Below are 72,089 nucleotides of genomic sequence, written 5' to 3'. Positions count from 1 at the left end.
AATCCAATTTGGATCATCCATAGCAGTCTTGACTGATTTTGGTTCAATTTCAGAAATAAACACATTGAACATATAAAACTCTTGATTAGCATTAACTACCTCATTCTTTGCACGTATTTGAGCCCTCATCAAAACTTCATCTTGTGGATCACCCAGAATTTGTTCATGTGGATGACTTTGTGTCCATCTATCCATTAGTGGATATGTAGGATCAGAATCTAACGGCGCATTTTCGAATGGCCCATCTTTTTCAAATTTTTTGCCTGCAATGGACATATTACCAGCTATCCAATGAAAAACCTCAGTTTGAAAATGCGAAGTATTTGGTAAGAATTCATTATGCTCCCCCTCAATAATTGGATTAACAATGGAATGTTCCCCCTCAACATCATAATTCAATCGACCTTGATGTCTGATGATGCTTTCGAAAGTAAGCATATAAAGGGAACACTTACAATAGGTTTTATGTCAAGAGTATACATATTGAATTTTGTTTTTGATTTGTGAAAAACTTCCTTTGTGTCTATACTCGAAATCACACTTCCCACTTCATTAAACACCACCTGATTGCCAGTGCCCATAACAAGCCGCGAAACACTTAACAAGTTATGATGAAGACCTTCGACATATGCTACTCTATTAATAGTAAACTTGCCATTCGTTATTTTACCATGTCCTTTGCTACTCTAAGGTTTTCCTTCTTTCAAGTCACGTGACGAGAGCAACCATTATCAATGTATCATTTCTCATCATATTGCTCGTCACACAACACATGCGAAGTCATGGGTAACTTATAAACAGCTGTCAAGACGAAACATCTCCCAGTGACAATCTCCTCATCTGTCACGCCCCGAAAACCGAAGGCGGAAACATTTCCGGGGTTGACTCCATGTTGATACTGAGTCCTGAAGATAGCTCGGAGAGGGATATGGAATCACTTCCTAACGAGGTTCTCGAAGAGTCTAAGGTTCCACAAGTTATGTTTTCCGCACTTTCCAAGGCGTACTATGTCTTTCCAGGGTAAAACCTCCAACAAGTGGGTACACTTTCACATGGTAGAGTAACTAAGGGTCCGATGGTTCTAAAGGAAACTTCTACATGAGTCTACGATTATAGTCGACGGAACCCAAGAATCGACAGGTTTCCATGGGTGTTCCCGGTGTCGACTAATTCTTTATTGCCTTTGCATTTTGGAGGGGTTTACGAGTATGAGTGCTTTGCTTATCTACATGACCAAGAAAATAGTTCGACCGAAGGGCGCCACTATTACCTCGTAGTGATCGTATCAAGTCCTGATTGCTGACTTGCACACATCGTGCTCACTGAGGTTTGGCTACGAGGAAATTCCTGGGATTAGGTCGATGCGAGACTGGACTATGCGTTCGGAAAGAATTTTCAAGAATTATTTGGAAACACTATTGGGGAAAGAATTGTAGACTTCTCGTTTCTCGATGATCACTCGGACGAGAGATACAGGGGAAGACTTTTTAAGCTTTGATGCACGAAGATCCTGAGAGTCGGGTCGGAGGGAAGTTAGAACGAACGGCATTCTCGAAACTAGGAAAGACAACATGAATGAGGCTCGGTCATTTCATGCTAAAGGTGACATCAAAGCATCTCATAAAAAGTTTGCCATATGTCGAATGGAAAAAGAATATCGCTCGGATTGAGAATACAATCTATGGATACGACACGAGCGTTCTCGTTCTCACGTGATAACCATCTCGAAGATATACATTTTCGGTTACTCGCAAACGAAGGGGTTAGAAAATGTTCAAATGAATGGTTAACGAATTTCTTTCGGTGCTAGAATCGAAAAGAATCACAGACATATAATTTAACAAGGAGAAATATACCTGTGGCAACGGTGGGATCGGTGGCTGTCTCCTCTTGTCCTATCGCTAGAACTCTTCCGGTGTTGCCAGGTGTTACAGCCTTGGGACAGTTTCACTTAAGATGTCCAACTTCTCCACAACCATAGCAGACCCGACCAATGGCCGCTCCGGAAGTTTGACTCATTGATTGGGTTGGTGTCTTACAGTTTTTCACCATGTGACCCTTTATGCCACATTTGTTGCAAATTATCTCTATACATGGACCGGAAGGAAGATGATGATAGTTGCACTTGCCACAACTAGGAAGGGTTCCAGCATACCTATTAGCAGGTTTTCGGGTTGAGGATCCATCAACAAAAATAGTTGCAGGGGAAGTGACAGCGTGAACTGCCACCGTTTGTTGTCTCTTCGAAGACTCGTGCGATGCCTGACTTTTCTCTTTCTTCCCAAGTTTTCTTTTCTCACCACTCCTCACTGTCGGCTCAGGAGTGGTAGCTGCCTCCTCAAGGTCTTCGCTATGATCGATTAGGACCTGTGCTAAGCGTTTGGCGCTGTCGTATGTATCCGGCCTTGCGGCTAAGACATTTCCTTTCGTTGGCTGGGTTAGTCCCTAGATGAATCTCTCTATCTTCTTACTCTCCGGGGTAACCATTCCCGGGAAGAGTAGTGGCAATTCGTTGAACCTGGAAGTATAAGCAGTGATGTCGGAACCTTTCTTCTTCAAGTTCCAAAGTTCTTGTTCTAACTTCTGCATTTCGCCCCGATGGCAGTACTCAGCCAACAGAAGTTCCTTCATGGCTTCCCAACCCATGGCGTTGGCTACAGGTAAGGTTAAGGATTTGACTCGGCCGTTCCACCAAGTCAAGGCTTTGTCGATTAAGGTGCAGGCGGCAAACTTCACCTTGTCTGAATCTGAACAGGCGCAAATTTCAAAAATGGATTCGATCTTCTCGAACCATCGGGTGAGGGAAATGACACCTCCAGTGCCATCAAAGGACGTGGGTTTGGCGTTCATGAAATCCTTATAGGAACCCTCTTTCCGGCGTCCTTGACTATTTTCTTGGTTTTGGGTTTGGGTACCACCTCCCGAACCACCGGAACCGTCGGAGTTCCATTGAGACATGGCAGTTGCCACCGCGACTGTAACAGCTGCCTGGAGAACTACTGGATCAATTTGGGGAGGAAGTGGTGGTGGAGGGTTGTTGGTCTTGGAGTTGGGTCTCTTTCTTGGAGGCATCTTGATCTAATAAGATCAAGAAAGAGAGGATGATAAGTCCTCTGAATTGAATCAAGAGATATGACGGTTATATGCTGTATAAGCGAGAAAGCAGGATAGAGTAATCAAGACAAGAAAATTATCGCTAAGAGAATGATCAAAGAACAATGTATGAACGAAGATTTCTACCAAGGATTGGCTCGAGAAATACTCCCATAGTATTTCATGATTCGTTACGACGTTGGTTCGATGTTTGTGGTATTAGGGTAAGTTTTAGGCATGCCGCATACCACAGTCACTCCCAAGCACATGTTTGCCGTGTCTCGAATGAATATAGTTGGCCAGGCTATATTGATCCTAGACACGACTACATAACTGCCCAGGTTTAACCGCAACATACAACACCCATTTATTTATGTTTTATTCTACTTGTAGTTACGGGTCTCGACGGGTGAGTAGACTTATATACTTTCGAAAATACTTATATTTTGAAGGATACTTTTAGTTCAGAGCACTTAGGCCCCTTAATGTTTATAGTTTTATACCATGTAAGGTTTGGTATACTTCATTCACTATAAACAAGGGCTCTGATACCAATCTGTCACACCCCGAAAACCGAAGGCGGAAACATTTTCGGGGTTGACTCCACATTGAGTATCAAATCCAATGTACATAGTAAGTAAAGTAAATCAACCATTGCATTACATATATGAAAGTTTTACATTTGTTTCAAAAGCATAAGTTATACAAGTGATATATATCATATATAAACAACACGAAACTAGTCTTCTACGCACTTCTTCTTCACCAAAAGAGATCGTCGGGTACCTATCTAATGTGAACCTGAGAATACAAGCGGTTTGAAAATCAGCATAAAGCCGGTGAGTTCATAAGCGGTTTTGTTTTCTGAAAATGTACAAGTTCCCTTAGTTTTCTGAAAACGTGGTTATCCAAGAAAATCCCATATTTTCTTATGTAAAGTTAGTTTCCAAATCCGAAAAGTAAAGTAAACGATGTACAATGAAAAACATGATTGTTTATTGTGAATTGTAAGGTTTAGTTATCCAACTCGTTATACTTTTCTGGTTACATACTACTGTTACTCAGGAAAATCCTATATTTTCCTACATGTGTGTGTGTGAACTATTACTGGTTCTGTGTGAGCTAACTGATACTGATTCCAATTATGTTCATTATTATCCATAGGAAAACCCCATGTTTTCCTGAATGAGTGAGGGTGTGCTATTACCAATTTTGTATATACTAATTGTTACTGATTCTGATTATGTTCATTGTTGTCCATAGGAAAACCCCATGTTTTCCTGAATGTGTGTGTGTGTGTGCATCATTACCGATTCTGGTTATGTTCAGTGTTCTCCCTAGGAAAACCCCATGTTTTCCTGAATGTGTGTATGTGTGCATCATTACCGATTCTGGTTATGTTCAGTGTTCACCCCAGGAAAACCCCATGTTTTCCTGAACGTGTGTATGTGTGTGCCTGTCATCCTTGAACGTACATTAGCTTTACTACATACATAAAGCTAGTAAATGAGTCTAAAGCATTAATAATCTAGATTACGAGTCCTTAACCATACTCAGACTAGATATGACTCGAGTCGAGGTCAATATCCTTTTTATGACTTTCTTCACCCTTGAACCTGTCGGTTCGGCTGTAGCTAGCAGCCAGGTGTGGGATTGTCAGTCCCGTATAGATCTATACACTCAAGCCGAGCTCTCCTACGTTCGGAGATTCTGGTTACAGGGGTAGTCCTCCACTATCTCGTGCCGAGGAAGTGTTACAAGGACGTGTCTCCAATATTTAAGATTAATCATCACTTCTCGCCTAGAGAAGTAGTATCTACGACTAACTAAGTTCTAACGTTCCTGTCCTTTACACTCGAGCCTAGGTGTTTTATTAAGGACATTACACTCGAGCATAGGTGTTATCTAAATGATGACTGTCCTTTACACTCGAGCCTAGATGTTTTATTAAGGACGTTACAGTTGTTCTAAGTTATTTAATGATTCCTTGTCCTTTACACTCGATCCTAGCTGTATTATTAAGGACGTTACAATTGATTTGTGTGTTACGATGGTATTTATCTATCAGACTCGAGCCTAGGTGTATTGTTAAGGACATACATATGTTTTATGTTTTCTGATGGTGTCTGTCTTTTACACTCGAACCTAAGTGTTTTATTACAGACATTACAATATTTTATGTGTTCTATCAATATAAGTGTGAACAATCATATGTAAAGTGTACAATATAACCGTGTATGATAAGAATTGAAAATCGGGTTAAAACAAACAACACTGCAAGTTAAAACAGTTTGTTAAAAGGTTTTCAATTCTTAAAAATGTACAATTATGAAACCATTTAACTGAAATCATGTGGTTAAGTACAAGATATTCTTGTACTTTTGCTTGTATTCCCCCCTGAAAACATTGAAAAAAAAACCATTGAAAAAGGGTAGGGGTATGAACTCACCGGATGCGGAAGTGTGTCAGTTTCAGATGCTAAACGTTGAATCGAGGCCTGATAACATGCGAGGTACCTATGTAAAATGAAATGGCATACAAATATATCTAATTAGATTCACAAACTGTAATTAGATATGAAGTTACACTCCAACGAATGAAAACACCTCAAAACGGGTGTTTGGAGTGACCCGGGTGACATCTACGGACAGGAAATGAAGTGAGGGACTTGGAATTTGAGTTTACTCCCCAAGAGTAAACTCCATAATGAAGTTTGCGGCCATATACCCTTATATACATGAGTTCACGGCCGTGAACTCATGTTTGGGTGGTTTTGAGTGCTAAAATGGCTTAAATGGACAAGGGAATGTTCGAATTGATTTTTCTAATGCCATGGATTTAATTGAAGCAACATATACATCACATTTGAGAGTTCACGTCTATAAACTTGGAGTTTATGGCCGTAAACTCTCCCATGCTCAAACTATATTAAATTTGTGATGTTTAGGACAATCACATGTGATTCTAGTTAATTTTCCAAGGCTTGGGAGGAATTTAGGGCATCAAATATCATACTTAGGGGAGTTTACGGCCTTGGCATGGAGCCTATGGTCGTAAACACTCATACTCCCTTGAATAATTGTTTTTAAGGTCCCAAAGTTAATCACATGTGATTCTAAAAATTCCTACAAGCCTTGAAATGATTTTTGGGCACAATTTGACATCATTTTTGGAGTTTACGGCCTTGGAGCACCTTCTATGGCCGTAAACTCTCAAATGAAGAGTTTTGATGTGTTTAAAGTCCTTAAACTATTTTTGGTTGGTTCTATGATTTATTCCAAGGCTTTTGGTGGTGTTGGATGGCTTTCTAACACCTTAGAAGTGAGTTTACACCCATGCTTGAGGAGTTTACAGCCCAAGCACATGCCTTGGCCGTAAACTCATACAAATCCACCAAAATTCATGTTTGAAGTGTTCTAAGTCCATTACTAAGTTCCTAAAAGTCATAACTAGGTCTAGATTGGGTCATGAAAGGGTTTAAGGGCTTAAAACCCCTTTACATATGGGTTTACGGCCTAAGCACCATCTTGGGCCATAAACTCATATATAAGGCTCTAAATCATGAATTAATCTGGAATTTGAAGTTCCAATATGATGCAAAATGAGTATAGGAAGGTACCTTGAAGATTTGACACCATAAACTTGTGATTTGGACCTTTAATTCTAGTTTGAGGAGAGAGGTTGGAGTGAAAGTTGTAAAATGAAGCAAAAGCTTCAAAATTAAGACTTGGATCACTTTAAATAGTGTCCAAGTTCGGGACACGGAAAAATTCTACCCGATACCGGCGTTAGACGGGGCTTTTAGTCGCACCCGGCCAATTTGCCGTAACCCGATATGGTTGATTCTAGAAATGTTCCGATCAATAATATGAGGCATTATAATGAGTTCTAAGGGTATTAAGACACTCATTAAGTCGTAAAATAAAATCCACATTAATGAGTTAATAAAATGTCGGAATCGGAGACGAAATCGGAATCGACGATTGGATGATCAGAACGAGTCACGAAAAGGGTTACATTTAGGGATATGAATTTCGGGTTGTTACATCATCCTTATCCTCATGCTTTGTAAACATTTCCCTATGTGAAGGGTTTCTTCCTCATCCATTCCTTTTGATGGGTTTTGAGCACTACAACATTCCTATGACATACATTCAACCCTAATGCTTTGGATCTAGGTTTTTCTCAAGTTATACATGCAAATAATCATCCAAAGCAAAAACCGTAATACCTAGCATATTGATATCGAAAATCACATATGATTAGGGTTAGAAACCTTACCTCACTTGTTATGTAGCAATAACAAGAACTCAATGACGTTTGAAAGTTTAGTGCCCCAAATGTTGCACCTCTAATGGAATCAAAAACACTTAATGCCAAGGAAGACTTTGAGAGGGAGGGATTTTGGCTAGGGTTTCTCACAAAAACTCATAGGAGGGGGGGGGGGCGAAAATCCATATGTTAGGAGGGTTTATATAGTTGAGGCTATTAGGGTTTTCAGGTGGAAACCTTAATTCTCTTGCTTAGGCCTTAAGCAATCCATGAACCCCCATATAAAAGGGCCTTGGACGAAAACTCTATGGGATTTCCATAGATTTTCGTCCGACCCATACCAATAAGGTCCATTACCCCAAACTATAATTATTACTGACTTACATAATCAGTCCCTCCATTGTTAATCAGTTCCTTTAATCCCAAAATTTATACTAGATTAATTTCTTATTAATTACTAATTAATAATATGATTTCAAAATAATATATTAATTTTGTAATATACTAATAACATCATTCTGAGTACAAATTTATTATTCATATAATAAGTCATTCTCTATCTCTCTACTTGTCAACCTATCAAGTTGCATGAGTGAAGGAAACCCAAAAGGACCAAGCTCATAATCAAATAAAGTACATACCAAAAATAGTTATGGGCTTAGACACCTCATCCAACACCTTTTGCAACCAATGACATTCCCTTAGTCTTCTGTCTCACTTTCTCTGTCCTCTCCACATAGTAGGCTTCGTCCTTAACTCTATTCTTCTTAAAATCCCTCTTTTTAAGCATACAATCATTATCCATGTGATTCGCTCCAATACAGTAGTGGCAGTCAAATCATGAGCCACCTATAAGCTTTTACTCCTTCTTCGCATCTTCAACCTTGACTTCCATTTTCTCCACTTCATTTTCCTCACTTACATTCTTTCCTGAGAAATTTCCTTTTTACTTCACTAGCACATGGCTTTGCATTAAAATGCTTTTTGAAAAATTTCTTTACTCGACTGTCCAGGCTTGGCCAAGCGCTTCAGGTGTCATCACTATATCATCGAGGGGCCCACATATATCGCTTTTATCCCCTTAGGGTAAAAGGAATGGATAAACTTCGACTCATATGCTTGTACTATTTACTCATCAAATCACACACAACAATACGTGTTATAACATCGTGTTACTGATGCGTTTACGTACTATGAATGTGCAACCAATTTGTAAACAACAAATCATATCTCTTTGTTTTAAGAATATAAAATATTATCGTCTCACAATCACTCGTGATAAAATTAATGAAGTGACTCATGTGAGTGTGGGTTTAATCCAATACTTAAATACCTATTTCAAGAGTACTCATCAACACTACAACAGACTTTTACTATGTCTAAACACTTAGACAATCTACAGTCGGATTCATGACATTCTTCCCTCAATACCTACTTCCAATGTATGATCGACTGTGGATAGTTTGAATAATTTCATTATTCGGGAAGTCAAAACATGCAAAGTGAAACACAAGAATAATCAAATATAATATGGTCTCAACACTTTTGAGTATAAATATAACACAGTTTATTCAATCACCATATTGATTACACATTATTCATTGTATAACTTTTCGATTAATCAACTTAATACTTGAATTAAAACAATAGTTATCCCATGCTCCAAGCGTGCACACTATGTTTACCCACGATCCTTACTTTGTGAAATAGATCAACTGAAAACGTTTCAAATGATGCTCATTTCACAATTCCCAATCCTTATAAGTGTAAGAATACCAAATTCTTCCACTATAAGAATGTGTTAGATTCTAACATTTTACGCAATGTTTCTATTTGTAATATCAATGCACCAAAGTCACAGAGACTGCCAACAAAATTACAAAGTGCTCTATAGGAGATTTTTACAAGACAACACAATAGATACGAAGTGTCACATTCAAAGTACATTCATTTGAACATCCTTCTTGCATAAAAGTTTCTAACCTACACATAGATTCTTAATATCTAACTTCCATTATGGAAACAATTCCATATTTGCCATATGACAACTCATTCCTAAAAGAATCCTATCTAATCATAATAATGTCAATATAGTCCATTCATTACTATATTTCCAACTGCCCACAAGCGACCAATCCTTAGCGAACCTTAGATCGTCCTTGACAGTTGTTTAATCACTTTAGTCATATCCGGTTCTGGTCCCTTTTCCCTATTATTGCCCTAGGCACTTGGAAAATTAGAATATGAGAATATTATAACATATGCAATTGATCCTATACCCAAAGCATATAGGATATGATTCATAATAAAGATATGATACTTTACCAATCTCTCGTTATAATATTTCCATATATAGAATTTCCAACGTTGAAACATTTCAATTTGCTATTCATATATGCTCATGAGTAAATTCAATTAATACTTCAATTCAAGATTTTAGATTCGAAATAAAGTATAAGTTTCCTCTCACTTACTATAGCAAAACAACTTTTCAAACTCTGCAACTTTGGAAATCCAAACTTTGTTTCCTATAAATAGCATTTCTAACTCCCAACACCTATCATAATGATTATGCTCCCACTAGCACAATAATTATCTCCTTACTAGCATATCACTTATGCTCCCACTTACTTTGACATGTACCTAGAAATTAGTTGGACTTCTAGAAATCAATACTTATTGACTTTCTTACCAAAGGTAAGATTTTTGATACAAGATGCTTCAATAAGACTTTATCTTGGCTTCTTAAAGCCATACACCTTTCCTTAAATAGCTCATACGTGTTTCTAAACTATTTTAGAACTCACAACAGTATGTGCCGAATGTTCAAACTATTTTCTCTTTCTCACAATTCGAACTATGAAGAGGGATTCTGTAATGATAATAGAATTTGCGAATGCAATTAACACATCTACTATCTGTTTAAATATACTTAGTGAAAGTGTTTCCTCGCAAACCTTTTATGAGGCGGAGAGAAACCTTTGCCACATAGATTTTATGGTCTATGTATTTCTATCCATGTGAATTTTTCATAACCATAGTCACAAGACAAGGTTTGTGACAAATCCAAACTCATATGGATTGAACTTGTTCAATCTTATTTTCTTGCCAATTAGTAGTACATGGCCTACCATTGCTTCCAAGTTGTTTAGCTGCTCACCTATACTGGCCAATGTGCTTTCATTGATCAAGGTTCTTCGCCTTGTGCAATCAAATGAGAACTCATAGAGCTCACATGCATAGTAACCAGGAATGGTCATAGAAACAAGGATGTGTCAACACGATAGGTTACAAACCTCAAGTTGTGTGTTAGTGTTGAACAATAGGTTTATTCTTGATTAGTTCGTGAAACCTTTCAAGACCTTTAAGACTCCCACTGACCTCTTGACATATAATATTCTCTTGTCAAGAAGCATTCCTTTACAAACAAATATTCAAGAGTTAGTGCGGTTTCTTATCAAGACAAACACTTCACACAATTGGTCTTAGTTGGTCTTTATCTTATCATCATACCTTACCAATTTCAAATGTGCAAGAGTAAGAAACCTTTTTACTCCACATTTGATGAGTATTACAAACCTTCTTAAAGATGTGTCACTCAAGGCACAATCTTGTAGTATGACTCTAAGACTTTATTTTGGAACAACATATGATTCACCTTTGGATTTAACAATTTCAAAAATTGTCGACTCCTCTTCTTAGCCATATAAATGCAGTAAGGTGTCAGTAAAGGATCAATTGTGACATGGTTTCATAATCACTAAGATGATCATAAAACTGATGGGTTTTAGCCATAAGAACTTTCCTATGTACGCATGGAAAACTCTAATGCTTGGATCTAGGCTTTCTAATTAAACATGCTTTGAATCCAAGACTTCTAATGACTAATTAGGTATAAAACAATACAAAATCAAATCTAGAAGTTTACCTTTGAATATCTTGTTTGATCTTGTTGTCTTGGAGCTCTAGAGTCACAATTGTCACTCCTCTAATGGCTTACAAACACCAAATAGCAATGAAGATGATTTGAGAGAGAGAGAGGGGAGGAGGAAATCGGTCAGGGTTTTCTTACTTGAGGATAGATGCCGATTTCCTATGCCATGGGGTCTATTTATACTTGTAGACTCCTTAAGGGTTTCACCTTAAACCCTAATTGGATAATCCTTTCCTTAAAGCAATCCAAATCCTTACCATAGATAAGTCATGGACGATTTTGAGCTATCCAAAGCTCTAGAATCCGTCCAATCTCTATCTCTTAAGGATTTACAGTCTAAAGTGTAACTATCAAACAATTGACAGTTTATACCCTCTTATTTAATTAATCACTTTAAGTCACCAAATTAATACTAATTAATTTATGACTTATATTAATCAAATAACAATATTATTATTCCTTATATTATTCTCATAATATATTAATAATACTTACTCTCTCATAATAAATCATCCTATCAAGTTGCTATGGTGAAGGCAACCCAAAAGGACCATGCACAATCGGGTCAAATACTTGCCTAATATAGTTGCAGCCTTAGACACTATTCCAACAAAAACAAAATACTTAAGTACTTTCCTTTCTTTTCAGATTGGAGAAAATTTTATCTTTCTGCATAAATAATTCTTCTTATTCGTTTTGTCATACATTGAAACTTTTCAAATGGTTCAAAATTACAATTAAACTTGTAAGTATAACCTGTTTACTAAAATTTTAGTAAATCATGACGAATAGTCTTATCGTTCTTTGTGGTGGACCTGACCAGTGCACAACAATGTGTACTAGACCTTCCAGTCCTTCACTTGACTCACATATACATGTCAACAAGGAATTAGTCCTAATTTCCTAAAGATGAAGGTTCTCATTCATCACAGAATACAAGTCGTATAATTCCAAGTTTCTGTCCAATTGACACTTGGGTGATGAGAATCTTTCCTTATTTAGTAAATTTCTGACACTACCACAAACGATATTACTAAGAATCAAATCCATTTTCAATATTGCTAAAAATATATAAACACCAATTTTCACAAATTCCATGCAAGGAAATAAAAATAATTAAGATAAAATCAAATTTTTCTTTATTTATAAAATTGGGGAAAAACTTGTCCTTACAACGCAAATACATATGAAAACTATGTTACTAATATTCCTAAGCAACCGATCATAACTCTTAAGTAGCAGCTCAAAAATCTGATCATTGAACCATGCAACTGAAATCCATTTCTTCGCGATCAGACTCAGCTCACTCTTCGTTTAAGCTTCCTTTCTTTTCTTCGATCCTACAAAACATTAAAATGCAATTTTATCATGTCATGTATTAAGGATCTATAAATAGGAACTTAATAGAGTTAGATAGTTCATTTACCTGAAGTGAGTCAGACATTTTGACTTTACCATCCTTGAAATCCTTCAGGTAGATACGACAACTTCGTAGCCAATTCCCCTTCTTTTGGAAATAGAAACAAATAGACTCTTTTGTAATGGTACACAGGACAATCTCAGACTTAGCCTTTCTCTTTACCATTTGGTCAAACGGTTTGAGCTTGCCCGATCCTTTCCAATGGAATGAGAAACCTTTTATGGACTTCCAATGTCGCCATTGTCAATATCCATGGAAGTTTGGTAGATAGATCTTGCATTCAGATTTTCTTTACCAGTGCGTCAAATCATTGTTGATTCAGAAACAATAAAAAAATATGCTAGATCATCAAGGGGCACGTCGTGGTCTGCCATATAGTAGTCCTTAATGAACTGATTATATGACTCGGGAAGTGACTGAAGAACCAAGTCAACAACCAACTTCCTTGGGAAAACGACACCCAACATCCCTAGTCTATCAATGTGTGACTTCATCTTCAAGACGTGTGCAGACACAGACCTTCCATCTTGGTGTTTGCTTGCTAATAGGGCTTAAGTGACCTTGAACTTTTCAGTTCGACATAATTATTGGTCAAGGAGAATTATTGGAGGAGGTGGAGGAAGAGAAGTTCCACCAAAGTACGAAGAAGGGATGATCTTTCACCGTTATCGACATGTGTAATATCATCTTCGAATGGAAAACCTTTTCCAAGGATACAAGAAGACCATAGTTGTCAAAACTAGACATCTACAAAAGGGAGAAATTTAATTTAGGTTATTCAATCCTTAATATAACACCCAAATGAAATATTCAGGTTAGGATCCAACATAATAATTTACAATTTGGAAGAGGGATTTCATAATCTAATTGTAAACTATTTGTCGCTAGGTAGATGACGATTTACCAATTCCACCACGGAAACGAAATTTTAAAGAAATTTGGTTTTAAATGAAACTCCTAGATCTTTTGAGATTCATTGAACATTTCAATGGAATGTATAATCTAGACTTTTCCCTTCAAGCTTGTGATTGGGATAACAAGGATCACTAACAAGGTGTGAATAACCATGCAAATTAGCTTGGTACTCTCGAAGACGTTTATCACCTAATCAGTGTGTCGGTTAACCACACACGCTCCATTGATCTATGGTAATCTACGAGCTACCCATTTCCATCCTTCATTAGTCCCATACTAGTGTGCTGGTTACCCACACACGCTCCACTAATGTCCAATAAGGTGCAATGTGCAATTTCATGGGTTTCCATTAAATTTGTATTTTTCCTAAAGTAAATAAGATTGGGAATTTATAAAAGGTATAATTACTTTATGTTTCATTATACTTTTAATGAGGATTTAAATGTACTATCAAACATGTTCGGTGGGTAAGAGTGGATACCCAATGGCGGTCATTTTACGGGCCGCTTCCTTAAACACCCCTTATAGACCAACTTTGTGAATGAGGCCTACTAAGGGTAAGACTGACTATTTACTTATACATATATAATATATTATACTTTTAACTTTATATAGTATAAGTGTGTATTTTACACATTTAAAATACTATGTGGTTTAATTTATTAATAAATGAGACTATTAATTTAATTAATCTTAAACCATGTCATTATGAATTTATTAATTTTCTCTTTTAATTAAACACTTAATTAATTTAATAAAACCATAAGGGTGTAATTTGAACTATTTAAACTATCAAGGTTCTAAATTTAAGATTTCAAAATTAAAGGTATTTAATTAAATTTCAAATTACAAAACCAACAGGTGCATTTTTTGAAACTTTTCAAATTACTTCGGCAAATTTGAAAAACCATTATGTTAATTACATAATTTATCATTATCACATAATTTGACCTAATCTTATAATTTTGGCAAGATAAACACAAATCAAATTTTACAAATAATTAATTTATCATATAATCTAGTAATTATCTTAAAATTTGACAATTATCCTTCAATTAGATGAGGAGATCAATTACCATATCATGAAATTCGAATTTTAACAATTAAAACAATTTTTGGTAATTATCCTAATCTAATTTTTTGCCAGAAATTCGGAAATAATCCATCAGACCCGACACCACCTCGTGATGTTTTTTACCAACTCGTGGTTATCAGGAAGAAAGCAAAAAAATGACCTAGCCTCTGATACCACTGATGGGTTTTGAGAACTACAAGATTCTTATGGTGTACATGCAACCCTAATGCTTTGGATCTAGGTTTTTCTCAAGTAATACATGCAAATAATCATCCAAAGCATAAACCCTAATATCTAGCATAATAATTCCGTAAACCACATATGATTAGGGTTAAAAACCTTACCTCACTTGTTATGTAGAAATAACAAGAAATCCTTGACCTTTGAAAGCGTAGTGCCCCAAATGTTGCACCTTTAATGGAGTCACAAACACTCAATGTAAAGGATGACTTGGAAAGGGGGGAAAAACATTATTATGTTACAATTTTGGAACTTCTAAACTGCCACCCACATATGGAAAAACATCAATTTTCTAGAAACAAACATTAGTCTTGATAGAAGGCTACATTTATACCAGTAGAAAATATGGGATTTTCTAGGAACAAATAAACAAAAACAAACCATCTCATTTTAAATTCATACCAACATTGTCATTTAATAATTATGAAACTCACCAGCTTAAATGCTGATCTACTCTTTCAAAACTACTTGTATGTCCCAGGGATTCAGTAAGTACAGGTAACAAACAACTTTTGAAGAAGGGACGCTGCGGCGCCAATTAATTTCATATTTTGGCATCATATTGTAATTGGTTTTGAACATGTACCTTTTAACAATGTAAACTTTCAATTATATATATGATGGTTATTTTGCTTTCTTTACTATGTATTCAATTGTTACGGTACTACATGAAGTCATCCACCCCCGAACGTTTCCGCCGTTCCGGTTTGGGGGTGTGACAGATTGGTATCAAAGCATTGTTTATAGTGAACTAAGTATATCGAACCACATAAGATATACAAACTATAAATGCTTAAGGGACTAATACTCTTTGACAAAACATTGTTTTGTTTTACGCCTAAGACGCGTTTCGTTTAACTTAAATTGTTAGTTAATTTAAGTACAAATACATGCATACAACAACTTATTCTTATGATTATAACTATACAAGAAGTATTTATACAAATTGGACACTACGATTAAGACTCGATATATGTAATCAGATTTGAGCCAAATATAGCATGATCAACTATATTTATCCGAGATCGGACTAATGTATATCGAGGAATGCTCGTAGTGAGCAACAAGTCGAAACTTACCAAAACATCACAAGAATCAAACACACGAATTTAAATACTATAGGAGTATTAGTTACATAAAATAGTTTAACCCACATGTTTAGTCTTACATGTTCCAAATTTTATTCAATTCTCATAACCCTATTCTCGTACAGTCGAATGGCTGGATATCATCACCCCGGTGACCCCTACTATCTCAACCAAGGCAACGGGGGATGGATCGAAGAGGATCCCAAGGAGGACGAAGAACCCATAGAAGTGGATGAATGGGAGGACTCCGGTACCGACTCAGAGCCGGAAATAATCAACCCACCACCCGCACAACCTCCCATCTTCGTGAGAAACTTTCAAGGACCGACTCCCGTTTGGGGAAGTCACCTCCACCATTGGAGCCAACAACAAGGGATACGTTCTCCCTACGGCATGTGTCGAGACTTCTACGATGTCCACGACGGAGGTTCAGCCGATCGAGCACTCCCAGTCATGGTGGGCAAACTAGCAAACCAGTCCTACCAATCCGGAGTTCAAGCTATCCGGATTAGGGAAGTCAACGTGGAAGTACAGGTTTACACTTCCGACATCCGTAGGCTGGACAGATCTCAGGACGATGCCCAACTCCAAACCCAAGCATTCCAAGCTCAAATGATTGCAACCCTCTCCGAGATGAGGGAACAACAAGCCGCCTTCTATAGGCGTCTTACAGAATCAAAGAAATCGGATGCGGAGTCAAGCTCCCAGCGCAACCTACGTCGCAAGTAATGCTTGCCAAATCCCAAATATTGTTATAAGTTAGGACCTCGGCTAAAAGTTTTATTTTTCTTAAACTTTGTAACCGGAGAACCTTTGAGGGGTCAAATTTCCGTGATCGTTGTCTCAACTATTATATTAATATAATTGGCACGCTATTATTACTACATTGAGTATTTCGTTGAATCCTTAAAATATTATGGAGAAACCATACGCTTGTTCCATATATTCGGATTTCCGAATAACTTCCATTCGTCTATCTTTGAGACTCATACTATCATCTGTTGTTGAACTATAGGGATTTAGTTCATGAGGCGCATTCATTTTCTATGCTATGGAATTCTTATCTTTATCTTCTCAACCTATAGTTGAAGGATGCCTCCGCATAGAAACTCGAGACGAAACAACGGTGGGGAAGCACCGATACCACCACCGCCTCCACCTCTTCAATTTGATGTTGTTATGTTCCAAGCAGCAGTCACAGAAGCTGTGATGGCTGCCATGTCACAGATCAATACCCCTGTTACTACTGGTTCGAGAATTGGCACACTTCCATCCAACCATGGCGAGAGTCACGGGCAACCCCGAGAGTGCACCTATAAAGACTTTACGAATGCCAAACCCCGGATCTTTAATGGAACTGGTGGTGTGATGATTTTGAGGAAGTAGATCGAAAGGACAGAGTCAGTCTTTGAAATCTGCTCCTGTCCCGAGCACAGCGAAGTCAAGTTTGCAACTTACACGCTTACTGATAGAGCTTTAACTTAGTGGAATGGCCATGTTAAGGTACTTACTCTGATAGTGGCGAATTCAACAAGCAGGGAAAGCTTAAAAATCATGCTGATGAGAGAGTATTGTCCATGAGGAGAGATTCAAAAACTCGAGCACGAACTCTGGACTCTTGGAATGATTGGTACCGACATATCAACTTATACCAACATATTCTGCGATCTGGCAATCCTTTGCCTAGATATGATTGCTCCTGAGAGCAAGAAAATAGAGAGATACATTTGGGGACTGTCGCCCCAAATTCAATCAAGCGTGTTAGCTTCAAAACCTGATACTTTTGAAAGTGCCAAGGAGCTGGCACAATCTCTTATTGATCACGGAAGTCATCAAAACTCAACGATTTCTGCACCAGAACCACAAAAGGGAAACAACAACAACAATAACAGGAAGAGAGGATGGAATAAGGGGAAGGGTGGGTCTTCCCAAGAATCCTCAAAGAAACAACAACTAGTTACAGTGAATGCTGCTATTGTACCTACTACCATTCCTACAAATCTCTACCCAACAAAGCCTTATATGGGTAACCTTCCAAAGTGCACTAAATGCACTTACCACCACAATGGACCTTGTCGGGAAATGCAGTGCTCCAACTGCAACAGAAAGGGACACACTGTCCGTTTCTGCAGAGCCCCCGTAAAGCCGATCACTCAAGTTCCCAATGTTGTTGCAGGCCAAGTTTGATACGGTTGTGGTGAGGTGGGCCACTACAAAAGAACTGCCCGAAGGCAGCGAATACCGGCGGAGTGGGACGAGTTTTGGCTATAGGCCATGAAAAAGCCGTAGTTGATCCTACAGTAGTTACTGGTACGTTTCTTCTCGATAATTCATATGCATGCATACTATTCGATAGTGGAGCAGAGAGAAGCTTCGTGAGCCAAAATTTTACTTACTTAAACATAAACCTAGCATGTTAGAGAAATCATTCACTATAGAAATGGCAAACGGAAAAACGGAAAACACTAACTGCATATACATGAGTTGTACATTAACTTTAGATGGTCATTCTTTCCCAATCAACCTCATGCGGGTCAAAATTTAAAGTTTCGACGTCATAGTCAGCATAGATTGGTTAAGTCTTCTTTGCGCCGACATCATGTGATTTGAGAAAGCAGTTCGTCGTAATCTCCCAAATGATGAAACAGTAGTGATTTACGGCGAAAAATCAAGTACAAACCTTCGCATCATTTCGTGCATCCAAGCTCGAAAGTGTTTACGGAAGGACTGTCATGCATTACTTGCACACATCGTTGATACGAGTTAGGAAGTAAAGGACATTAAGAGCATTCCAGAAGTACGCTACTTTCCCGATATCTTTCCAGAAGAACTACCGGGACTACCACCGCAACGTCAAGTCAAATTAGAATCGACTTACTTCCAGGGGCTACCCCAGTAGCAAAATCGCCTTATCGTCTGGCACCAGCAGCGATGCAAGAACTTTCCAGTCAGCTTAACGAACTCCACCAAAAAGGATTCGTTAGACCAAGTTTCTCACCTTGGGGAGCACCGGTCTTGTTTGTAAAGAAGAAAGACGGATCGTTCCGTATGTGCATTGACTATAGAGAACTGAACAAACTTACTGCCAAAAATCGTTATCCTCTACCCCACATTGACTACCAATTCGATCAGCTTCAAGGAGAAAACTACTTCTCGAAGATAGATCTACGATCTGGATATCACCAATTACGAGTACTAGAGAAGGATATTCCCAATACGGCCTTCCGAACTCGTTATGGACACTACGAATTTGTAGTGATGCCGTTCGGATTAACTAACGCACCATTGGTATTCATGGACCTAACTAATATGGTGTGCTATCCTTACTTGGATCAGTTCGTCATCCTCTTCATCGATGATATACTTATCTACTCCCGAAGTAAGGATGAGCATAGTCAACACCTACAAAGAGTCTTAGAAAGATTACGATCGGAGAAGCTCTATGCAAAGTTCACCAAATGCGAATTTTGGATTCGAAGAGTCGAATTTTTGGACCACGTTGTTAGCGAAAAAGGGATACACATGGACCCCTCCAAAATTAAGGCCATTGAGAACTGGTCGGCACTGAAGACACCTACAAAGATTTGTCAATTTTTAGGTCTTGCTGGCTACTATCGCAGATTCATAAAGAACTTCTCTAGCATTGCGAAACCTCTTACTACATTAACCCAGAAAGGCGTGGCCTTTGACTGGGAAGCAAAACAAGAGAAGGCGTTCCAAACACTGAAACAGGCCTTGTGCACCGCACCGATACTATCCCTCCCCGAAGGGATAGAAGATTCCGTAGTGTATTGCGATGCATCAAATCAAGGACTTGGTTGTGTTCTTATGCAAAGAGGGAAGCTTATTGCCTATGCCTGCCATTAGCTTAAGATACACGAAGTAAACTATACAACACACGATCTTGAGTTAGGAGTAGCGGTATTTGCTCTGAAGATCTGGAGACACTACCTATACGGAACAAATAGTACTATTTTCACTGACCACAAAAGCCTTCAACACATTTTCGATCAGAAGGAGCTCAGCATGCAACAACGACGATGGGTCGAGCTACTCAATGACTACGAATGCGGAATTCATTATCATCCTGGCAAGGCCAACGTACTAGCTAACGCCCTCAGTCGAAAAGATTACACTGGTCGGAGAGTCAAATCTCTGACTATGACTATCCATTCCCACTTATCCACACAAATTAAGGAGGCTCAACTGGAAGCTTTGCGACCTGAAAATGTGACGGTTGAATCCCTGAGAGGAATGGAAAAGAATATACAAATCAACGGTGGTGGAGCATATTATCTCATGGACCGTATCTGGACACCGAGACATGGTGGCTTCAGAGACGTGGTCATGACCGAAGCACACAACACGAGATATTCCGTTCACCCAGGTTCAAATAAAATGTATCTGGATCTTATGAAACTGTACTGGTGGCCTAACATGAAAGCAGAAATTGCTACCTTTGTAAGTAAATGTCTTACTTGCACTAAGGTTAAGGTCGAGTATCAAAAACCTTCAGGATTACTACAACAATCGGAGATACCGAAATGGAAATGGGAACGGATTACTATGGACTTCATAACCAAGTTGCCCAAGACAATGGGTGGACTCGATACCATATGGGTCATCGTCGATAGATTGACCAAATCCGCGCATTTTCTACCAATCAAGGAGACTGACAAGATGGAAAGACTTACAAGAACTTACATAAGGGAAATAGTACGACTGCATGGTGTTCCAATATCTATTATCTCTAATAGAGATAGTAGATTCACTTCAAGGTCCTGGCAGTCACTAAAAAGTTCCCTGGGGACTAGGCTGGACATGAGTACAACCTACCATCCACAAACAGAAGGGCAAAGTGAGAGAACGATAGAAACTTTGGAATATATGTTGAGAGCCTGTGTGATTGACTTTGGAAAGGCATGGGATATCCATTTACCCCTTTTCGAATTTTCATACAACAATAGTTATCATACGAGCATAAAGACTGCTCCATTTGAAGCCCTCTATGGCCGTAAGTGCAGGTCCCCTCTGTGATGGGTTGAAGTTGGCGACACACAGTTAGCTAAAGGACGAGTTCCTGAAAGCACTCTCACCATCCGGAAATCATACGAGAAACGACAGAGAAGATCCTTCAAATTCGTGAACGGTTAAAAGCGACTAGAGACCGACAGAAAAGCTACGCTGACCAAAGGAGGAAACCTTTGGAATTCCAGGTAGGAGACGGCGTTCTATTGAAGGTCTCACCTTGGAAAGGCTTGATACGCTTTGGAAAGCGTGGAAATCTAAATCCAAGATACATAGGGCCTTTTGAGATTCTCGCAAGAATCAGCCCTGTAGCTTACAAACATAATCTACCACGTGAACTTAGTAACATACATCCAACCTTCCATGTCTCAAACTTGAAAAAGTGTCTGTCCGATGAGACTCTTGTTATTCCACTCGACGAGATCGAGATCAACGAGAGCCTCAACTTCATGGAAGAACCGGTAGAAATCATGGACCGAGAGGTCAAACAAATGAAACAAAGTCAGATACCCATCGTGAAGGTTCGCTGGAACGCCAAGCGAGGACCTGAATTCACATGGTAACGCGAAGATCATATAAAAGAAAAGTACCCACATCTTTTTCTTTGATTCAAGTATTTGTCTTACTTTTAATTTCGGGACAAAATTCCCTCTAACGGGGGGATGATGTGACAACCCGATATTTCAACTCTATGTAATGACCTAAAAAGTCAAGTATTGTAACCACTTTTGATATAATGAAATTTACTTCGAAAATAAAATGTTCAAAAGTCTCTAATTGATTACCTACTATGTTAGATATCATTAAACCGTGATCGTACATAAAAAGAACGTCCAAATCTGACTTCGTATAAGGATGTTCTGATTTTTCCAAGTTCGGCATAGCGACAGACAGCTAAAAACTCGAAACAGAGATCGAGCGACTTTTAGTCGGAATGACCTAAATGAAAATCGAAGGTCTCGACAATTGTTTTTCAATGGTAAAAAGTCTAACAAAAATAGACATCATATATATAATTGAAAGTTTACATTGTTTCACTTGTAAATCAGTTCATTCAGACGATCATAATAGAGCTCAAGGGATTAACCATCTTTTTGCTTGAATTCTCCAAACTCCAATACACACTACTTAACATAACTTATCTTTGACTTTTCACAGCCCTGGTATTTATGCTTCAAAGTTTATCAAATTTCCTTTGATGTCTTGCAACTATGCATATAGTTGTACACAATAGCTGGAAGTGCACCATGTAATTCATGCAAGCATTGTTTCTTATTTTTTAGCAGTTTCTCAACTTGTTCTACAATGTTTGGATTGTTAGCAGCAGTTTCAACATTTTGCATTGTAGTAGGAGCAACATCTTTAATGATACATTTCCATAATTCCTCATAGATTCCATTCAGATAGTCCTCCACTCGATCAGCACATTGATCATAGTATTCCAAAATCAACCTAACAATTTTAGTGGATGGGCCAAGAAGATGAGTGTATGAAGTCATGGTGTTCATGTTAAATTTTGCCTTTGTTGAATGGATGAAATTAGTGAAAAGCTTCAAAAATTGAGATTTGATCGACAAATTTTTTAGAAAACTGACACAAAATGATCGATGTAACAAATGGTAAGCAAAATCGAATCAAAACAGATGATCTGTGATGATTTTTAAAATTAAAAGAGCGAAATATTTTAAATCTAGAACGAGACTCAAAACCTTTTGAAAACTTAAGAAAATCATATAAAACCTGAATGAATGCTGCTCTGAAACCAAACATAGTTATGATCTAATCGAGTTTGTAAAACGAGATCAGAGTTGAGTAAGAATTAAGAACACAAGATCCAAATACAATATGTTTGGCTGGATTACGCTTTTCGGAAAATATAGAGAAATATCATAGAGTACAAGTCGAATGCAACAGCTACCCTATATATATATATATATATATATATATATATATATATATATATATATATATATATATATATATATATATATATATATATATATAGGGATTAGAAAAGCGTACAAAAAATATAAGGGACTAAGACACTTAAGCTTCGAAACCAAATGCCCTTATAATAAACAGACATACAAACATACTTCGACACTAAAAATGACCTAGACAAAGTTCGACACCTCACAACATATTTCGACCTCAACATTCTCCCCGTTTGTGAGAAGTGTCGAAACTAAGTCATCAGCATTTGAGAAACTTGATGTATCACCCTTCGAATCTCAATATACCATTTCACCACTTTGAGAATTTCAGGTTTATCACCTTCATTGTTCTTTGACAATACGGGATCCTCATGAAAGCGCTGCAAGATAGGATCCTCAATATCAGCCCCTGCTCCCACTAGGGGCTCAACTCCAAAAGACCAACCACATACAATCTGGGATCCCGATGAAACATTCATAACTCCCAATAACAAGGATCCTGATGACTCCATAAATATTAATATTTTTAATGCCAACTCCATTGATATTAATGCAAGATTTAGCCTGAACTTGGCCAAGGAACTTCAGTAGTTAAGGAAGATGATTTCAAGTGTGTCCAGGGTAGTCCACCTATACCAAATGTTTCCACAACAAGCCATAGGATCTCAATATTTCCTCTGACAATTATTGATAACGAAGTCACAAAGTGTTTCCAAATTGTAAGCATGAAGCCTTCCGATGGGACTATGGATCCTGAAGAACATGTGACACAATATAGGGAAAAATGGTGATCATCCCCATTCCCACACATTTTCAGGATGTTTTCCTATGTAAGGGTTTTGGCTCAACACTTATAGGATCAGCCTTAAAATGGCTACTAATTTTTCCTTCTTACTCCATTAATTCATTTTCACATTTAGATAATATTTTTAAAAACAAATTGTCTTGTAGCAGTACATTCAAAAAGATCACTAGTGATCTCTATCGGGTGATTCAAGATCCTAAAGAAACCCTCAGGGATTTCGTGAACAGGTTTGGCAAGGATCTGAATATCCCCAACATAGATATGGTGACTATCGTAGAAGCCTTCAAATTTGGCTTAAAGAAGGACTCCCCTTTCTATGAAGACTTCATGATGACTCCATGCAAAAAAAAGGATGAAGTAAGGAGCAAAGTATTGAGGTTCGTAAGGCTCGAAGAAGACAATGTGATACAAAACAGGAGCAACGCACCAAACTAATACGACAAACCTAATTGGATGGTCGATTCCTAGGTCTGCAGATCTTATATTTTGAAACCCTATTCCAAACCCGATCTTCACCAGGTCAATGCCCTCAAAGATTATGGGGAGGAAGAAGAATTTCCTAAGACCATTGACTATTGTTTTTATGTGGATGTTTCGGGTTTTATATTTGATATGCAGGATCTTGGTGACAAAGAAAGATGGACAAGAATGGGATAAAAGTTTACAGCCTGGAAAGACAATTCTGACTTGTATGTGTACCAAGAGGACTTTGGTCAAATCACAAAATATTGCATATCCCTCAAAAAGGAGATCATTTATCTGCTTAGCAAGGGATACCTCAAGAAGGTCCTGGGAAGAAGAGAATAAATACCCAAAGAAAATGATCAGGATCCTCATAATATCCTAGAAAAAACTGGATCCCATCCGACAATTGCTAAGGTAATCAATGTAATCTCTGAAGGATCTGACATTTATAGTACTTCTTACTCTACAACAAAAAGACATGCCAAATTTTAAAAAATATAGAATGAAGAGAGTGATGGGTTTTGAGCACTAAAACAATCGTATGGTGTACATGCAACCCTAATTCCTTTTGGATCTAAGTTTTTCTCTATTGAACATGCAAATACAAACTCCAAATCAATAACCCTATGAACTAGCATACATTTCTTGAAATTAACATATAAACTAGGGTTAGATGATTACCTCACTTGTTATATTATAATAACAAGTACAAATCATTGCTTTATCTAGACTTCTGAAAGCCTAGTGCCCCAAGTGTTGTACCTCTAATGGAGTCACAAACACTCAATGCAAAGGAAGACTTGGAGAGAAGTGAAAATTGGCACCTTAGGGTTTTTAAAGCTTAGGGCCAATTTCATCAAGTATGAGGGTCTTTATATACTTGTGTGGGCTGCTAGGGTTTCTGGAGGAAACCCTAATTCCTAGTTAAGGCCTAAGCATCCCATGGACTCCTTCGTTAGAGCCCTTGGACGAAATCTATAGGGCTTCCCTATAGGATTTTGTCCACTCCACTCTATGGAGTCCATCAACTCATTTTGCAACTATCAATGATTTGTGAAACCAGATCCTCCATTATTAATCAGTTCCTTTAATCCCAAAAATAATACTAGATTAATTTTTGATTAATTGCTAATTAATAATATGATTTCTAAATAATATATTTATCTTGTAATATATTAATAAAATCATTCTGAGTACCAATTTATTATTCATATAATAAACCGTACTATCTCTCCACTTGTCATCCTATCAAGTTGCATGAGTGAAGGAAACCCAAAAGGACCATGCTCACAATCAAATCAAATACATACCAAATATAGTTATGGGCTTAGACACCTAATCCAACAGTCTCCCACTTGGATAAGTCTAATAACTATTATTGCAAGTATGACTTCAGAATCTGATTAGCAATCGTAGCATTCAAAAGCCGTTGTCGAACTTTGATCTTATTAGTAACGCGTTGTTTAGAAAAGGGGTCAAATATTTCTCCATTCTACAAGATATCGTATGGACATGATGTTGGGTTTTAAGTAATATAACACTCCTATGGTGCACATACAACCTTAATGCTTTGGATCTAAGTTTTCTCTGGTTATACATGCAACAAAAATTTAACCAAAGCATGAAGCCCACAACTAACATACAATTTGATATTTGAAACACAAAATCAAGTATAATCATACATCTTACTTGTAGCATGTAGAATTTGGCCTTTCAAGAGCTTAGCACCTCATGTGTGATGCCTCTAATGGAATCACAAGACACCATGAACAAATAGATGATAATGAGAGAAAGAGGTCAAGAACACACCAACATTGGCTAGGGTTCTACTTGGAACTCTTGGGTGCCGATTTTGGAGCTTAGGGGTTACACTTATAGTGTGGAATCCCTAGAGTTTCAACTTGTAAACCCTATTGCACCCCTTGGGCCTCTAATCTAATAATCCATTTGATAAGCCGTTTGGACTAAATCTTCATGGACTCAACAAAGATTTAGTCCACATAATCAACATGGATCATTAGCCCAAACTATAAGTATAATGATTTACTTAATCAGTCCCCGTTAATTTAATTAGTCCCTTTTGATTACTGAATTAATTCCAAATTAATTATTGATCAATAGTAATTAAATAATGTGATTTCTCAATTAATATATTATACTTATAATATATTAATAAATCACAAATAACCTCTTTCTCAAATATCCATCCTATCAAATTTCCCTGGTTAATGCAAACCAAAAGGACCATGCTACTATCGGGTCAAGTACACACCAACTATAGTTATGGGTTTAGACACCTAATCCAACACATGAGACATGGATTATAATCATTCTCTCTGTCCATGTGTTTTTTCACGCTTTCCAATTTATGACGACTGACAATAGACTACAATTAAACACATCAACTGAGTCCAGGCTTGGCCAAGTGCTTAAGGTGTCATCACTAAATCATCAAGGCGCCCACAGATATCTCTTTTATCCCACTTTGGGTAAAAGGAACGGATAAAACTCAACTCATATGCTTGTACTATTTACTCATTAAATCACACACAAAAATACGTTTTATAACATCAAGTTACTAATGTGTTTATCTATTATCAATGCACAAAAGACTCGTAAACAACAACTCATATGTCTCCATTTCAAGAATATAAGATATTATCATCTCACAATCACTCGTGATAAAATCCATGTAGTGATTCAGATGAGCGTGGGTTTAATCCAGTACTCAAATGCTTATTTCAAAAGTATTCATAAACATTGCAGCAAACTTGTGATATGTCTAAGCACTTAGACAATCTACAATCGAATTCATGACCATCTTACCTCATTACTTACTTCCAAAGTATGATTACTGTGGATGTTTGAATGATCTTATTATTTGGGAAGTAAAACATGCAAAGTGAAACACAAGAATAACCTAATCCAATATGGTCTCAAACCTTTTAAATTTAATCACCATATTAATTAGATCTTATTCATTGTATAATGTTTCAAACAATCATCTTAATACTTGAATTAAAACAATAGTCATCCCATGCTCCAAGCATTCACACTATCTTTATCTTTTGTCCTTTCCTTGTGAAATAGGTAATTGAACAAATTCTGAATGATGTTCATTTCATAATTCCCTAATCCTTATTGTTATTGTAAGAATACAAAATTCTTACCACTATTAGAATCTTGTTAGATCTAAACTTACATTCAATGTTCCTTTTGTAATGTCAAGGCACCAAAGTCACAACGACTTTGATAATGATATTAAAAACCTTTCCATTGAAATTGTCATAATACAATTCCCCAGAAATGAAGTCTCACATTCAAGGTACATTCCTTGAACAGCCTTCTTGCATAAAAGTTTCGAACTTACACATAGATTCTTAATATCCAACTCCTATTATAGAAGCAATTCCATAATTTTCATATGACTATGCATTGTAAATAGAATCCTATCTATGCAAAATCATATCAATATGGTCCATCTATTACTATACTTCCAACTGTCCACAAGCAACCAATCTTCGGTAAACCTTAGATTGTTCTTGTCAGTTGTTAAACAACTTTAGTCATACCAAGTTATGGTCCAATTTCCCTCTTAATGCGCTAGGCACTTGGAAAATCAGAACAATGAATATTATATCATATGAAATCGATCCTATACCCAAAGCATAGGGGATACGATTCATAATGTCTTACATAAAGACATGATACTAGACCAGTCTCTTACTAAAAGCCTCCCATATAAAGAGTTTCCTATGCTGAAACATTTCAACATGATATTCATATATTTCCGTGACTAAGTTTGATTAAAAAAATTTAATCTAAACTTTTAGATTCAAAATGAAGTACTAATTCCCTCTCCCTTAAGCTTTGCTATAGCAAAACAATTTCTCAAATTCTACAACTTTGCAAATTTAGAACTTTGTTTCCTATAACCAACATTGCTAACTTGCAACACTTAACATGGTAATCATTCTCCCACTAGCATAAAACTTATGTTCTTACAAGCATAGGAATCATGCTCCCACTAGCTTTAACATGTATCCAGAAAGCAGCTGGACATCAAGAAATCAATACATATCGACTTTCTTACCAAAGTTCAGATTTCCGATACATGGTGCTTCGATAAGTTCTTATCTAGACTTCTCAAGCTCATACACCATTCATTAAATAACTTATGTGTGTGTCTAAACCTTTTGAGAACTTATAGAGATAAGTCCCAAATGTTCAAACTATTTTCCATTTATCACAATTCGAAATATGAAAAAGGATGTCGTAATCACGCTCGAATTTGAGAACAAAATGATCTCACCAGCTAACTCTAATCCTTCAAAATCTACTAGTGAGAGTGTTTCCTCACAATCATTTTCATCACTTGGATTTTATGGTGTATGTTTTCCTATCCATGTGAACTTGTCATTTCCAACCACTATCATGAGACAAGATTCATGGCAAATCCAAACTCTTATGGACTGAACTTGCTTATTCTCAATTTATTGCCATCTGGTAGCACAAGGGCCTACCATTGCTTCCAAGTTGTGGTGCAGTTCACCCATACTGATCAATGTACTTTCGAAGACCAAGGTGCTTTGCCTTATGCAATCAAATAAGAACTCATAGAACTGACATACATAGTCAACATAAATGGAATGGGCATAGAAACAAGAATATGTCGGCACAATAGGTTGTTAACCTCATGTCGTGTGCTAGTGATTACTAAAAGTTTTATTCTTGATTATTTCTTGAAACTATTCAAGTCCATTTAAGACTCCCACTGACCTCTTGACATATAATATTATCTCTTAAAAAACATTTCTTCAACAAACAAATATTCAAGAGTTAGTGTGGATTCTTATCAAGATAACACTTCATGTAATTGGTCTTAGTTGGTCTTTATTTTAGCTAAGACATCACAACTACAAATTTGAAATGTGCAAGAGTTAGAAAACATTTTCCTATTCCATATTTCATGAGTCGTTATAAACCTACTTAAGATATGTCACTCAATGCACAATTTTGGAGTATAACTCTAAGACTCAATTTTGGAATGAAGTATGAATCATCTTCTAGATTTAACCATTTCAACAATTCCCGATTCCTCTTCTTAGTCATACAAATGCACTAAGATGTCCATAGAGGATCAATTGTGATATGGTTCCATAGCCATTAGGATGATCATAAAACACGATACTAAAATACTCTCCTTTCATTTCAGATTAGAGAGACTGTTATCTTTCTGCCTAATTGATTCTTCTTTTTCGTTCTACTTATACATTGAAACTTTTCAAGGTACTAAAATTATACTTAAACTTGTAAGCATAACCATATTTACTGAACCATTAGTAAATCATGACGAATAGAATTTATCATTCTTTGTGGTGGATCTGACTTGTACAAATCAATGTGCAATAGATCCTTCAGTCTTTCACTTGACTCACATACATATATGAACAACGAATTAGTCTTAATTTCCCAAAGATGAAGATTCTCATACATCACACAATACAAGTTACATGATTCCAAGTTTTTGTCCATTTAAAAATTGGGTGATGAGAATCCTTCCTCAATTGGTAAATTTATGACACTACCACAAACAATATAACCAATAACTGAATTTATTTCCATCATTGCTAATAGTACATAAACTCTAATTTTCGCTAATGCCATTGCAAGGATATCATAAAATAAGAAAAAATCAAAAATTTTCTTTTTTATAAAAAATGCGGAAATCTTGTCCTTACAATGCTAATTCATATGAAAACTATGTTTCTAAATATTCTTAAGCAATCTATCATAACTCCTAAGAAGCAACTCAATAATCTAATCATGGAAGTATGCGATCAAAATCCATCTCTTCGCGACCAGACTCAACTCACTCTTCCTTTAAGCTCACTTTCTTTTCTTTGATCCTACAAAACATCAAAATGCAATCTTATCACATCATGTATTAAGAATCTATAAAAAGGAACTTAGTAGAGTTAAATAGTGGATATGCCTGAATTAGAGTCATATAATTTTACTTAACTATCATCGCGATCATTCAGGTAGATACAACACCTTCGAATCCGATGCCCCTTCTCTTGACAATAGAAACAAATAGAATCTTGCGAAATTGTACATGGGACTATCTCAGAATCAATATTTTTCTTTACCATTGGGTCAAACCGTTTGACCTTGGTCGATCCCTTTCCATTGGGAAGAGAAAACTTTTCTGGACTTCCAATGTCGCCATTGTCAATGTCCACGGAAGTTTTTGAGGTAGATCTTCCATTCAAATTTGTTTTACCAGTGCGCCAAATCATTTTTGATTCAGCAACAATTAGCAAATATGTCAGATCTATGAGGGTCACGTCGTGATCTACCACATGGTAGTCTTTAACAAACTGACTATACGACTCGGGAAGTGATTGAAGAACCAAGTCAACAGCTATCTTCCTCGGGAAAACAACACCCAACATCCCCAATCTATGAATGTGTGACTTCATCTTTAAGACGTGTGCACACACAGACTTTCCATCTTCGTGTTTTCTTGCCAATAGGGCTTGAGTGACCTTAAACTTTTCAAGTTATACCAATTATAGTTATCCTCTGAGACATTCAATCCAACATCAATAACTAAGGTTTTATCCTATACAATGGTCTACTCATCCTTCATCATATTAAGGTAAAAGACCATTTCACCCTTTTTCCTATAAGACCCAACTAATCCTAGCCCAAAACCCTAAATGGCATAAGGTCCAAAATCGATCCAATTGGGTTCTGAGAAAACGCCCGGCGTCCGAACGCCCAACGTTCTAACCAAGGTTGTAAAAATCACTCGAAGGTCGACTGGTGTTAAGGGATTAATCGGTTTTGGCAGGGATTAATCAAGGATTAATCGTGGAACATAGATTATTAATAAAATATTAAAATTAATACAATATTAATATATTTTAAGAAAAAATAAGTCCTTTAAAAATAAAAAATAAGAGAATTGGTAATTTGAAAATTTGAAAATAGGAAAATATGAACAGTTAGGTATAATATTTGACATTTTGAAAATTTTGGAGCAAAATGTTTTTTAATTTTTTGAATTGTTTTTGACTTTTTTTTTACTTTTTATTATTTTATTTTTTTACTTTTGTTGACTTTTGTTGACCGATTAATCCAGCCAAGACCGATTAATCCCGCCAAACCCGAATAATCCATAATTTCCGTCAAACACACTAATCCTAGTCGGTTGGAGAACATCAAGCGATTAATCCACGATTAATCCCGATTTCTGCAACCATGGTTTTAACCCAAATGTTTGTCATAACCACATAATCCTAAATCCTTAACCGAGGGCTTAATAGCTTATGACCTAACATTTAAACTTCAGATCTAATGCTAAAAGAACGTCTAAAGTCATAAAGTTGCAACCTTTATGACTTTGCATGGATATAAAGAGCCCAATACCAAAATATCACTTAAATCACACTCTAAAGTTCAAAAACTCTTGCATGGAAGAGTTTCAAAGTACAACCTTGCATTCTAATGATTCTAAACCCTCCAAAAAGCTTGAAAGGATAGCCCAAACCTCTCGAGTATTCCAAAATCACAAAAGTCACGTTCTTCGGACCAAAAAGAGCATAAGAATACACTTAAGCAAATATCTAATATGGAAGTCATCAAATGGAAGTCATCAAAATCTGAACTTTATACCTCCAAAAGGTGCTCCAAGATGCCAAGACTCCAGATCCAAAGGCTAGAGGGCAACACCAACACTCCAAAGATCTTCCTTTTCCACCAAGAACACTAAAATGATACCAAAGTATTACTCCAAGGATTCAAAACACTAACACACACTTAGGGTTTTGAAATGAGAGCTATAAGGGACAGAGGCTGGAGGATATGAAACATTTTGAGGCTATAATGGCGTTTAAATTGGGTGAAAACCCTAAAAATTAGGGTTTGTTCTCTACGTGCGAATGCATGGCATCCACAAACTTACGCCTAGAGTTCCACGCCTGGAGTTCCATTCCCAACGCCTGGCGTCTGGGACCAAAATTCAAAGTTAATACAAAACAAGGCCAATTAATGAAAATACTTAGAAACTGACATTACATAAACTCTGAAGACCAACTAGCTGACATACTAACTAAACCACTGTCAAGGGCTCAATTTCTCCGAAATGGATCCAAGATTGGAGTATCCGACGGATCTTCCATCTTGCGGGGGCGTATCAAGGATAGCAAGTCAATAGAATCAAATCAATCAATATAAATCATTTATATCAAATTGTAAATACATAGTTAAATGTTTAAATTAGTTCCTATAAACTCTCCTTTAAAAATGATATATTCCAACTATACAATATGCCTATATAAGACATGTATTTTCATCAAATCTAATTAAGAACTTCAATATTCCTTATCATTACAATTTACCTAAAAGTAGGTTAAAGGAAAACCAATTGTTATCTTTATATAAGAAACTGTTGACTTATAACAAACCAATCCATACAATAGTAGGTTAGGTGAGGTTGTACAGATTCTAGAAAATAGCATGAGTTTTATCCTTAAATATTAAATATATATGAACAATTCCTCCATGGATCAATTACTTTACATGTCAATAAATTTAAATTTTAGAGCACCACAACACTAAGACAGTAACAAGCAAATAAAATCTCAATTTATTTAAGCAATGTTCTTTAGCATCGATTTTTCTTTAACAATGCTTTTCTATCGGTCTTCAAATCAATCTCAATAACAACCGAATCTGATCCCAAATTATTTAAGCTTAAACTCATCGATTAACATCAAAGAACAACAAATGATTAAAAGCGAATTGAGATTGATACCATTAGGATTGAATAGTGATTTTCAGGTCCGATCCAAAATCAAATACGATGAACAATATATCGACAATAAGAACACTATTTTAAGAAAACTTGTGAGAGAATGATAGATTATGTGCAAAAGTTATCAAATGGAGATCATTCCTTGAACCAATCGCTTATATCTTCAATGCACGACTCTAATACAAATTGTTAAGACAAAAAAAGTAGGATTTGACATGCAAAATGTCCAATCTACTCTCTAAACAATCTGTCAAATCTACTCTCTAAATAATATGCATAAAGCAAATAGGAGCTCTACTATACAACTGGCTATGACTACACTACATATGGAAGAGCTACAACCCGCATAAGTCACAATGTATTTTACCTACATATCATAAATGGGTATTCCAAGCAAAAGTTTCATCCTCCATGGAAAGATTTGCACCTAACAATTTAAATTGGAGATATGTTTTAGATGACACACAAATATATAACATTGTGATCTTATACTATACCAATATATGCAATGATGGACATGCTAACGACCTAGTTCGTACGAAGGAGGACAATGTCCTTTTTCATTTAGATGATACAATATAGTCCTGAAAGTGTAACAAATGGTTGGAAACATGCAATTTTTTAGAACCAATAAATTTCTAGATTATTTATGAAAGAATAAAAGAGATGAAGAAAAATAAAAATTTGGAACTTTTTCATAAACTAGGCAAAAATAATAAGTCTTTTTTGAAGGTAATCAGGTAAAAAATAATTTATCAGTTCAAAAGGTTTATTTGAATTTTTTATTCGGTAATCTGAACTTTTTTGTTAACAAAATAAAATTATGATTTTTTCATGGACTAAACCGAAATATTCAAATTTTTCTAATGATTATATATATATATATATATATATATATATATATATATATATATATATATATATATATATATATATATATATATATATATATATATATATATATATATGATTGATGTGGCATGACTCAATAATTTATAACATGATATAAGTTTCATCTACTAACTTCTATGCAAAAAGATGCTTTTTGTAAAAATTCCCATGTTCTATGTAAATTGTGTCACATGAGATCATTACTCATGTTTCTCTATAAGTTGACTCATGTTTATTTCAAATTTCTTTCCAAAAAGAATTGTTTAGATAAATATCGATGGTTGTAATCAACTAAAATAGTGACGGTCAGTTTGGTCTACATGTATTAATGAACTTTGTAGCATATTAATTTCTAAAGCATAAAGTATAGGAATATAAAGGAGACACATTAATCCAACTATCATATCACAAAGTGTAGACAAGTTACCGTTATCTGCTTCTATTGAAAGTGAATAGAAAAACAAATACCTTTGGATATACCGGTGGCAAAAGGCTACTACTATTTTATCCACCCGTTCTTCCAAGAAAAGATTTATGCCCACTTAGGGAAATTTTTTAAAAATCTTAATATATTCAAAAAAAAGTTTCACTTTAGTCTTAAATTATTTTTTTAATAGAAAAGTTCTGATTATTTGATTTTACACGATAATATATCATTCCCTATTAAAATGAAAAAAAAAATTGTTAATTTGAGCCAAAATGAAATAATCGGAACTTTTATTTTTTATATTTTTTTTAGAACTAAACATGAAACTTTTCCAAAAATATTTGAACTTTTCTAACAATTTCTGATACACTAAATACAAAGTATTTTTCAATCTATTGCCCTTCCCTCTAAAAGTTGGCATCTTATTCACTCCAAATTAAGGTTTCAGATCCGAACCAGGAGATCTTGAGAAGCTTACATCACAAACTCCCAAATTGCCCAAGAAAACTTTTAAAACGATAGTTTATCCTCCAATCTATAAGCTATTAGGTCTTCACTATCTATACGGAAAGATTTTCAAAAAACATATAAGTGGTAACTTTCCAACCATGCACTTTTCACATATAACATTGTAACACACTAATATTAGCATAAAGTGCACCCAATTATTTTCTTGTTTAGAGTATTCTTGATACAAACATTTGGTTGACTTTATACTAACAAAGACACGAGTATAATAATAACCATAGTTTACAACTCAAATTGTACCGTTACATCAAAATTTCAAAAGTAACTACTAGATACGTCATACTAAGTCTACCAGTTATCAAGCATAAATTCATACCTTGAGACTAAACTCTTATCTAACCTTGAGACTAAACCTGTATCTACAATCATGGAACGCGACAACACAAATATTATTTGTATGTTGTAATTGTTTTGTAGCCGACGACTTATCTAAATAAGCATAGTCCGAATTCAGTTTATATTTGTTAGACAAAATTTAACAGGTGCTCCTTAAACCTTTCTGTTTGTCCGTAAATTAGTCGTTATGAAACATTTTTCACATGGATGGTCCCTAGAGAGCAAACACTACACATAAATGGTCCTTATCGTGGATGTCCGTTAGATGGATCCGTTAAATTGAAATTTTTTTTGGATAAAGATCATTTATGCTATTTTGTGAAACTTGACTAATGACCATTTATGAAATTTTACATAAGGATCATTGTGAAATATTACGATGTTAGTATCTCATTTTTTTTCTTTTTACATTTTCTGACCTCTTTGTAAGATCCTGAATTTTCTGGTATTTTAATATTCCTTGTATCTTTATCATAAATGGCACATTTGGTCCCTTGGAAGAAATATTTCACGATTTTAGTCGTACATTGGGCGTATTTAAGGGTACACACAGCATACCCATACAGTGTAAGGATCGTAGGTGGCCACCTAGTACGTTGGGCGTATGTGTGGTACGCCGATTGTACTAGCCCAGACTCCAAAACTTTAATTTCTTAGTTGCTCCCTATATAAAGAACATTAAGTCCTCTTTTTGTCACCCTTATCAGCCTCCAAACCTTCCTTAAACCCTAATCCTGAGTTTGAGTGTTTGTGCGAGCCTTGCAAGTTCATTTGGGTGTTTTTGGTGCATTTAATTGAAGAAGGAAGCTAGAGAAGAAGAAGTGGATGTCAGCAGGCTTTTAGATCTAAAAAACTTCCCTCCTTCTGCATCATCTTTAGGTATAAAGTTTGTACCTTGACAAGTATTTCATTAGATCTCTATGTTTGAAAGTTTTAAAAGTTTTGTCCCCCAAAGATTGGACCTTTATGAGTTTGGGTCACTCCAGGGGTTTGCAGCCGTCCTTTCATGTATTATAGAACTTGTGGGTTCATAAAAATGGTAGCTTGATCACTTCTTTTGGCTCATGCATGAGTAACATAGCTTGGAATGTGTTGGGAGTTTATGAATGTTGCTTTAGGACTTTGCTAGCCATGCAAAGGCTTAAAGTTGATAACTTTATGGTTTTGGACGTATTAGAATGGCCAGATCTGTGTATGGGAGCAATCGTCTTAAGGGTTTAAAACAAAAGTTGGTAGAAATATGAACAAATGGAGTACGATGGGCGTACTCGTGGCTACGCCCTGCGTAGCCGGTCCTAGCTCCGTCATTTTGCTGATTTGAGTTGTAGGCCCCACATAGGTTCTGGTACGCTTAACGTACTCTTTGAGTGTTGACTTTCATCGTTGGTTAAGATTTAGGGTTTTTGGAGCATGAGAAGGGGAAAAATGGTCCTTTTGCTCTTAGAAGGTTTAGTTGTAGGATTTGGACTCGCGAGCGAGTTGTTGGACCTTAATTATTAATTAGGGTTAATTATTTTGTTGACTAGGCGGAGTCTAGATCCGGCAGTTCGAGTGCTAGGTTTTTCGAGTGATCAGTATCAGGTGAGTCTCCTCACCTACTCTTACTTGTATGGAAGGATAGTTGTATTTATGTTGACCAGCTGGGTCTAGCTGTTATGATTATGCTATGTTATTTATATGTGGTCGGAGTTGCTGATAGCCAACCAGGGTTGCTAGTAACCCATTGGGCATGCTGTTAGCTCATCGGGAGTGTTGATAGTTCTCAAGGTTGCTGATAACCCGTAGTTGTTTATGTATGTTACATTGTATGTGGTATCTTGGGGAACTCATTTAGCTTTGTGTTTAAAGTAATTGATTTATATGTGGCAGGTACTTCACAAGACGATAGGAAGGCGAAGGTCAGATTGTACACATGTGTTGGGGGATTTACTATTAGGATATGTTTATGAACTCTGATAATTATGATACTTGTTATTTTGGATACTTATGTATTTGATAAATTGGTTGTGAAACTCTGATTTTGGTAATTTAAAAATCAAAACTTTGGTATAAAATCTGATAATTATGATGAACCTCCGAGTGATTCCAAACTCAAACTAAGGATCTGAAATTTTTTAAAGAACTTAACAAGTAATGAAGACTTTTATAGGAGAAAAACCCAGAGAAGTAGTGTGTACAATCAACCAGCGCTAGAACAGTAGTCTCCCAAAATACCAAAATTTATATTATGAGTACTGCAAAGCAGATAAATCTATACAATGAGTTGATAGAATTGCATGCTAGTTAGTGATAGGCTAAGGAATCTAGCAGGAATAGTATGGTAAAGTTGCTTGATTTGTGATGCCTAAGCCTAGGAGTTCATTTATTCGAATGTCTATTGAATCCCGTATTATGTACAATTAGCATACACGAAGCAAATGGCGAGGGAAACAGAGCTCTTGTGAGGCAGAATAGTGCTGCTAGTAGTCTAGAGTTAGGGTATACTTAGTGTTGGTTCTAGGGAACTAGTAGGGCGAGTCCCTAGCTGGTTTGAGGAGGTAGATTCCTTGTGACTTGGGGTCTTGAGGGTAAAAATCGAGACAAATACGGGTTGGTGTGGAAGGTAGTATTGGGCCCATACTACTGGAAGCATTGGATTCGTACACGTATCAAGGAATAACCTCAAGGGACTAAGGATCTTGTAGGGGTGTGAGTGTCGCTATGTGCTAAAGTAACTACTAAAAGATTAATCTAAAAGAAAGGAATAATTAATAAGGGGTTTTATCTGATTTTTCAAGTTCAGAATAACTTAAGCACTCAACTAAAAATGGTTTTAATCAATATATTAAAAACACTTTCGTTTAGTTCCGAATCCACCTTTTTCATATGCTTAGTTACAATTTGTGGATTAATAGAGTTGGTTTCCATTTATTATGTAATTAGCTATTTTTGTCCAATAAACTAATATTTTCACTAATTCATGTACTCCTATGTATGGTCATACAAAAGCAAACACGGAATTAGTTGTTAAATATGATTGAGCTATGTAAGATGTATCTAAAGCAATTAAGCAAACATAATTATTGTCATAATTATGTTCTTCGGCACAGCTACATTTGTTACTTTTATTACTTGATCTAGAGGTAGTCACTCCTAGCTCTAGCAATTTAATAGTCAATAAATTACTAAGTAAACAAGTTCATGTAATTTAATGGTCGCTAAGCTACACTAAACTTGAATTTAACCAACAAAGTCACAAACTTTAACATGCAAGGTAATGATAATCAAACACAAGAATACATCCAACTTTATAAAATCCAATAAATAGCAAACCAAATCATAGATTCAAGGTTTCATCTAGCTAAACAAAAGTAAACTAATATAGCTACTCATAACTGAAATAAAACACACAAATTCAAAAGAAATTGACATGATTAAATTAATGCAAACTGAACGTCATGTTTTAATTTGCAAATTCTCGATCTTCAAACAATCCCTCCTTCCAAAGGATGTTTTTCGCACTTTTCTGACCTCCAAACTCAGTTATCTCTTTAGAATATGTCTAAGCAAACCCCCAACCCCTTAATTCGAATGAGTAAAGGGATACATATATATATATATATATATATATATATATATATATATATATATATATATATATATATATATATAGTTTCCAAAAATCATGTCTCCCATCGGGAGAATTAAGTTCTCATCTCGTGATCTCAGTAGAATTCATGTTCGCAAGGAAACTGTATTCTGCTTAGCTATCTTCTAGAAGAATTAGTCTCACGTCGTGAGCTTATACTCCTCACGTTGTCAGAAATGAGAATTAGCATTTGGCACAAAAACGAAAGTTGTCCGAAATTTTGTGTAGTTCTCATATCATTTTGAATCTCGTCAATCGGTGTTACGAGTCATAAGATATGGTCAAAATACTAACGAGGGGTCAAGCTCTCCAACAACATCCTTTTTGTATCTTTTTCAGCTCCAGTCATCCAAGTATCCAATTTTTATCGATTTCAATCATTTTCTTTGAGAATGTCCACTTTTTGCTATAAAATACAATTTAAACATTATAAGTACCAAATATCTTTGCAATTAAACATATTATAACTTAAGATGTATTAAAATACTGCCTAGAAATATGTATAAATGTGGCACTATCAAAATACCCCACAATTATCTTTTGCTTGCCCACAAGAAAAACTAATTTTTAAGCTAAACCTCCTGCACCAACATTACATAAGACAATTTATTTAGAACCTAACCATTACACCAAGACCACATTATGGATAATTGTTTCTAAACTTCCTAAATACTTCCCATTCCTAACTACTCAATCCTTATGAACATTCACCCTGTAGTTTATACGACACTCATTTTGCAACCCTCCGAATCCATCCTCGAAAATATTTCTTAACCATAAGGTGTTTTTGGTTGAGCTACCCAAGCATCCATATGATCTAGAAAGAATTACAACTTAGATACCACAATGGAGCTCCTTGAATTCATTTCTTTGATATGCACTCTTTTATTTCTTCGAATTCAACACCTTCTTGTTTGATTTTTGGTATGTTCAACTTTTTGATTCTTCAGAATTTTTAATCTGTTGATCTTCATACTTTGATAGCTCCAAAATTCTTACAACTTTATCTCTAATTTTCTCTCTATTTTATATATATATATATATATATATATATATATATATATATATATATATCTCACTTTTTTTGCTCAAATCCTACATGCTTAAGAAAAGGATCTTAACTTCAACCTTTATTGGTTAGAGGTATTAGTCTAAGAGCAATGACTACATAAGCTCTCCTGGATAGATTTCAGGTACACGCTGAAAAACTTATTACGCCATATAACTACCATATTATCTTTCACATCTAATGACTTTTCACTAAAACATGGGAAGCCATAAATATACTATAACTTATATTGGCTCAATTAAACATTTGAGCTTGCATTAGATCATCCCACGCAACACTAGCAACTTAAGTTTTTAATTATTACTAGATTCAGTTTTAGATTATTATTTCGAATCTTTCTAATAATTTTTTAAATCCTAGTCATATTTTCAATTTTCAATTTTTAATCAGAATGTTTGTTTTCCTAGATTCAACCCCCTACCCCACAATTAAATCATGTGATGTCCCCATTGCATGCTTAAACAATGAAAGAACATTAAATAAAAAATAGAGAATTGGAACAGACTCCCTGCGGGTAGTAATGGTGAGATCGAATTCTGAAACTATGTGGAAAGCTTGGACTTCTCGTATGATTGAGGGAAACGGTACTTCTAAGCACTTCTCTTGTGAATGCAAATGTGCTGGATCAGAATAGAATCAAAGAACCATTCTTGAAAAATGTGTTGAACTGCTACCACATCGTAGGAAAGCAACTCCATGTCATGGTGTGGAGTTTGAAGTCGTAATTATCGAACAAAATAAGACCACCACGTCATGGTTTAAAGATGACACGTCGTAGTTATATGCCTAACGAAATTAGACAGGAAAAATACAATTGCCACGACGTAATTATGATGGCCATGTAATGGTGTCTTCTCTGAGTATCTTCAAGATCCAAAGTAACTTATGTTATCTTCTTAGTAGCTAAGAATCATTCCTAACGTCTTCTTTATGGAAAATGCTTCAAAAACTCATCTCTATATCATATGTGAACCCTCCACTTATTCAAAAACATGGTCTTCAATTATAATCTTCAAAGAAAAATTGCATGGATTTTTCATCAATTATGTTCCTTTACGGCTTCACTTTCGTTTAACACTACAAAATAAGATCAACAACTAGAGATACACATGATCATGCGGTTAAGCTAAAATAAATCTAAAATAAAACTAAAACTAAACTAAATCAAAAATAAAAGAAAATGCAAACTCTAAAAAGATCGGGTTGCCTCCCGGGAAGCGCTTCTTTTTAAATGAGTTGTGAGCCGGAATCCTTCCCATTCTATGTTGTTTCATGTGGAAGTGTAACCTCCCCATTCTCCATCATTTTTGGAGCATTGTTCGTTTGTAGGAAACCCGTATGTTGAATGCCTTTCTTGATCTTTCTTTCATTTTTGGTTTGACATCTTCTTTCTGCTTATACTTGGGTTCTTTCCTCATTCCTACGTCTTTAGCTTTTTTCTTATCTCTTTCCGGGATTTCTCATCAAAATTAGACTCATCACTCTCTTCTTCTTTTTCTTCAATCGGCTTTGTTACTGGATTTGGTGGTCTTGTAAAAGCAAACACCTAAAAAATCATAGGCATTGAAACTAGAGGTTTCGAATAATTCACTTCTTTTCCAATTACTCTTCAGGAAAAAGATCTTCTCGTTCCTCCCACTCGTCTTCCTTCACGCGTTAAAATTCATCATTCTTAAGGAGCTTCGTCTTTTCTTGTTTCACTAGATTTTCATTGGAATGAGATGGGAAAAGGAGAGGTGGTCAATATAGCTTAGTGACAGAAAAATTATAATCATTTTTTTCGTCCACGACGTCATACTGTTGCCTCCACGTCGTGGTGATTGGTCAGAATCAAGAAAATCTTCTTCTTCTTTCTTTTTTATTTCAAGTGACTGATTAGACTGCTCTTCAAGGTCCTCCATACTCACCAATTCATCTTCTTCTTTTGTATAAACGACCATGGCTTGAGCATTTTGGATTGACATCATTTTCGTGCAGGTGAGTCTGGTAGATTTTCTTGTAAAAGCCTTGTTAATTGCCCCACTTGCGTCCAAATACTTAAAATGGATTCTTTTTGTTCTCTAAGTATTGCGATTGTAGCATCATGTCATTTTTCTCTAGCTTCAATGAATCTAAATAACATTGACCCGAGAGCAGATATTTTCTTTGATTTGGACCTGTTCAATTTGGTAGAGATCATGCTTAAGTTCTTGAATTTCTTTTGCATCACAATCTCTCTTGTACTCCAACTCACAATCCTTAGTAGAATGGGGTCCTCTACAAGCTCCCCATCGATCTTGAATTGATCCTCCTATTTTTGTGATCTTTTCTTCCATTACATCTAGCTTTGCAATAACTGCACTGGTTATATCTTCACCTCCATCTTTACTTGATTTTTCTTTGGTGATATCCTCCTTTGAGTTGTGATACTCTCTTGAATGGTTAGTGAATTCTTTAATCAAAGCTTTATTTGTTGTCAGATCCTTCTTTTTTTCGGGCCCTTGCGAGTCTAGAAGTTAATGAGTGCATACATGGACTCCATCAAGAAATATCAAAATTTCTTATTACACATTGAAGTCATGTTGAGGGCAATGTCGTAACAATTTCTTGTAACGTTCCCAAACGACTCCCCCTCTGATTTTTGAAAATTCTAGATGTTTCTTCTAAGCTTTGCCAGTTTTGAAGGAGGAGTAAACTGAGTGATGAAATTAGTCTTAAATTTAGCCCATGTCGTGATTGCTCCAAAGGAAAGTGATTTCAACAATTCTTTAGCTTTACCTTTCAGTGTGACAGTTAAAATTCATAGCATCACTATATTTTTACTCACGTTTGGAGCACTAAATTAATTTGAAATTTCCACCACCTCTTCTATGTGCTCATAATCGTCCTCGTGTTCCTTCCCATAAAAGGTAGTTCCTTTAACATGCCAAGAACGTGCCCCGAGATTTCAAACTTTGTCGTGGTTGGGTTTTTTGGTGGATGAAGACCCCATCTGTTTTCCTTCCTTATATGTCGCTTGTAGTCTTCCATTTTCAAGGTCATTATGTCTCTCATATTTCCTAGTAAAACAAAACTTGAAAAAATAAGTGTAAAAACAAACTAGAAACAAAATAAACAAAAAGCTGGAAAACACTGAATTCACGTCGTGAGGTAAATCCCTCACGTTGTGAGAACTGAACAAATAGAAAAATATAAATTTTGTAGAAAATCAACTTTTTGCGATTTTTACCCCACAAAAAGGATCAATTAACCAATAACAATTAAATTAACAACTGAAATGGCCGTTCCCTGGCAACGGCACAAAAACCTTGATGTGTAATATTATATCTACTAGTTTTAACCAACTATTTAACTAACTATAACGTCTAAGGCAGTGGACCTAATCGCGAATAGTATAACACGAACCATCGGGTATTAAACATAGGCAACGTATTTAGTATACTAAAGTAACTACTAAGAGATTAATCTAAAAACATGCAAAAAAGTAAACAGGGGTTTATCTGATTTTTTAAGTTCAGAAAAACTTAAGCACTCAACTAAAAACGGTTTTAATCAATATATTAAAAACACTTCCGTTTAGTTTCAAATCCACCTTTTTCCTATGGTTGGTTACCATTTACGTATTAATAAAGTTGGTTACCATTTATTGTGTAATTAGCTATTTTGGTCTAATAAACTAATGTTTTCACCAATACATGTACTACTATGTATGGTCATACACAAGAATACATGGAATTAGTTATTAAATGTGATTCATCTATGTAAGATTTATCTAAAGCAATTAAGCGAACACAATTATGTTCTCCAGCATAGCTAACTTTGTTACTTTTATTACTTGATCTATATGTGGTCAGTCATAGCTCTAGCAACTTAATAGTCACTAAATTACTAGGTAAACAAGTCCATGTAATTTAATGCTCACTAAGTTACACTAAACTTGAATTTAAGCAACGAAGTCACAAACACTAACATGCTCGGTAACAATAATCAAACACCAGCATAAATCCAACTTTATAAAATCCAATAAATAGTAAACTAAACCATATATTCTAGGTTTGATCTAGATAAACGAAAGTAAACTAAATTAGCTACTCATAACTTAAATGAAACAGACAAATTCAAAAGAAATTGACATGATTAAATTAATGCAAACCGAATGTAGTGTTGTAATCTTTAGATTCTCGATCTTCAAACAATCTCTCCTTCCAAAGGAAGTTTTTCTCACTTTTTTGATCTCCAAACTCGGTTATCTCTCTAGAATATTTTACGCCAACCCCTAAGTCGAATGATCAATAGTATATATATATAGTTTCCAAAAGCCACGTCTCACATCGTGAGAATTAAGTTCCCACGTCATGATCTTAGTAGAATTCGTGTTCGGTAAGGAAACTGCATTATGCGTAGCTATCTGTGACAACCCGATATTTCGAGACAATGTAATGTAAAACCAATCAAATATAGGACAAAATATAACGTTCCTAAAATCTTATTTGGGTTAAATAAAGTAGTAGGAATCGTATCAAGGTTTTCGTACATATAAAGAACCCTAAAATCCGAGTTATAACGAAGAAGTTATGACCAACCGAAGATTCTCGGCAAAACCGGCAACAGTGATTAAACGAAAAACGCGAAGTTTCAATACAATAGTTTTTAGCCTTAAGTATCTAAATGAAAGTTATAGATAACCTCAAACCATGAGCGTACATAAAAAGAACGTCCAAAACGGACGTCGGATAAAGAAGTTATGAATTTTTGAAGAAATTCCTTAATCACGTCATTTTAATAAATAAATAATAAAAATAATTTCATAATTTGCCAACGGAATCTAAACGAAAGTTGTAGATCTTAGTCTCACCTACGCCTGGATATAAAGAACGTCGAAAACGGAGTTCGTATGAAGGAGATATGAATTTTAGAAGTTTATTTAAAATAAATATAAATTTAAATATAAAGTCTTGGTAATATCCGAAGGGGAGTCAGCAGATAGGACCGGAGTACGCCCCACGTACTCGAATCAAGGGCCTCGGATCGTCCACGTCGCCCTATGCGAAGCTACCGACCCGCCCCATCCGACCCGCCCCGTCTGACCCGTCCCATCCGATCCGTCCCATCCGAAGCCGAGGCAGTCGAGGACTCGCTCATGCATGACGTACGTGTACGCCCCGCGTACCGAGGCTTCTCAGACCCCCTATAAATAGAAATGCGAGGGTTCCGGGAAAATCACCCCATTTCTCTCCTTTCTCTCACGATCTTGCCTCGATTTCCATGCCCGTTCAAACCCGAAGCTCTGGTCTTTTTGGTCAAGTCCCGAGGGTCGATTTTACTCCCGAGATTCCCGAGAATCCCGAGAAAAATCCATTTCCCAAGACGAAACTCTGCCCGGTTTTCCATCTCGCTATCTTCAAACTTTCAGGTGAGTTCATACCCCTTTAATCAACCTTTGAAATGATTTTAAATGTTTTAAATACTTATGGGGGGGGGGGGGAATACAAGTTAAATACTTATAGTTATTGCTTCAATCACATGTGATTGCATTAATCACATGTGATTAATAACTAGGGAAACCAGTGATTTTATCACTGTTCAAACTGTCTATCAAACTGTTTTACTTCAAAATGTTTTACAAACCCTTTTACTTTCAAACTTATTTACAACTGTGATTCAAACAAATGTTCGTTATACTTAAACTGTTTTATCAAACCTATGCCTTCAAATTGTTTTAGACATTGACATCAAGTCGATCATTTCTTAAAATAATACTTATGTTTCAAATGTCTTATAAAAACTTATTTATGCTTTTATATTATAAATTGCATGCCCATATATGTGTAGATGTATAAATAATGTTTAAAGGGCTTAGGAAGGCCATCCGCCCTATTTCCTTTTTCTCGATTTGAATGTGGTCTGGTGGGATTTCGGGTGACCATCCGAAGGTCATTTCAATATTAATTATATATCAAATATACATATATAGACATAAAAGTACTTCCATATTCATACGTACTAGACACATCATTAGTGAGTTACCATCGGGGTAACACAGGATCATACTATTACAATTGTTAGATCAATGAGTCAGTTCATTTATGAGTCTATACACTACATTACTATGAGAACATATACAAATATACTATGATAACATATACAACTATACTATGAGAACATATACAACTATACTAGGAAGAGAACATATACAACTACACTAGAACGAGAAACATTACCCTTACATTAATACGTTAACAATTATGATCCACTGTATCGGAGCGTGCCTTAAATGTCATGGCCCGAGTTGTAGCCATAATTCTCTTGGAGGGAGAGCATTGAGTTTGCGTATAGATCTATACTGGATTGACTATCCTACACCTTGCTGCTAGCTACAGCCGGACCTGCAGGTTTGCGGGTGCAAAACGTCATTCCATTATTACGACCATTCGTATGTCGTTGTTACCAGTCGATAGCGTGGTGCAATTATCACATTTTACCTTAATATAAATCCGCTTTAAGGTAGTTAGTACAACAGTACTTACTATAAAACTAAGCTACAGTACTACAATGATTTACCCATTACATATTTTTAGTGATAACCTCACTTGAACTTTAATGTACAAACTATATTTTGTTAAAAGATAGTTGCACTTGGGAAATTACACAATTTTACAACAAACAAACATACAAAACAGTTAAGCCCTTGTAGAAGGCTACTTTATTAGAAAATATAGGTTTTTCTGAGAGATTCAAACTTTTACAAACACTTACATACATTTCACGAACTTATACTTGAGACACGTTCAACGTTTTTGATAACAAACACCGACACTAAAATACTTATGAACTCACCGGCTTAATGCTGATAAACTCTTTCAAAATAACTTGTATTCTCAGGTCATCAGTAGGCAGGTACCGATGCCGGCTTTTGAGAAGATGGAGCGCATTCAAGACTCATCATATTATTATTTTAATTTACCTTATATTTTTTTTGTGTCTAAAACTGTACAGAACACGCTTGTATTAAAATTATATATTTAATGCAATGGATGATGTTGTTTGCCTATTTACATTTACTATGTTGTGATACTTTACATGACGTCCTCCGCCCCAGAACATTTCCGCCGTTCTTGGTTTTGGGGTGTGACACTATCTTCTAGAAGAATCAATCTCACATCATGAAATTATACTCCTCACGTCGTGACGACTTGGAATTAGCATTTGACACAAAACAAAAGTCTTCTGAAATTTTGTCTAGTTTTCAGATCATTTGGAATCTCGTCAATAGCAACGTCCTTTTTCTATCTTTTTTAGCTCCAGTCCTTTAAGTATCCAACTTTTGTTGGTTTCAATCATTTATTCTAGAATGTCCACTTTTGGCTGTAAAATACAATTTAAACATTATAAGTACCAAATATCTTTGCAATTAACCAAATTATAACTTAAAATGTATTTAGATATTTCCTATAAATGTGTATAAATATGGCACTATCACCGCAACAATCAGAGAGGTTATCCCGGAGATGTTTAGGTCTGTCAAGACCATGTTGATTGAGACTTTTGATGAGCGCTATGAAGTTGTCATTGAGGTTGCTTCAGCCATAGCCACCGAAACTCTTGCTATTGCGAGACCACAAGGGGGTGATTTGTTGTAGTACCGAGAGTTCACCAACATGAATCCGCCCGAGTTTGATGGGGCCTAGGATCCGATTGCTGCTATGAGATGGATCTCTATTATTGAGGGATGTTTCAATACCTACTCCTGTCTAAAGAGTTTGAGGGCTCGATTCGCATTGAACCTACTTCGCTTAGGAGTGAAGTACTGGTGGAAGTTTGTGACAGCTGACTACTCCATTATAGAGCATACTGTGATGGCCTGGGAGACGTTTACGGAGATGTTCAGGGATGAGTTTGTACTTGAGGTCGAGCAGGAAAGGTTGGCCCAGGCGTGTTTGCCTCTCAAGCAGGAGATAAAGACGACAACTAAGATCACGAGGATGTTTCTGTTGGATTAATGTCTAAGTCCATAACTATATTTGGGATGTACTTGACCCGACCCGACATGGTCCAATTGGGTTGCACTTCACCGACACAATTTATATGGATAGTCTTTTGAGAATAGTATATTTATGATTCATATTAATATATTATAAGTTCTAATATATTAATATATAATCATATTATTTAATTAGTATTGATCAAGAATTAATTTATAATTAATTAAGTGATCAAAATGAACTAATTAAATATGGACTCTTATATATATGGAATGGGCCAAGTTCATTTAGGTTGGGCTAAGCTTTCATGGATAGTCCATGGAGTGTTTAACCCATGGATCATATGAAATGAAAGGTCATGGGTTTAACCCTAGTCTCCATACTATATAAAGATGTCCTTGGTTGGTGAAAGTGGCACTAGTGTGGTACACTAAGAAGGGCTAGCCGATTTGACTAGACAGAACCAAGTATCCATATTCTCTAAAGTCTTCCAAGGTGTTTTGGTGATTTGTGATTCCACTTGAGGCTTCCGCACTATTGGGGCTAAGCTCTTAAAGCTTGAACACATCAAGCTACATCAAAAGGTATGTCATATAACTAGTACTTTGTAGTATAAGAACTTCATAATATGCTTGTTAGGATTAAAGCCTTGGAAATTTCTTATTTGCATGTATAATAGAGAAAACATAGATCCAAGGTTTATAGGGTTGCATGTACACCATAGGAGTGTTAGAATGCTCAAAACCGAATAGTGGTATCAGAGCCTAGGCTTGTTTTCTTGTTATACTTGCAAAAGTAGTTGAAAAATCGAGTTTTGATGTTGTCTGCCAAGCAGACTCGCCGAGTCCATGAATGGACTCGCCGAGTCCAAGGAAAAATGCATCCAACTTGCCGAGTTGGTTCGGTGCAGTCGACGAGTTGGACCCCCAGACAGCATAAATTCGACTTTTTTGGCTGGAATTGGACTACGAACATTACCCTAAGATGTTTTTGGACTTATAAACTTGTTTTTGATGTGGTGATGTTCATGCTAATCCAATTTCAAAGATAATTGTCAATAGATTCATGTTTTGTATTAGTTTAAGGTTTAGACTAATTACATGAAAAAGTTTGATTTGAATAATCTTGTTCTTATGAGTTGCTTAGATTAATAGATAAGTTAATTGAATAGTTGTTTTCAATCCATTTTAATCTAATAGATGATTCTAAAATGTGTTTGTGTAACTTGTCCTCAAGTTACATGAAATGTCACATTTAACTTTCATAAAACTCATAAAAGTTGGCAATGGTTACAAAAATGAAGAGTCTTGTCTCATTGAATAGTTTTAATTATAACTCCATAACTTGTCCTCAAGTTATGGAATTTCAAGAGTCACTTCATTAAGTAATAAAATATGTAACTTTAATTAATTCCATAAGTTATAAAATAAAGAAAAGTTAATTCTTTTGTTAGTTTAAAGTCTTCCATAACTTGTCCTCAGGTTATGGAACTTGAAGAGTTTTTTAATTAAAACTACTTTAAACACATAAATTATGGAATAGAAAAGTTTTGAAAGTTACAAAACTTGCCCTCAAGTTTTGGAATTTGAAAAGTCTTCTCCTATGAATACTTTAATTCCAAGTTTAGCCCTTACAATTTTAAAAGTTAAAATTCAACCCTTATACTTTATAATATTATAAGTTAATAATATATATTTGTATAAGAGCAAGTCAGTCTTACCGTTAGTAGGCCTCATTCACGAAGCCGGTCTATAAGGGGGTATAAGGTTACTGCCTATAAAATGGAAGTTTAATGGGTGTCCACTCTCACCCACTGCTTCCTTGACCAGTGGAGGGTCGTTAGCCGAACAGGTTTGACAGGACTATAATTCTCCCTTCATTAAAAGTATTAATGATAAATACTAAGTAACTAAACTCTTAATAATAGCCAATCTTAGTTACTTAGGAAAATGTGAATAAGGTGCTAATCCATGAAATTACACTTTGTACTTTATTTTAAGTCGGTTAGTGGAGCGTGTGTGGTTAACCGACACACTAACTTGGACATAACAAGGTAGATAAAGGGTGACTTGATATTTATCATAGTATCGATGGAGCGTGTGTGGTTAACCGGAACATCGATTGAGGGGTAATTTATTAAGGGTACCAAGTAATTTGCATGGTTACTTCACACCTCGTTTTGTGATCCTCGGCATCCCAGTCACAAAACTTGGAGGGCACACTCGAGATTGAAACATGCCTTTGAAAAGTTCATTGAATCTCAAAAAGAATCTAGGAGTTTCTAAGAACCAAATTAAATATTTTAATATTTCGACTTTTATGGAAATTGGTGAATCATCATTCACCTACCTTTCAAATATGTTATTACTTAGATTACGACATACCTCTTCTAAGTATAATATTTTGTGATTGGGTCCTAGCCTTAATACTACATTTGGGTGTTTTATTAAGAATCATCTCTATTTCTAAACTAAACTTTTCATCTCTTCAGATGTCTGCAAACACTGTTGCTTCTGGCTCTAATCCTAATGGCTCCTTTTCTCTTATGAACTTGTGTGGGAAAGTCACTTTTGATGGATCCAACTTTAATGAGTGGATCAGAAACATCCGAATGATTACCCGCTAAGAGGACAAAGAATGTGTCCTCGATAAGGAGCTTAAGGAGATCGATGAGACAGTTGCTACTCCTCAAGAGATCGCTGATTTGATGGAAAGATACCATCAAAGTGCATGACAAGAGAGGTATGAAATCATCTCCTCCATGATAACAACCCAAATGAAGGATGGAGAACCCATCACGGGCCACATGCAGAAAATGCAATGATTTGTGGACCGCTTGCTGAAGCTTAATGTGAACTTCCCCGAGGAGCTAGCAATAGATATTATTTTGCACTCCTTACCTTCATGTTATGATCAATTCCACATGACATACCACATGAACAAGGAAGAGGTCACTCTCAGCAAACTTCAAGGACTCTTAAAGACCGCGGAAAGTGGTCTGAAGGGTAAGGTGGTTGTTACTACTCCAACTCCTACCAACTCCGCCCCTGTCTTGGCAATCAGGAAACGACGAGGGAAGAAGAGAAAGAGTTCTTCGAAGGGTACCAAGGTTAGGAACCTTGATGGCTCTTCTTCAAGTGGAACCAAGAAAGGTTTCATCAGTCCTTCTTCTGACCCAAAAGAGGCTGAATGCTTCTATTGCCATCAAAAGGCACATTGGAAGCGGAACTGCCCAAAGTACCAGCAAGATGTGCAGGATTGGAAAATTAAACCCAACCATGCAGGTATTTACACTATCTTATCTAATAACTCACCCCATTCGAACTCATGGGTCCTTGATACCGGTTGTGGTATTCATATCTGTTCTGATTTGCAGGAACTAAGAAGAAGTGAAAATGTGGAGCAAGGAATAATAAACTTGATCATGTGAAACAGGAAAGCTTCACCTGTCACCAAGATTGGAGTTTATAATCTATCGCTAAGTAGTGAGTTTAGTTTAGATTTGAATAAATGTTGTTATTCGCCACAAATGGCAAGAAATATTATTTCCTTTCATGCATTGTATAAACAAGGTTTCACCTTTTCATTTGATAATGAAGTTGGTTCGATTAATGCTTTCTTTAATAATGTTCTTTATTTTAAAGCAATACCTTGTGATGGCGTGTATGAAACTGTTTATGTGGTTGATAACTTAGGAAATAATGTATTGTGTGTTGATTCTGTTAATAATAATAACATGGATAAAGCATCACTATGGCATTGTCGTCTTGGACATATAAGTAAGAAACGCATAGGCCAACTCCAAAAGGATGGACTCTTGGAGTCATTTGACCTAAAGTCTGATGATAGTGTGGATCTTGTGCACATGGATGTGTGTGGATCATTCAAACATGCCACAAGGGATGTTAATCATTATTATTTGACTTTTACTGATGATTATAGTAGATATGGATATGTCTACTTAATCAAGCATAAGTTAGAGGCGTTCGAAAGGTTTAAGGATTTTAAACAGGAAGTCGAGAATCAATTGGGCAGGAACATTAAGATGCTTCGATCCGATCGAGGTGGTGAGTATCTTAGTTCAGAGTTCCTCGGCTATCTTAGGGAATGTGGGATTGTCTCGCAATTGTCACCTCCCAGGACACCGCAGTTGAATGGTGTGGCTGAGAGGCGTAATCGAACCTTGTTGGATATGGTTTGTTCCATGATGAGTCAAGCTTCGCTACCAATCTCATTCTGGGGGTATGCCTTAGAGACTGCCGCCCATATTCTTAATCTAGTCCCTACAAAGAAAGTTGCCAAAACTCCTCACGAAATGTGGACTGGTAAGGTACCTAAACTAGACCACATCAAGATTTGGGGTTAAGAGGCTTTTGTAAGGCGCGAGTCTCATGATAAGCTAGAACCCCGAAGCGAGAGGTGTATTTTCATCGGCTACCCACAAAGATCCTTTGGTTACCTCTTCTACAAACCTAGTGATAATGTGGTATTTGTAGCAAGAAGAGGGGTCATTCGAGAGAGAGAATTTATAAGCCAAGGAGACAGTGGGAGGCAAATTGACCTTGAAGAACCTCAAGAGTTAAGTGGTGAAGGAACTTCAAACCCTAGCCCTCCACTTGAGGAGGAAACTCCTGTTGAGCCAATTGACGAGTCTGTACCTCTGATGCGTTCCACGAGAGTTAGGAATGAGCCTAAGCATTACTATGGTTTCCATATTACTACGGAAGGTGAGACACTTATTAGTGATGAGACACTAGTAGGTCTGGATGAACCTAATAGCTACACGGAAGCCATGGCAGGCCCTGAGTCTGCTAAATGGAAAGAGGCTATGGATAGCGAGATACAATCCATGTATGACAATCAAGTTTGGAACTTGGTTGAGAATGTACCAGGTCGTAAGACTGTAGGGTGCAAATGGATCTTCAAGAAGAAGACCAACATGGATGGTAATGTACACACTTATAAGGCTCGACTAGTTGCAAAGGGCTTCTCTCAAACTCCTGGAGTGGATTATGATGAGACCTTTCTCCAGTAGCCAATAGTAAGTCTATTAGGGTTATGTTAGCCATAGTTGCATTTCATGACTATGAAATATGGCAAATGGATGTCAAAACCACTTTCCTTAATGGAAAGTTGACTAAAGATGTTTCCATGAGTCAGCCAGAAGGTTTTGTCAGCAACGAGTACCCTAATAGAGTGTGTAAGCTTGAGAAATCCATTTATGGATTAAAGCAAGCACCTCACAGATGGAATCTTTGCTTTGATGAGAAAGTCAAGGAATTTGACTTTTCTAGGAGTGAAGATGAATCTTGTGTGTATGTCAAGGCTAGTGGGAGTATTGTTAGATTTTCGGTATTGTATGTGGATGACATACTACTCATAGGAAATGACATCCCAACTCTGCAGGAAGTTAAGTCCTGGCTTGGGAATTGTTTCTCTATGAAGGACCTAGGAGAAGCTGCCTATATTCTAGGGATAAGGATTTTGAGAAACCGGAGTAAAAGACTAGTTGGACTTAGTCAAAGTACCTACTTGGACAAGGTGTTAAAGAGATTCAACATGCAGAACTCCAAGAAAGTAAAGTTACCCATCCACAGTAATGCCAGATTGAGTAAGACACAAAGCCCAAGTACCAAGGCTGAGATAGCATAAATGAGTCAAGTAACTTATGCTTCAGCAGTAGGCTGGATCATGTATGCTATGACGTGTACTCGACCTGATGTAGCCTTTGCCTTGAGCATGGTTAGCAGGTATCAGGGGAATCCTGGCAAGGCACACTAGACTGCGGTAAAGAATATCCTCAAGTACCTACGGAGGACTAAGGACTGGGTCCTTACCCTCGGCGGGAGTGATGACTTGAGAGTTGTAGGGTATAGTGATGCTAGCTTCTAGACTAATAGGGATAATTTCCGCTATCATTTTGGCTGGGTCTTTACCTTAAACGGAAGATAAATCACTTGGAAGAGTTCCAAGCAGGAGACAGTGGCTGATTCCACTTGTGAATCAAAGTATATAGCAGCGAGCGAGGCAACAAAGGAGGCAATATGGCTAAAGAACTTCATTGGAGACCTTGGAGTTGTACCAGCTATAAAGGAGCCCATGGAAATTTTCTGTGATAGTGAAAGTGTTGTTGCCTTAGCCAAGGAACCAAGGGATCATGGGAGATCCAGACACATTGACAGAAAATATCATTTTATCAGACATCGCATAGAAGAAGGAATCCTCGTGGCAAAGAGGTTATGATCGGATGAGAACCCAGCAGATCCCCTTGCGAAGGGACTGAGTAGGGTTAAGCATCTCCAGCATGCTCGGAGCATAGGGCTGAAGGATGATATAAGTTTTAGTAGTTAGATAAATTATGAAATTTGTAAAGTGTAATTGACATTTGATGATGAATAAAAGTTGTGTTTATTTATGTGTAAAGTGTTACTATCTTTTGTCAATTGTTTACTATAATTTCTTTTGCATGTTTTGACTTCCAAAATAGTATGTTGTGGTTTCACATATTATTCAAACTTTCCACAGTCAGTCATATGTTGGAGGTAGATATGAAGTAAGACTGTCATGAAGTTGGTTGTAGGTGTCAGGATATAAGACAACAATTCATGAGTGCTCATAAGTTTTGAGTATTGGAATCAACCCACGCTCACTGGAATCACTTCATGGAATTTTATCTCGAGTGATCGTGAGACGGTAATATCATATAAGTCTTCAAACCTAGAGATATGATTTGTTGCCTATGAATTGATTATGCATTGATTGTACGAAAACGCATTGGTAACTTGATGTTATAAAACGTGCTTTTGTGTATAATTCAACTAGTAGTAGAACAAACATATGAGTCGAAGTTTATCTGTTCCTTCTTGGATTAGAAGCTGATATCTGGGCCCCTCGATGATTTTGTTTTGACCTATGTACCGGGCCCGGTCAGAACTAAGTTGATGTGTTCAATTAAGTTCTTTGTCAAACAAATTGGAAATCGAGAAACAAACTGTTGGACAATAAGTAAGACATTGTTCCATGTAATTGTCCGGCTGATATATAGAATAGAGGATTATATGATCAGTTATCTTAAATGGCGTATTAACATCTTCTCAGTTCTAAGAGACCTTGAAAGAGCTACGATTGCCGATCGGTTCCTGAAGTATTGCAGTTATAGTTATTAGGCATATCCAAGTGGGAGACTGTTGGATAAGGTGTCTAAGTCCATAACTATTTCTGGTAAATATTTGACCCAACCCGGCATGGTCCATTTGGGTTGCATGGCACCATGCAATTGAATAAACTAAGTGAGAGAAATAACATATATGGTTTATTAATATATTATAAGTTCTAATATATTAATAATATTGTTTAATAAGTTTTGATCAAGAATTAATTTAGAATTAATTAAGTGATCAAAAGATAACTAATTAGATATATGGGTAGATTATGTAAATCTTCCATGTCTTATATAGTGGGCTAAGAGGCTCCATGGATTGTTAAGTTGGATTCCAACCATAGGATGCTCCATGGAGTTAACCCATGGATCAAGAAATGAAGAGTCACGGAACATTAGGGTTTACCTAATGTAACACACTATATAAGCAATGTAACTCTCCCCAAAATCGGCTACACTAAGAAACAAGAGGGCTTGGTCGATTTTGCATGTGTTAGAGTATTCTCTCAAGTTTATTCTTTGCATTTTGGTGTTTTGTGAAGCATTTGAGGCATCACACTTGAGGTGCTAGGCTCACAAGTTTTCAAGGAACACTTACAACAACAAGGTATGTAGTTCTATCTATTATTCAAGTTAAAATTGTTCCCCATGTATGCTAGATAGGATCATAGCCTTGGAAATCAACTTTGCATGATAATTAGACAAACATAGATCCAAGGTTATTAGGGTTGCATCTACACTTAGGAAGTGTTAGAATGCTCAAAACCCAACAATATTCACAACCTTTGAACTATGCTTGGCATGAAAGAGATTCAAGCGTTCGAACTCTATGGGGAGTCTTCTATGATCCGAGAGGCTGAGATCAAATGATTGAAAGACTGGGAAGAATTTCGAGTACGGAGAAATTGGAATGTCCTAATAGCCATGTGATGGAGGTTCAACATAAGTGAGGTGAGGAGCATAATCAGGATCGAGAAGTCTACAGGTTGGATTCACCCATGGATTGATCAGGTTTTGGTTAAAAGTAGTATCAAACCCTTGTTCCTTCCAAATTTCATCCGCAAACTTGGCTACTCTCCAGTAACGTTTCTTTTGGGCAGTGGCCAGAGAGTCATCAGAATGATCTAAGGACATTCTTTCTACCATATCCTTGGAGTTGAGTGAAGCTGATTGTTGAGAAAAAACATTTAGAGATAGATTTTTGTGGAGACTTTTGTGGTGATGCCTGAGGAGTTGGAAGTTTTGGAGAGGACCGCAGAGTTGGTTCTTTGTTGTGTTCTGTCGTAGGAGGTAGATCCCTTGGAGGAGTTTGAGAATGATGAGCTGAAAGAGTCTTGGACTTTGAAGAATCACTATCACTTCCCCCTTTTGAGGAAGCAGGCTTCAACTACTCCTCAAACTACTGTTTCAATCCATTAATTTTTTGAAACGTATCATTGAAATGTGGTCACAAACGTCTTGGTTGTTAGGGATCTGTGATTTGAAGAGTAGTTGATAAATCTCCTTTGTGAGGCGGAGAATTTCATCAAATATTTGATTTACAGTGAGTGATCTTCTTAGACCTTTGATGGTGTCTTGGAGTACCACAAATCCTGATTCATACGCAGTGTGGATTTCGTCAATAAGGTTTTTGGATTTGCTTTTTTGAGTTTGCAGCGTTTCTTGAAGATCTTCTTTCAACTTCTTTACCTCTTTGATGAAGTCTTTAGATTTGGACATGAAATCCTTGTGGTTTGCGGTTCTTTGATTCTCAAGTTCTTATATACCCATTTCACCCCTTAAAATCATCCGCTTTTCAACCATTCTTTCTCTTGTTTCCAACCTTTCAACGCGTTCAATAAGTGATTGTGGTGTTGGAACATCAGTGCTCTTCGGTTCTTTGGTAGTGACTACGACCATGATTTGATCTACTTTGGCCTGAAGGTTGAGGAATTATTTCCTTGAGACTGCTATGTTTTTCATCTTTTTTTGCATTGGCTTGGAGGTGGAATGTTGGGATCCACTCGATTCTTCATCAACAATGACCATGATGAAGTCGTCTGAAGGAAGAGGTTGTTCAATATCTTCAAGACCGAACATATGTGATGAGCTAATATCGATTGTGGTACCATCATCATTCGAATCGTTACATTTATCATTTACATGGGCATTAGAAGGGCCAACTATATTCTCCATCAATTGACCTTGTTGAACAGTCTATTCCATGGTGGACAACCATTGCTGAATCGACGAAATGTCATGTACTGTTTTGGCATTGTTGATCGTTTTGGCCTAGTATTTAGCCACAAATTGGAGGGATTCTTCTTTTTGTTGTTGTTGATGTGTTTTTTGTGCCTTCCTTTCTTGCAAAGCCCTTTTGAAAGCTTCAAATTTTCGTAACCATGACTCTATTTCAGGACGGTATTGAGTCTAAGAGTCATCAGATACATATCCGTCAAGTCCTTTACGCATTGAGGTGTCCCTCGGGTTCATGGATCCTTGTACATTTGTGCTCACCATGCCTAAACCACGTGTAAGTAATAGAGGTGGTAATGATTTCCAGAGCTTCCTTTGTCTCCTTGATCTAAAATCAAGTTTGGCCTCGTCTTTGTTCTAGAAAGGGCTGAGAAAGAAGTGCGCTATGATGCAACTTGTGTATCAAGTGTTTGTGTGACTCGAAGAAGAATGGAGTGCAACTCCTTGGGTTCAAATACGTGCAAAAGTGATGCCCTGAAGACCTTAGGGCGACTGTTCACATCTGGATCTACTTGGGCTGCAGATAGGGATTTGTCTCCATTTTGAGATGAAATAGATACACTGTTTATCTCTGAGTGGTGAGTTGGAGTTCTTGCAAGTGACTCTGCAGTGACTCTAGTGGTTGCGGGAGTCTTGTGAGAGACTCCAACATTGTCCGTAGTATGCATATGGATGTGACTTGGGGTGAGCTTCCGTTTCTTTCTCCTAAAAACATCTTGGGATTCTGAAGGCTCATCTTGATGTTCATCAACAACATTAACAGGTATGTCATGAAACTTGGAAGAAGTATGTGGGACTGCGGAAGTAGGCTTTACGGTCTTAGCCTTTCTCTTCTTTGAGGAACAACTCCCTTCTTAACAACATTCACCGGTGTTATTTGGGGAAGAGATTTAACCCTTTTAGGTTTGGGCTTTGGATCTTGAGTTGTGGTAGACTTATTGGTTTTTGTAGGTTTTGGATGCGGGTCCTGGCCTACGGTGGGCTTACTGGGTCTTGGCAGGGAAGTGTGATATGGGGCAATATCACTCGTAGCCATTATGTGGTTAGAAACCTCTAAGGTAGTGAGTCCAATGGACTTTAAAGTGTACATAGGTAATCTACGAATAGGACCAAAAATTGACTGATCCTTGGATGCATTATACCTCTTTATATTGAGAGCTGAGAACAAATTGGTGTCATTCCCATGCTAAGATTAGGATCCTTGTGTAGATCAACCAGACATAGTGACCAGAACCTTGCAAATGTCAATTTTGTCATGCCTTCTTTTGGTGCATCCTTGGAGATGTATTGTTGAAAATCGTCCTATATGATTTTCCTGTAATCGATAGCATTCCCTGTAAAGATACTTCACACGATGTCAAGGAGTTGTTTGCCCGTGTTGTCCATCCCTCCTGTTCTGTCTGAGAGGCACCTGATCACAAAATGGCAAAAAAATTTCCACAAAGCAGGCAACTTGCTTTTCTTGAACTCCTCTACTCCTTTGAGTTAGGCTTGATAACCCATTTGATACAGTGCAGAAAACAAATCAGTTGTGCTTGGAGAGTAAAATTTTGTCAATGGAAGAACCCTTAGCTTTATTGTAGAGAGGAATTTGTCTTTGGTCCGAACCACCAAAGACTCATCAACCAGACTCAGATGAACCTCTTGAAGATTTTTGCAAGGTCTGAAAGCAGAGAAAGCACATTTGAAGACGACTTCTTGTGGAAGTGCTTCTGTGTATGAATCGAAAGCTCCATAGAGAGTATAAGATGGAAGAAACTTTATTATCAGTTTTATTGCCTCGTTGTAGGACGGATGTGTTGGATTAGTGTCTAAGCCTGTAACTATATTTGGTAAGTACTTGACCCGGTTGTGCATGGTCCTTTTGGGTTGCCTTCACCATAGCAACTTGACAGGGTGATTTATAAAGAGAGAAGAGATATTATTATTAATATATTGTGAGAGTAATATATTATAGGAATAATAATATTATTTGATTGATGTAAGTCATAAATTAATTAAGAATTAATTTGGTGACTTAAAGTGGTTAATTGAATAAAGGGGCATAAACTGTCAAATGTGTGATAGTTATGTTTTTGGGCTATGAATCTTTATGGACATTAGGGTGGACGATTTTTAGTGATTGGATATCTTAAAAATCGTTCAATTCTTATATCTAGAAAGATCTTTGGATTGCTTAGGGCCTAAGTTATTCAATTAGGGTTAAGGGTGTAACCCTAGTAGCCGATTTACTCACCTCTCCTCTCTCTCAAAATCACCCTCTTGCTAGTTGGTGTTTGTAAGCCATTAGCGGAGTGACAATTGTGACTCTAAGCTTCAAGAACAAGAAGATTCAAGCAAGCAACTTAAGGTATTCTTCTAGATCTGATTTCATATGTTATGATTCAATTTTTTACATTAGTTCTATAAAATTTTAAGCCTTGGATGCATTGCATGTTCAATTAGAGAAACCTAGATCCAAGTATTAGGGTTTGCATGTGCACATATGAAAGTTCTTATGGCTCAAACCCATCAGTGGTATCAGAGCTTTGATTGATTTCTATAGAATTAATGCTTTAGTTGATTGTTTTTGCTTCAAAAATTCGTTTTTTTGTGCCTCTGACTGATGAACTCGGTGAGTTCCATTGTGGACTCGGCGAGTAGCTCTAACTCGGCGAGTTCGTAATGGAACTCGGCGAGTTCTAGCGTCAGTTAGAGCTGATTTCGGGATTTCTTGCTCTTTTGCTTGAGGATACTTGCCTTAACTGTTTTGGGTCATTAATATCTGAATTTTATCATATATTTGAGTATATTCTTGACCAAACAAAAGATAATTACCATTTGATTGTATGATAATTTCCTTATATGATAATAATTGATTATTTGAATTTAATTAGTAAATTGTCTTACAAGTAATGTTGACTAGGTCAAATTTTAATAATCATTAAATTAATTAGTTGATTTGTATTATTTGCTATTTGATCCTTTATGTTTTGAAAAGTTTAAAACTTGTCCTCAAGTGTTGAAATTTAAGTTTTGTGATTAAAAGTTTAATTTGAATAATTTAAATTTGAAACCCTAGAATTTTACAAGTTTAAAATTCAACACTATACTAATATTATTATAAGCTTAATATATATATATATATATATATATATATATATATATATATATATATATATGTGTGTGTGTGTGTGTGTGTGTGTGTATGAATTAAAATGCTAGTCTTATCGTTAGTAGGCCTCATTCACGAAGCCAGTCTATAAGGTGGGTATAAAGTTGCTGCCTATAAAATGGCGCTTAATGGGTGTACACTCACACCCACCGCTTGCTTGACTGGTGGAGGGTCGTTAGCCGAACAGGTAGGATACAACAATCCTCTCCTCATTAATAAGTATAATGAATCTATAAAAAGTAACTAAACGTGTTTCATAAAATTCCCAATCTTAGTTACTTTAGGAAAAGTTAATTGATGCAATCCCATGAAATTAAACTTTGTACCCTTGCTAAGAAGTTACTGGAGCGTATGTGGTTAACCAGCACACTAATTGGTTGTAAGCAATTGTGGCAAAGGGTGACTCATTGTTTGTCATAGTTCGATGGAGCGTGTGTGGTTAACCGACACATCGAATAGATGACTGTAACAATGTGGGCATCACGTATATTTGCATGGTTATTCACACCCGCTTTGTGATCCTCGGCATCCCAGTCACAAACTAGAGGGCAATATCGAGATTTAAACATGCCATTGAAAAGTTCAATGAATCTCAAAGATCTCAAAGAAATCTAGGAATTCTCAATACATTTAAAACTTAATCTTATGTTTTTCATGGTGAAGAATTAGGGAATCGTCATTCACTTACCTCTAAATTTTTTGCATGTTGGATTACGACATCCCTTTTCTAATGTGTGAATAATGTTGTTGGGTCCTAGCCCTAATTTTTCATTTTGGGTGTTTAATTAGGGATTTAATTCTAATGAAACTTTGTTCCTTTCTATTTGTAGATGTCTAACACGAACAACGCTGCTGCTAGCTCATTCACACTAATGAGCCTTTGTCAAAAATTGACTTTTGACGGATCGAACTTTAGCGAATGGATAAGATACATTCGCACGATTGCGCTACGAGGAAAAAGAGTATGTCCTTGATGAGAACCACGAAAAGATATATTCAGAAATCGCTACTCCCAAAGAAATGGTTGTCTTTGAGACCCATGAGCGTGATGCAACGAAAGTCCATTGCATTATGCTAGCCACAATGAACCGCGAATTCTAAAAGTCCTATGAGGACATGTATCCGTATGAAATGCATCAAGACATAATGGAGAGATACTACCAGAGCGCGAGGCAAGAGCGCTATGAGATCATAACGAACATGATCACTGCTAAGATGGGAATTGGAGAATCTCTAACCGTGTACTTGCAAAAGATGCAAAGATATGTTGATCGTCTTCACAAGTTGAATGTTAACTTTGGAGAAGATTTGGCTATCGACATCGTTCTTCACTCCTTGCCCTCGTGCTACAACCAATTTAGGATGACCTACCACATGAACAAGGAAGAGGTCACCCTAAGCAAACTCCAAGGGCTCATAAGGACTACTGAGGGCAACCTCAAGGACAAGTCTGTTGCATTAACTCCCAATCCACCCGTTGCTCCTGTTTTGGCTATTGGGCAAGGAAGGGGCAAGAAGAGGAAGGCTCCCTCAAAGAGCCACCACAAGGGAAAGTCCCAAGATGGTTCCTCTTCTAGTGGGACCAAGGTTGGCCCTGCTAAGCCCAACTCAAACACAAAGGAGGCAAAGTGCCACCATTGCCACAAAATAAGGGGAATGGAAGACAAGTTGCCCGAAATATCTACAAGCCATCAAGGATGGGAAGATCAAGCCATCTTTCGCAGGTATTTACACAATTAAATCTAATGATTAATCTCATGCTATTTCTTGGGTTCTTGATACAGGATTTGGTTATCACATTTGTTCTGATTTGCAAGGACTAAGAAGAAATAGGGATGTGGAGCGTGGAAGAATAAATCTAATCATGGGGAACAGAAGATCGTCGCCTGTCACCAAGATTGGAGTGTATTCTCTAGTGCTTAGTAATGGATTAGGTTTAGATTTGAATAATTGTTGCTACTCGCCATATATGGCAAGAAACGTCATTTCATTTCATGGTTTATTTAGACAAGGATTTAGATATTCGTTTAATAATGAGAATGCTTCGATTTATGCTTATCTAAATGGTGTTTTATATTTTGAAGCAATGCCTTGTAATGGAATTTATGAAACTTTTATGGTTGTAGATAACCTAGGAAATGATGTGTTGTGTATGGATTCTTCCAATAGTATGGATAAAGCATGCCTGTGGCATTGTCGTCTTGGACATGTCAACAAGAAGCGCATAGACCAACTCCAAAAGGATGGAGTGTTGGAGTCATTCGACCTTAGGGAAGATGACACGTGCGAATCTTGTTTACCTGGAAAGATGACCGAGTCACCCTTCACTGGCACTTGTGAGAGGGGTGAGGGTTTATTGGATCTCATACACACCGACGTGTGTGGGCCCTTTAGATCCACCACGAAGGATGCGAACTGCTTCTACGTGACTTTCACCGATGATTATAGTAGATATGGGTATATTTACTTAATCAAGCACAAGTAAAAAACGTTTGAAAAGTTCAAAGAATTCAAACATTAAGTGGAGAATCAATTGGGTAGGAAAATCAAGATGCTTCGATCCGATCAAGGAGGAGAGTACTTAAGTCTTGAATTCCATGACTATCTCAAGGAATGCGGAATAGTTTCACAGTTGACGTCACTTAGGACACCGCAGTTGAATGGTGTGGAAGAAAGGCGTAATCGAACCCTGTTAGACATGGTTTGTTTTATGATGAGTCGTGCTTCACTACCTATCTCATTATGGGGGTATGCCTTAGAGACTGCCGCCCATATCCTTAACTGAGTCCCTACAAAGAAGGTTTCCAAAACACCTCACGAGATGTGTACGGGGAAAGCTCCCTCGTTGGCACATATCAAGGTTTGGGGCTGTGAGGTTTTCGTAAGACGAGAAACTCACGACAAGCTCGAACCTCGTAGTGAGCGGTGTATTTTCATCGGCTACCCGCAGAAATCCTTTGGATATCTCTTCTATAGACCGAGTGACAGTGTTGTTTTTGTTGTGAGCAGAGGGGTTTTCCTAGAGCGAGAACTCATAAGCCAAGGGGACAGTGGGAGGCAAATCGATCTTGAAGAGATTCAAGAGTCGAGCGATGAAGAAACCTCTAACGCTAGCGCTCAACCCGAGGAGGAAACTCCAGTTGAACCAATTGACGAGTCCTTACCTTTTAGATGTTCCGAAAAAGTTAGAGTTCAACCCCAGTTTTATGGCTTTCATATTACTACTAAAGGGGACACGTATATTAGTGAGGGTACACTAATAAATCTAGATGAACTTAATAGCTATAAGGAAGCCATGGCAGGCCCAGAGTCTACAAAATGGAAAGAGGCGATGGACAGCGAGATTCAGTCCATGTATGACAACCAAGTTTGTAATTTGGTTGACCATGTGCCCGGACGTAAGACGGTTGGGTGAAAATGGATCTTCAAGAAGAAGACCGACGTACATGGGAATGTGCTCACGTATAAGGTGTGATTGGTTGCGAAGGGCTTTACTCAAACTCCCGAAGTTAACTATGATGAGACCTTCTCGCCAGTTGCTAACATAAAGTCTATTAGGGTGATGCTAGCCATTGTTGCATTTCATGATTATGAGATATGGCAGATGGATGTCAAGACTGCTTTCCTTAATGGGAAGTTGGCTGAGGATGTTTACATGGCTCAGCCAGAGGGTTTTGTCGATCTGAAGCATCCCGATAGAGTGTGCAAGCTTGAGAAGTCAATTTATGGACTTAAGCAAGGATCTCACAGATGGAATCTTTGCTTTGATGAGAAAGTCATAGAGTTTGGATTTGTACGAAGTGAAGATGAATCATGTGTATATGTCAAAGCCAGTGGGAGTATAGTTAGCTTCCTCGTTTTGTATGTCGATGACATACTACTCATAGGAAACAACATCCCGACTCTGCAGGAGGTTAAGTCCTGGCTCAGGAAGTGCTTCGCTATGAAGGACCTCGGAGAGGCTTCCTATATTTTGGGAATAAGAATAGTGAGAGAACAAACTAAGAAACTAATAAGACTTAGTCAAAATACTTACTTGGATAAGGAACTAAAAAGTTTTAGTATGGAAAACTCGAAGAAGGGAGAACTACCAATACAAAGTAATGCCAAATTGAGTAAGACTCAAAGTCCGAGTACAGAAGCCGAGATAGCTAAGATGAGCCGAGTACGATACGCTTCCGTAGTTGGCTCAATCATGTATGCTATGACTTGTACTCGCCTTGATGTGGCCTTTGCTTTGAGCACGGTCAGTAGATATCAAGGGAACCCTAGCAGAGCTCATTGGATCGCAGTCAAGAATATCCTTAAGTACCATTGGAGGACCATGGAATGGTTTTTGGTCCTTGGAGGGAGTGATGACTTAAAGGTGCGAGGGTATAGTGACGCCAGGTTCAAGACCGACAGGGACAACTACCGTTCGCAGTCGGGCTGGGTCTTTACCCTTAATGGAGGAGCAGTGACTTGGAAAAGTTCCAAGCAAGAAACCATAGCTGATTCAACGTGCGAATCAGAGTACATTGTAGCGAGCGAAATGTCAAAGGAGGCGATATGGTTGAAGAACTTCATTGGTGACCTTGCAGTTGTGCCAGCCATAAAGGAGCCTATGGAAATTTTCTGTGATAATGAAGGAGTGGTTGCCTTGACCAAGGAACCGAGTGATCATGGTAGATCTCGTCATATTGGCAGAAAATATCACTTTATTCGACATCGGGTAGAAGAAGGACACCTCGTAGTAAAGAGGGTATCGTCAGAGCATAACCCAACATATCCGCTTATGAAGGGACTGAGTAGGGTTAGGCACTTGCAGCATGCTAGGAGCATTGGGCTGCAAGACGATATTAGTTTAGATTAGATAGTTTAGAAACATGTAATAGATAAATGTAATTGACATTTGATGATTAAATAAAGGATTATTATTTATGAGTAAAGCTACTGTCTTATGTTAATTATTTAACTATTGTTTCACTTTGCATGTTTTGACTTCCTGAATAATTGACTTATTAAGAATAATCGAATTATTCGAATGGTCCACGATCGTTCATATGTTGGAAGTAGGTATGAATAAAGATTGTCATGAATTGGTGTGTAGATTGTCTAAAAGGTATTAGACATAGCAAAGGTTTGCTGCAACGTTCATGAGTGCTTATGAACAAGTTTTGAGCATTGGAATATACCCGCGCTTGATAGCATCACTTTATGGAATGTACCGCAAGTGATCGCAAGACGATAATATCATATAGTCTTAAAACCAAGATATATGGTTTATTGTTTACTAATTGGTTATGTATTGATAATGCGAAACCGCATCAGTAAATTCATATCATAAAACGCATTGTTGTGTATAGTTTATTAGTAAATAGTAAATGCATATAAGTCGAAGTTTATCTGTTACTTTTCTCCTAAGAGGGTAAAAGCGATAGCAGGGCCCCTCGATGATTTAATTTGACTTATGTGCCAGGCCCGGTCAGGACTGAATTGATGTGTTCAATTAAGTTCTACGTCAAATGAATCTGAGATCGAGAAACCAATTGCTGGACAATAAGTATCACAATGTTCCATGTAATTGTCCGCTTGATATCTAGAATAGAGGATTATACGATCCCTTATCTAAACGACAGGATACTGATAAGATCAGAGTTTGACAGTGTCTTTAAGAGCTACAATTGCTAATCAGATTGTGTTTGCATTTACAGTTACTGGACTTATCCAAGTGGGAGACTGTTGGATTAGTGTCTAAGCCTGTAACTATATTTGGTAAGTACTTGACTCGGTTGTGCATGGTCCTTTTGGGTTGCCTTCACTATAGCAACTTGACAGGGTGATTTATAAAGAGAGAAGAGATATTATTATTAATATATTGTGACAGTAATATATTAAAGGAATAAGAATACTATTTGATAGATGTAAGTCATAAATTAATTAAGAATTAATTTGGTGATTTAAAGAGGTTAATTGAATAAAGGGGCATAAATTGTCAAATGTGTGATAGTTATGTTTTTGGGTTATGAATCTTTATGGACATTAGGGTGGACGATTTTTAGGGATTGGATATCTTAAAAATCTTTCAAGTCTTATATCTAGAAGGATCTTTGGATTGCTTAGGGCCTAAGTTATTCAATTAGGGTTAAGGGTGTAACCCTAGTAGGTCATAGTATAAATACACCCCATGGGTGAGGGAAATCGGCCACTCTTGCAAGAAAGAAACCCTAGAGCCTATTTCCTCACCTCTCCTCTCTCTTAAAATCATCCACTTGCTAGTTGGTGTTTGTAAGCCTTTAGAGGAGTGACAATTGTGACTCTAAGCTTCAAGAACAAGAAGACTCAAGCAAGCAACTTAAGGTATTCTTCTAGATCTGATTTCATATGTTACGATTCAATTGTTTACATTATTTCTATATTATTGTAAGCCTTGGATACATCACATGTTCAATTAGAGAAACCTAGATCCAAGCATTAGGGTTTGCCTGTGCACATAGGAAAGTTCTTATGGATCAAACCCATCGGGATGATTTTCAAAGATTCCTCTGTAGTTGTTGGCAACAATCGAAGGAGTTAGGTCATTGATTGCCGATTCAGACCCGTTTGGGCATGCTGCTCCTGGAGCATTTTTTATTGTTTCTTTGAAATGCCTGACTTCACCATTGTTGCAGAAAAAGGAGTTTAAACAACTTGCTCGAAAATGGTTTTTGCAAGAGGTGAAGAAGATAAATTTCATCTGTAAGTTCAGACAGCGTAAAAGCTCTCTTGGGAAGAAAAAGGGGTTTTTTATACCTCCAAATTTAAAAAAGATTGTTATTAATTTAATCACAGCTGTTAAAGTTAAAAACCCTTGGGTTTTTACTATTATCAAATTTAATTAAATTAAATCAGAAATAAATTGTTTCTGAGAAAAGAGGATCATTTAATGTTTGACAGACCCATGATCACACGTCGGTTAAACGTGGAGTGAAAAATGGATTATCCGTTGTGAAAAATGGGGAAATGGAATGGATAGACCCCAACGGTTACGTGATGTGATTGGAAGGGATTTGCAAAAAGATTTTGAAGAAGGCAAATTGTTTTTCTTTCCTTTTATCCAAAAAAAAGGTCTAATGTCACAACTAGTATTTTTGGCTAGGAAATTCTATCTTCATGTAAATCAACTCTTGTATAACTTGTAATCTAACTTGATGACATGTACTATGCTCATTCAAAAACAACCATTTGAATCAAAACTCTTGAGTGAAGTTAAGAACCAAATTTAATACATCTCATACACTCAACTGTGGGTTTAAAAACCCTAATATTCCGGTTAAAGAATTTTAATGGGCCAGGAATAATTTATTGGGCTTAATGGACCAATAAACCCTCAACTTGATTCTTTTAAGCTAAGTGTAACATACGGATTCCCAAGTATTCTATATTGTTCATTATTTTTTAGTTAGAGAGAATGACTTGACGAGTTGGCGCCTAGACTCGTCGAGTAGGATCGCGATTTGATGACTGGATTAATGATTGGACTCAACTAGTCGGCTTGGTGACTCGACGAGTCTGCACTGGCGGTGGAAACCTTAAATCTCGGGGTCTGTGCCCTATTTAAAGGTCTTTATGGCCTTCATATGTGGCCATTGCACCCCTGAGAAAACCTAGAGAGTAGAGAGAAAGTTTGTAGTGCAAGAGGAGGGCTCATTCATCATTATTTGATGTGTATTAGCAAAGGGAAGGGAGGATTTCGAGCTAGTCAGTCTTCTGGGACTCAAATTTTCCATCATTTCGTGCAGAGCTGCTGTGCGACGTAAGGATTCATGTCCATTTTCATTGAGTAATAGATCTAGTGTATGTGATGTCCCTTTGTATCAATATCATCATATCTGTACCTTGAGAGGTCCAGAGAGTCCCTATTCTCCAACTTTATGCAGTCCTTTTATGAGTTTGGGGCTTAGGTTATCATATTAAGGATTATTTTGGCATATAGAGGGGATAGTGTGATGCATGGGCCTAAAGTTCGAACCTTTAATGTGATTATCATGCTTAAGAAGGTCAAATCTATAGGTTAGCGAAGCAGTTCTGACCTTAGAAGGTCATTTGAGTATGATCATGGAAGCAACTCGCCGAGTTCATAAAGGGACTCGACGAGTCGAGTCGGGGCTGCCCCGCGATTCGTGACAGGAGGAACTCATCGAGTGGAGGGATGACTTGACGTGCCATGAGAGGTTGTAAGGATTCAGAGGACCCGCATGGACTCGCCGAGTCACCCATGTGCACTCGACGAGTCGAGTCAAAGTTTGACCATTGACTTCCGTTGACCTTAGGGTTTTGGTCAAGACTGATTCAAGAGAATTCAGGGAAGGGTAGAATCATCTTTTATGCAATCCATAGGGATGAGACTATGAGAGAGTATTGATCAGGAATGTTATTTGAATGATAGGAGGAGGCTAGGTCAGGACATTGAGCACGGGAGTTTATCCGACTTCATTTGAGGTGAGTCTTCTCACTATACTATACCTGGAAGGGTACCTATGTGTGACTGGAAGGTCTTATATGCTATGAGATGTATGTGCTATATGTTGTTATGTGATATGTATGTGTTATGTATGTTATGTATGATAAGGACCAGAAGGTCAAGATGACATGGACTGGAAGGTCAAGAGGATACGGACTGGAAGGTCGATACAGGTAGAACCGGAAGGTCCCAAAGAGTTATGGCCCTGAGACACTTGGACCGGAGTTCCGGTATTCGGGACGGAACTCCCCTGAGACACTTGGACCGGAAGGTCCCAAAGAGTTATGGCCAAGAAAGGCGTATGTGTTGTATGTGGTATTTTGGGGAACTCACTAAGCATTTAGGCTTATAGTTGTTGTGTTATGTGGTTCAGGTACTAGCGAGGATCGCGGGAAGGCATCGGCATGATCCGTACACACTCATAGAGATTATGTTTGAGATTCTGGGAATTGTTTTGTTATGATAACATTGGATACATTATGTTTTGATATTATTTTTGATGATTAAAAGTATGATTTAAAAATGAAAAATTGTTTTGAAAATTCATTTCGTTACAAGTTTGTATTAGAGCCTTGGTTTGAGGGATTCGGGTGCATCTTCGGGTGTATTTGAGCTCAAACTGAGGATTTGAGAAAGTGCTTATAAAATAAACAGTTTTTCTAAAGAAGTAAAAGAATTTAAGAAAAGCAGAAGGAAGCAATGTGTACGATCAGCCAGCGCCCGAACGGTGATTTCCCAAAATACCCTTACATTATGTGTTATGAGATATGTTATGATATATTATGATAAAGAAGGCTAGGTATTCGTATTAGGACTAGAGTGGTCTGATTTGTGATGCCTTAGCCTAGGAAGATTTCTACTGTTATGAGATGCTTGAGAGTGAGTAGGTACCAGTGAGGAGCTTATGAGAGTTCTACCTAAGGGTAGCCTATCCTAACGAGATGTAGAGTACTTGTGATATGGGATCCAAGGAGGACGACTTGGGGTGAATACTGATGCGGTGTGGACGGTAGTATAGGGCCCGTACTACTGAAGACACCGGATTAGTGCGCAGTCCAAGTAAGAATCCTTAGGGTACTAGGGAACAAGTAGCGTTGAGGTATCGAGTGAGAGTATTCTCGAGCGAGTCTCTGATATTTTATGTTGTATTTCAGAGACATCATGGTTGGAACACATCACAAACCTGAGACGAGCGGTGTGAGTGACGAGGAGCTTCATCAGATGATCCACGATGAGGTGTCAGCGGAGATTCAAGCCGGGATTCCGAAGATGTTTGGGTCTATCAAGACCACATTGATTGAGACTTTTGATGAGCGGTACGCAGTGGTTACTGATAAAATGACCCAAAATACGACCCAAAAATTTATGTTTAAATTGTACTAAAAGATAACAATCATCCATAATACATAACGAAACTGTACGTCACAAATCTCAAAAACTTATAATAGATGTGTCATGACAAAAGAACCATATCAATATATCATAGCATCTAAAATAAACTCCCAGGATAAAAGCTGAAGTTGTGGTGTGTGCGATGCCATCATCCCGATCTCTTCCCTTTGCTAGCGGAAATACCTGAAACCAAAACTGAAAACTGTAAGCACGAAGCTTAGTAAGCTCCCCCAAACTGCCCCATACCATACAACTCATAAACAACTATTGGGCCTTACCCACTGCATCGGACCGAAGTCCAGAAACTGCATTCGACTGAAGTCCGGAACTAATTAGGGCCTTGCCCTTTGCATCGGACCAAAGTCCGGAACTAACTGGGACTGTGTCCCTTGCATCGGACCGAAGTCTGGAACTAACTACATCGGACCGAAGTCCGAAACTGACCGGTACCATGTCCCCTGCATCGGACCGAAATCTGGAAACTGACTAAGCATAACATAACATAAACATATCAACTAGCATAAGCACATATACTGTATACTGCAACGTACCGAAGTTCGAAACACATCGCACAAGGACATGCTTGAATCACAAAGACATCAAGCACACTGAACTACTGCATCGGACCAAAGTCCGGTACTACTACTAACTAAACGGACCAGAACTGTGGCCGTAGACCCATTCCTACTAGAAGGAAACCTCACCTCGTACTGCTGGCTGCTGAGATGCCAACCACCTGGTACTCGCTATGGGGTCCCGCGCTACATGATAGTCAGGAGCTCCACAGACTCTGAACTCCCTGAAAGTGAGTGTGCGCGACCCCATCATGCGAGTAATCTCTGAAGAGAGAAACTCCCTAGTGTGATAATCTAAATGCTCGGCTCCCGAGCCTGGTCCTGATCCCCCACCGGCACCTGAACTGCCGACTGCTGGTCTAGGACATAAAACCGCAATTCTAAAACACATAATGACAACGTCAGAAATACTGATATATCTCGAGGGATCACTATTACTACAAGTTTCCTAGTTTCTCCTTGGCCTTCCTTGATTCTAGTGCAGATCCTCTGCTTTCAGTAGTATGGGCCTCTTCTACCTTCCACATCTATTTGTACCTTCCCCAAGAACTGCCTCGACTCCACCAAGTCCCTTCTACTACTACTGTTGATTTCATGCTAATCTCGTCTTGGGCTTGCCCTACGGTGATCACCAACCCACTCTCCATCATCAGCTGCATAAGAAGTCCCCACTTTCTTCCCTTAACTAGCTTGCGAATACTATTACATATCACTCAGACTAGATAATTCTTCGAATGAGGGATCATACCCTATAATAGTTGGACTCAAATGAGAGCTGGGAAATAGAGCTAGACCTAACCTTCTGAAATTATTTTGTCCTTGCAGTATGTAACTTCACATATTCGTTTACTAGTTAGTGAAAGACAACTAGAACTCCTAAAAGCACAAAGCAAGCAACATTTGGGAATTGAGTACATAATCAAGCATATACCACTCTGGCTATCATTCTGACTAATCTACACTAGCATACAATGCTAAGCTCATACTATCAGGCATAACCTAACCAGGCTATCCTACTGCTGTCTAATCAATACTAGCATGAAATTCTCATAAAGCTGAAACACACATACTGTCAGGCATAACCTAACCAGGCTATCCTATTGTTGTCTAATCAATACTAGCATGAAATTCTCATAAAGTTGAAACACATATAGCAGGC

The sequence above is a fragment of the Lactuca serriola genome, chromosome 8 (assembly GCF_051521515.1).
Source record: "Lactuca serriola cultivar US96UC23 chromosome 8, Lser_US96UC23_V15, whole genome shotgun sequence".
In the NCBI taxonomy this organism is placed as follows: Eukaryota; Viridiplantae; Streptophyta; class Magnoliopsida; order Asterales; family Asteraceae; genus Lactuca; species Lactuca serriola.
This window is presented reverse-complemented; position numbering follows the sequence as displayed.